The 72,089-nt window shown below is 34.6% G+C and overlaps 1 protein-coding gene and 1 long non-coding RNA gene across 4 annotated transcripts; both read left to right on the plus strand.

Annotated features, from left to right (window-relative positions):
- Positions 1-22,769: 22,769 nt before the first annotated feature.
- LOC114395522 lies at positions 22,770-27,352 on the plus strand. 3 transcript variants are annotated; one of them, XM_028357321.1, is made up of 8 exons: positions 22,770-23,285; positions 23,566-23,652; positions 23,737-23,955; positions 24,639-24,803; positions 25,089-25,142; positions 25,298-25,444; positions 26,670-27,079; positions 27,252-27,352. In XM_028357321.1, the coding sequence occupies exons 1-7, from the start codon at positions 22,935-22,937 to the stop codon at positions 27,048-27,050; spliced, it is 1,404 nt and encodes a 467-aa protein (XP_028213122.1). In that variant the 5' UTR covers positions 22,770-22,934; the 3' UTR covers positions 27,051-27,079; positions 27,252-27,352. The 3 variants fall into 3 exon arrangements, with proteins under 3 accessions (XP_028213122.1, XP_028213121.1, XP_028213124.1); XM_028357320.1 differs by having other exon boundaries at positions 26,670-27,352; XM_028357323.1 differs by having other exon boundaries at positions 26,673-27,352.
- Positions 27,353-31,576: 4,224 nt separating this feature from the next.
- On the plus strand, positions 31,577-32,537 carry LOC114395152. Its single transcript, XR_003662961.1, has 2 exons — positions 31,577-32,134; positions 32,220-32,537. It is a non-coding gene; the product is annotated as an uncharacterized LOC114395152 (long non-coding RNA).
- The last annotated feature ends 39,552 nt before the right edge of the window (positions 32,538-72,089 follow it).

Genomic DNA, 72,089 nt, shown 5'->3' on the forward strand with positions numbered 1-72,089 from the left:
GAGAACATGTATGATTGATAATTTCAAACAGAATTTAAACTAAACCTTTATGCTAAAAACTATAAAATGCAAGGTAAGTCAAAGTGACAGTAGTAGGTAGAAATGTTGGGTCTTTCTAACAAACAAGCTTATGCATATAAATATATTTCTCTAATCAATCATGCTCTTGTGTTCTATGTTGTAGCCTAAATTACTAAACCTCAATTCCTTGTCAGACCGAATCAATCCAAGCTTTGTCCTCAGATCCCTCTTGTTGGACTAGGCCCTATTTAGACGACCCTCTTAGGTTTAGACTAACTTAAACTGAGTTTCATCCGCATATCCCTCTTGTAAGACTTGACTCAGCTCAAGCAGCTTATGAAAGTTTAGCCTAATTTAGCCTAAGCTTCGTCCGCAGATCCCTCTTGTAAGACTAGGCCTAGACTAAACAGCATTATTGTAACAACATAATTAAAACCGAAACTTAATCCGCAGATCCCTCTTGTAAGACTAAGTTTCAATCCTGCTTCAATCAAGTTCTAAGGCAACAATACATTTCCCGATGCTAAAGTAACCTAACTATGCACACAAATGGATGATCAGACCAAAAGCATACAAACATTAAGCATTGAAGGAAGCATTGAACACAAAAAACATAATCAATTAGATATTAAGTATTTACATCAGTTGTTCATTGGAAATCCCCAACTAGAGTGTTTAGCCAGCCATTACAGAAGAAACCCTAACAATAATAATAAGCTTATAAAACCTAGGTATCTCTACAAAAGCTACTCCTCTTGCTACCTCCAGAGCTCTTTTCCCGAAATAGACATTGTGGTAGGCTCTGAATTCATGGCGTTGCGCTTAGCGTCACCCTCGCGCTTAGCGTGAATAAATGGGTTTGGGCTTAACGCCAGTCTTGTGCTGAGCCTGGCTGAAGACACCTACTGCGCTTAGCGCATTGATCTCGCGCTTAGCGCGTGGCCTTGATATTGATGCCCTGCCAGATTCTTCTGTCGCGCTGAAGCTGCGCTTAGCGGAGGATGCATGCTTAGCCCATTGATGAGCTAAGCTCAACTGTCACTTTTGGCACTTCATGACTTAGCCTCTTTTTCATTTTAAATTGCACATATTTCAGCTTTAAATCCAATGGACATATTCTAGAGACAGCTTTATCCATAAAACAAAATTTATTTACAAAAATCACTACAAAATAACCATAAATTGGGGAACTATACAAGTTTTGGAAAATGTTTTTTATACAAAAGTTAGTTGTATAAGACGAGTAACACCACACCTCTTAGGCTTGGGTTTTTTCCTCAAGTAAAGGAGTTGTTGGATAAGGGTTTGGTTAGCAAGAGCTTAAATCTTTGTGCTTTGTTGGTGCTCAAAATAGGTATTATTAGGCACTAAATCCCTAAAATAGGTGGTATGATCAATGTTTTGAGTGGTGCAACACTTTTTTGTAAAATCACTCGTGCACCCAACATCTTCATGATTTATGTACATAGGGACTCATTAGGTAGGTTTGTTCTTATTTTTAGTTTCAATACAAACTTAGGTACTCATATGGGACACCTTAGGTTTGTCATACTTTTTGGTAGGAATAATCAACATGAAAATATAGAAAAAGGTATGTTTTATTGCATTACTTTTCTTAATTTTTTAAATAGTGATCAAGGGGTTCCCATGAACCCTAAGAGAATAAAGGTCAATCCTGAATGGCCCACTCCACCAAGTATAAGAAAAATTTGGGGCTTCCATGACTTAACAAATTTTTACAAAAGGTTTGTCCCATATTTTTCTATACTTGTAGCACCACTTATTGAGTTGGTGAGGAACCATGTTCCTTCATGGGAAGATGCCCAGGAAATGGGTTTTCAGACCTTACCTTACTTTAACATACCAAACACCACTAATACATATATTTTTGTTCTTTTCATAGGTGTTAAGGAAAAAAAGTCCAAATTTTCAAGAACCTTGGGATTTGAGGTCAAATCCATTTCAAGGGGCAGGGAATGATGCAATCCTATCCCGCAAGGGCATTGGATAGAAGACTCCAAGAAGATTGGGCTAGAGATGCAAGAGAAGGCCTTAGGGTTCTCATGAGCCTTATGGTAGATTTCGGGCCATGGGCTAAGTATGAGCCCGCTTATCTTTGTACATATTAGATTAAGGTTTCATTATTTTTGGGCCTTGTATTTAGGACTCCATAATATAGGTAAGGTACCCTAGAAATGTAGGATTTTTCAACCCTTGTATTTTACGGCACCTGGACTAGTTTTTGTATTAGGGGTAGTTTTGTAATTTTACATGTATTAAGTGAATATTTGATGTGTGTGGTTGGAAATAAATTTAATTGGATTGGGAGAAGCCTAATCCAATTAAATTTTAGAAGGGGAGGTGAGCATTTGCTTGCTACACCTCATTGCCACATCATATAGTCACACTTTGTGCATGTCCTTCATGTTTTACATGCCTCATGACACCTAAGCACACTTAGTGGAGAATCTTGGACTTGATCTTGGATTAATGGGCTGAACCATAGCTAAAATTCACTAATCATAATTAGTGAAATTTTGGCTCCAAAATTTGGCTCCACAAATTCAATTTCAAATTCAAGTGAAATTTGAATAGAAATTCAAATTTCCCTCCAATTTTGTGTGACACTTATGCTATAAATAGAGGCCATGTGTGTGCATTTTTTCAACTTTGATCATTTGAGAATTAAACTTCAAAGTTTAGAATTCTTTAGAGACACTAAATTTCGTGCTCTTCTCTTCCTCTCTCTTCATTCATCTTCTTCTACCTTTAAGCTCTTATCCATGGCTTCCTATGGTGGTGAGCTTCTTCTAGACTCATCTTCTACTTGAAGTGGCGTCTCCATTCATCTTTCTCCTTCTCCATTCTGCTGCAATCAGACCTCAAGAAGCAAAGGAATCCATTGATGGAGAAGATCCAAGGTCTACAAGCTCTACATGGAGCTACATTAGTGTCTTCCAGACGTCCCTCAAGGGGGCAACATTGACCTGGTACGGTGGACTCCCACCTAGGTCCATAGACATCTTTGACACCCTCATCGAATGCTTTAGCGTGCAGTACGCAACCAACAAATCTCACTGCATGACCTCAGCTACCTTGTCCAGTCTACAACAAGAAGACGACGAGTCTCTTAGAAAATTCATGGACAGATTTGGGCCCACAGCCATCCAGATCTGAAATCTTAAGCCCGAGGTAGCGTTACATTTAATGCTCCTTTCCCTACCCCCGGCAAGTTTGTGGACAGTCTATGCAAAAAACCTCTCAGTAGCATGGATGAGTTGCACAAGCAAGCCAAGGGCTACATCCGGATGGAAGATTTAGGAATGAAGTTTGACAAGTCGAACAGAAGCATGACAAGTGAGAAGGAAGTACCAAGACTAACTTACACAAGTCAGGCAAAAGGAACAAGCCAGACAAGCGCCAACCTCTCCCAAAAGGGCCCATGTACGAGCGTTACACACCTCTAACGATTAATCGCACTACAATTCTAGAGGAAACTTTCAACTTGGAGGTACCCATTAGGAAACTAACAAGAGTAGGAACCCATCCAACAAATCAGAGGTGTAATCAACATCATTGCAAGCGAATTTTCCTATGGAGGACAGTTTAGCTAGTCCTGAAAATGCCATCTTCACGCCATCGAGGATATCAACATCAATTTTTTAGATGCACCACTACAATGAAGTCTCCCTCCTATCACTTTTACGAATATGGACTTCAAGGGTACCAACCCCGTCAACCAGGAAAACCCTGTGGTTGTCTCCATTATCATTGCAAACTTCATGGTGTCCAAGGTCCTTATCAACCAGGGTAGTTCCATCAATATCCTGTATTGGAAAACTTTGCAGAGACTCGAGGTCTCCCTCGACACTTTCCATCCTCATGCCGGTCCACTCCTTGGTTTTGCAGGCAAGAGACTAGAGATCATAGACTATATGGACTTGATGACCACCTTCAATCAAGGCAAACTCTCCAAGAGTTTCACCATAAGATATCTACTTGTGGATGCATACACATCATACTTTGCTTTAATCAGTAAGAAGACACTTAACGAGCTTGGAACCATAGTCTCCACGCCCCATTTGAAAATGAAATTCCATGCTCTGACCAAGGAGATTATAACTATCAAGGTAGACCAAAAGCAAGCACGACAGTGCTATGTAAAGAGCTTGAAGGTAGCACCATATCCTCCCACCAAGGAGCCTACTAAGCTTCACCCCATAGCGGCTGAAGGCACTCAAGTCATGAGTGTGGACGAAGGGTCTCAAATTCGAGCCTTGACTATCTACCAAGCAAGCCTGGGTGATGAATTTGACATAGATCTGCGAGATGAAACCTCTGACAAAGGCCCAAAACCTGTCGAAAATCTTGTAGACAAAGGATCAAGCTGAATGTTTTGATGATGCCAAAGTTTCACATGCGTTTCAAAGCTTTATTCAAGACAAAGAAATTAAAGATATTCAAGATGGATGATCAAGACAGTCTCTAGAGTCTTAGAAAGGGTATATTAAATAGGAAGGGAATTCCAATTGAAGTAGCAAAAGGTTTGGCCAAGAAATTTAAGTTAAAAAGTCTTTTTCAACAAATTTACTCTCTGGTAATCGATTACCAGAGGATGTAATCGATTACCAGTGGCCAAAACTGATTTACAACAGCTATTAAAATTTGAATTCAAAATTTGCACTGTGTAATCGATTAAACATATATGGTAATCGATTACCAGCAGTTTCTGAACGTTTTAATTCAAATTTTAAAGCCTGTAATCGATTACACACATACTGTAATCGATTATCAGAGGAGATTTTCAGAAAATATTCTCAATAGTCACATCTTTTTGTGTGGTTCTTGAATGGCTATCAAAGGCTTATATATATGTGAATTGAGACACGAATTTGATAAGAGTTTTTCAGAACAAAAAGGTCTTATCCTCTTAAAAAGCAAAATCATTTTATCCTCTTACAAATTCCTTGGCCAAAACTCTTGTGATCCAATAAGGAATTTTTTGAGTGCTCAAATTGTTCAATCTATCTCTTTCAAGAGAGATTTCTTCTTTTCTTCTTCTTCATTCTGAAAAGGGATTAAGAGACCAAGGGTCTCTTGTTGTGAAAGAATTCTAAACACAAAGGAAGGATTGTCCTTGTGTGTTTAGAACTTGTAAAAAGAATTTACAAGATAGTGGAACTCTCAAGCGGGTTGCTTGGGGACTGGACGTAGGCACAAGGGTGTGGCCGAACCAGTATAAATCTGAGTTTGCACTTTCTCTTCCCTTAAACTCCTTTATTTATTATTGTTTTATATTCATATTCAAATTGTTCTATTTGAATCAACATTTAAGAAATTCATTATTAAGGGAATTTATAACTTGAATAGAAAGTTAAATAGAACTTTTAATTGGGGAAATAATTTGTAATATCTTAATTCAACCCCCCTTCTTAAGATATCTGAGGCCACTTGTCCAACAAATCTTGTTAAGCTACAACTCGGACCTAAACCGGGGCAATGCATGCGGCTCTGTAGGGACCTCACCAGCCTTGAGCATATGAATGCGGATTTTCTACACATGAATGTGGACTTGTTTTCTTGGCAGCCATTTGACATGTCGGGAATTTCCTGACACTATCCATCCTCACGTCAATCCACTCCTCGATTTTGCAGGCAAGAAAGTAGAGAATAGAGACTACGTGGACTTGATGACCACCTTCAATCAAGGCAAACTCTCCAAGAGCTTCACCATAAGATTTCTACTTGTGGATGCAAACACATCATACTTTGCTTTAATCGATAAGAAGACACTTAACGAGCTTAGAGCCATAGTCTCCACGCCCCATTTGAAAATGAAATTCCCTGCCCTGACTGGGGAGATTATAACTATCAAGGTAGACCAAAAGCAAGCATGACAGTGCTATGCAGAGAGCTTGAAGGTAGCACCATATCCTCCCACCAAGGAGCCTACTAAGCCTCACTCCACAACGGCTGAAGGCACTCAAGTCATGAGTGTGGACGAAGGGTCTCAAATTCGAGCCCTAACTATCTACCAAGCAAGCCTGGGTGATGAATTCGACATAGATCCGCGAGATGACACCTCTAAAAAAGGCCTGAAACCCGTCGAAAAGCTTGTTAAGTTGAAACTCAAACCTAAACCCGGGCAATGCATGCGGCTTAGTAGGGACCTCATCAGCCTTGAGCATATGAATGCAGACTTTCTACACATGAATGCATACTTGTTTGCTTGGCAGCCATCTGACATGTCAGGAATCCATCCCAGCATAATCTACCACAAACTTGCTATATGTCCCCAGGCCAAACCAATGTCACATAAGAAAAGGAAGATGGGAGAAGAATGGCGTAAAGTTATCAAAGAAGAAGTCGACAAACTCCTCAATGCAAAATTCATCAGAGAAGTCTGGTATTCTACCTGGCTCACCAACATCGTCATGGTCAAAAAGGCCAACGACAAATGGTGAATGTGCACCGCCTATACTAATTTGAATAGGGTGTGCCCCAAATATGCATACCTTTTACCCAACATCGACAAGCTAGTCGATGGAGTGTCCGGGTTCCAGTTTCTAAGCTTCCTGAATGCTTACTCTAGATACAACCAGATCAAGATGCACGTTTAAGACGAGGAGAAAATGACATTTATCACTAAAGATATCAACTTTTGCTATAGGGTCATGCCATTCAGCCTAAAAAATGCAGGTCCTACATACCAACGAATGATGGACCGAGTCTTTAAATAGTAGATTGGATAAACATCAAGGTATATGTGGACGACATGGTCATCAAGTCTCAGTCTCAAAGCATAGCCCAACACATGGCAGACTTGGAAAAAGTCTTTGGGGAACTCCGCAAATATGACATGCGCCTCAACCTTGAAAAATGTACTTTCGGGATAAGCAAAGGCAAGTTCTTTGGCTTCATGATCACTCATCAGGGGATTGAAGCCAACCCCAACAAATGCACTACCATATTGGAAATGTGCAGCCCAACTTGGAAAAAGTCCAGAAGTTGAATGGTAGGCTAGCATCCTTGTCCAGGTTCCTCCCAAAGCTCGCCAAAAAGGCGAAGTCGTTTTACAAATTGCTCAAGAAAATTGAGCCCTTCTTATGGGACAAGACCTATGAAGAAGTCTTCCTGGCTTTCAAGAAGACCATAGCCACACCGCCAATTTTAAGTCGACCCAAGCCAGGAGTACCCCTACTCCTGTATCTCTTAGTAGCTGACAAAGCCGTTAGCTCAGCCCTTATACAAGATAAAGGGAAGCACCAACCCCCTATCTATTTCACCAACTGCATACTCCATGATGCCGAGAAGCACTATCAGGTGATAGAAAAGGTGGTGCTAGCACTCATTACCTTTGCCTGATGACTCAGGCCCTACTTCTAGAGTTATCAAGTGGTAGTCAAAATGAACTAGCCCATCAAACAGGTTTTGAGAAAGCCTGAACTCGTACAAAGAATGGTGGCCTAGTCTGTAGAAATTTTAGAGTTTGACATAAAGTATGAACCTCGCGGCCCCATAAAGACATAATTCATGGCTAACTTTCTAATAGAATTCGCTGGAAGCGACACAACCACCCCAAACTGGTGGAACCTTTACGTTGAAGGTGCGTCCAACGTAAAAGGAAGTGGGGTAGGATTCATCCTCGAAGGCCCTAACAATGTTACTCAAGAGCAAGCCCTCAAGCTCAACTTCAGAGCCTTAAACAACCAGGTAGAGTGCGAGGTGCTCATTGTAGGTCTGAAGCTAGCAAGAGAAGTCAAAGCTAATTAAGAAGCTATGATGCTACACAGACTCACAACTTATCCAGGATAGGTTGCCAACATATACCAACCAAGGAAACAATGTTGCTCAAGTACTATCACATTGTGAAGACTCTCATTGACAATTTCAAATGTTTCAAAATGTACTATATTCCCAGGGAGAGTAACATTAGAGCAAACCTGCTCTCAAAGTTGGCCAGCACCAAGAAGGTTGGGCACCTCAAGACTATCATCCAGGAGACAATCCAAGCTCCAACCATAAATGCTGAGGAAGTTATGGCTAGAGAAGAGGAGGAACCAGACTGGATGACCCCCTACAAAAACATCCTAATTCGAGGGACACTACCACCAAACGAGGACAAAGCCCAACGCCTCAAACGGAAGGTCAACTACTACATCATCCTTGATAATGAGCTATTCAAAAGAGGGTGACAACACCCCTACTCAAATGCCTAAACAACCAACAGGCAGACTATGTTATGAGATAACTTCGTGAAGGGATTTGCGATCTCCACACTAGAGGATGCTCCCTTGCCACCAAAGTGGTGGGAGCCAGCTACTACAAGCCAACACTCAGGGCAGATGCCCTCGACTTCACCAAGAGGTGCAGACGATGCCAAGAGATTGCAGAAGTTCCATGCACCCCTCTTAACAATCTCCACAGTCTGAGCTCCCCCTATCCCTTCACCATGTGGGGAATGGACATACTAGGACCACTGCCAAATGCCCTAGAAGCAACAAATACTTACTAGTCACCATAAACTATTTTACCCAGTGGATAGAAGCAAGGCCACTGCCGGAAACTACGACCAGCGAAGTGGAGAAATTCACCTAGAAACACCTTATTTGTAGGTACAGCCTCCCATACGCCATTGTCATGGACAACAACACTCAATTCAAAGCTTAGACTTATGAAGACTTCCTGACAAGGCTAGGCATCAAGCACCTAGTCACCTCTGTCGAACATCCTCAGACCAACGGTTAGGCACATGCAGCTAACAGAGTCATCCTCAGGGCCCTACGTACGACAAGTCTAAGGGTCTATTGAAAAAAGAGCTCTCCAGCATACTTCAGGCATACCACCATTCACCTTAGACAACAACCATTGAAACTCCAACATACTCCAATAAGTTGATCAATTTTGGTGGACTATTAATATTGGGCTAATTAGATAATAATTAAGCCCAACATGTTGGGCCTATTTTCGAACTTGTAATGGGTTGTCACGACCTTTTATTGTTATTTTAAAGTATTTTATATTTAAATTAGTTATTAGGCCTTGGCCTAAATTAGGTTTATTAGTAGGAGTATAAATAGACTCCTTAAACACATTGTTAGGAAGAATTGGAAGATTAATGAAATTTGAAAGTTTCTTTATTGTGAGAGATTTTCCTTTGTTCTTGGGTTAAGAACTAATAGTGTTGGTTCTACCGACAGGTTATGGTTAGGGTCACACTCCTTTTGATAACTTTGGTTCCACCAGCAGGTCATGGTTAGGGTCAAGTTCCTTTCTATTTATTCCTGTTTTCAAGACGATCCTAAGTGTTCTCTTACCAGAAATGGTCCTTAAAGCAGCGAAAGATGTTTGAGTCAACCTCAAATAGCTTCTTGGACATGTTGTTCAAGGAGACCCAACCAATCTTTTCAGTTAGCTTTCATTTGAAAGAAAAACAAGAAGACCAACACACTAAACCGAATGTTGAAGAAAGTGCACAAGATTTCAAAAGCTCTCACCATTGCCCAACTGTTTGGGTGGAGTTGAGAAGGAGCCACATTCGAGTCCTCAAGCAAAGCACATTGGAAAGCAGTCAAGGGGAGAATAAGACCCAAGACCTCAAACAGACACCTATACATATAGAAGAAGGGCGAACTACCCGACGCCGCCCTCAAGAAAGGGAAGTTATCTCTCCCGCAAGCCTGAACGGCTAACATGCAGGAGTCCTCAAGGCTTGCCAGCTTCACCTGGTGTTGAAGAGCAACGACACTCACCGCCGAGGTGAGAGAGGACTTGTATTACAAAACATCATCCCTCACCCACTCATAACCAACGACGGCAGGTGTGGACAACGACGACCTAGGGCTATGGCTACGTCGCACGTAGGGAGACTCCCTGACATCTCCACTGCCACTACCTTTACTCACACCCCCAAAAGCAGAAGGGGGGAGGATCACATAATCGGGACAGGCTCCCCAGAAGTAGTGGAAGGTCGCGCCCTTCCGTGAGGATGAGAAGTGCTCTCACCAGTACAACGTGAAGCCCTCACCCTCTCCGAAGAGGATGACTCGTTGTCCTAGGCACCCCGGCAAGTATCCTCCAATCGCCAATAGATATGACTTCTTGGTCCATCATGGGTAGCTCAATCGAGCCCCCAGAATCACTACCACCCATGCCAATGGTAGATTTAGACAAGAATGAAGACATTATCAAAGAAAATGAATACCTTGAAGAGACAAACGAAGAAGAAAGGGGAAACCGAAAGTAGGAAAGCAAGGAAGCGAGGAAATTTTGAGAAAGAATAGTGACCTGAAATCAAACGTCCACTCCATTAAAAAGGGAGACAGACTCTTTGATAATTGGTGGGAGCTGAAGTGGGACCCTAAAATTTTGCACCAGGACGCATCCCCACTCATGCAGGAATCACAACTCCAATATGTGCCCACTCCGCGAGTGACACGTATGCAAGATTATTGCGCCTATGTCACACACGCTTGTGACAACAAACAAAACATAACATTTGTCTTTAATGCACCTTCCAATGGACAAAAAAGGGTAGAGTTGTCAAATCTAGAGACTTCTGACCCCCCCATTGCAGTTACTTTTTTTTGTGCATTTATGTCTCAAGGAAATTTCAATGGGGGTTTACCGAAAAGCGCACCGGATCGTCAAGTATTTAAAATTAAAATAGATGAATCCGAGTATCGAACACAGGGAACTAATGTTAGCCTGAATTAACTTTAGAATTGAAGCATTGTTGAGATAACATGTATAAGTGATAATTTCATACAGAATTTAAACTAAACTTTTATGCTAAAAACTATAAAATGCAAGGTAAATAAAATGACAACAGTAGGTAGAAATGTTGGGTCTTTCTAACTAACAAGTTGATGCATAGAAATATATTTCTCTTATCAATCGTGCTCTTGTGTTCTATGTTGTAGCCTAAATTACTAAACCTTCGATCCCTTGTCAGGCTGAATATCTAAGCTTTATCCGTAGATCCCTCATGTAAGACTACACCTGATTTAGACAACCCTCTTAGGTTTAGACTAACTTAAACTGAATTTCGTCCACAGATCCCTCATGTAAGACTAGACTCAGCTCAAGTAACTTACGGAAGTTTAGCCTAATTTAGCCTAAGCTTCGTTCACAGATCCCTCATGTAAGGCTAGGCCTAAACTAAACAGCATTATTGTAACAACATAATTAAAACCAAAACTTAACCCGCAGATCCATCTTGTAAGATTAAGTTTCGATCCTGCTTCAATCAAGTTCTAAGGAAACAATACATTTCCTAATGCTAAAGTCACCTAACTATGCACACAAGTGGGTGATCAGACCAAAAGCATACAAACATCAAGCATTGAATGAAGCATTGAACAAAGAAAACATAATCAATTAGATATTAGGTATTTACATCAGCTGTTCATTAGAAATCCCCAACTAGGGTGTTTAGCCAGCCATTACAAAGAAACCCTAACAATAAATGAGATTAAAAGCAAAGAATGATAGTTTCTTACACAAGAAGGGGGATTCCTCCTCCTCTTCTCAGCATCTCACACTCACTCTCTACTCAATAATCTCTCTCAAATGACAAAACCTAGGCTTTAATGCACAATCTGCCCCCCTTTTTCTGCTTCTAGGGCTCTTTTCCCCAAATAGGCCTATGGCTGCTCTGGAATTTTGTGCCCCGGCCATTGTCTACCCTAATTCTGCATAAGACAGGCTTTAAATACGCTCTGAAATCCCAATGTTGCGCTTAGCGCGCATAAGTGAAATTGGGCTTAGCGCCAGTCTCGCGCTTAGCCTGGCTGAAGGAACCTGCTGCACTTAGCTCATTGATCTCGCGCTTAGCGCGCGACCTTGATGCTGATGCTCTGCCATATTCTCCTTTGCGCTAAGCACGCTGAAGCTACGCCTAGCGGTGGATATGCGCTTAGCCCAACTGCTGAGCTTAACCCAACTACTACTTTTTGCAATTCAAAACGTAGTCTCTTTTTCACCTGAAAATGCACAGATTTCATCATTAAATCCAATGGAAATGTTCTAGAGACAGCATTAATCATAAAACAAGATTTATTTACAAAATTTACTCCAAAATGACCATAAATTGGGGAACTATACAAGCTTTGGAAAATGATTTCTATACAAAAGTTAGTCGTATAAAGCGACTAACAACTTCCCTTACCTAACACGCCAAAGACATGTCCATCCCATAAAACTTGATAGAAGCGGCCCAGACAATACTTGTCCAGGCTTGGGGGCTTGACAAGCCACATCGACCTACAATTCTCTCACCTATCGAGCTTACCACACTTGACATTAGAAAAACACTCATCCACACCTGGGGGCTCGACAACCCTCTACTTATCAAGATTACAACCCCGAACATTAGAAACTCTCCTTCGACACTAGACAATCTTTTTCGCCGACAAGCCGGCTCGAAGCTTGGGGGGATTATGTATTGCCTAGGGTCTAGAAAATACACGTGGCACCCTACATGGTACTCTGAGACATGTGTCAACCCTCCACATCAATCCTGCAATAGGAGTGCGGACACTCTGCCCTTAGTAGTCGGGCTCCCTAACTGACAGGTTATCTCTAACCTATTAATATTTGAATATCTTTATCTATTGGTAGGTAATTAATTATATACAAAGCCACACATTATCTACAAGGTACAATTATCTACTAGATTTTATCTATAAGCTACCGTTTATCTTTAACATTATCTACAAGCTCTCGGCTATTATCTATAAGTCGGGAATTATCTACAAAGATTATAACAGCCCCTACAAATAAGGACATGCACCTACGCTCCACTTCTATAAATATCAAGTTCCATCGAACCCTTAACATATCCACACACTTCAACACAGGAGCAACAAGCCTGTGCACATCTCTCTCTATTGCTCACCCAAGGCTCATTTAAGCATATGCTTACTTTATCTCCTAACTCATATACTTACTTGAGCGTCAGAGTCTTTTGTTTGTAGATCCCCTCTCTTGTCCTCTTAACAAAAGTGCCTTTCCAAGCTGACATGTGAAGTCTAGGAGCTCACCTTGGCCACGTCCACCCTGGCGTGTCCTAGCTCATTTGTTTAAAAAGGCTTTATCACAAGTCACAATCGTCTATTTATTTTATCTATTTCCATAACATTTTATAGTGATGCTTTTATAATTATTAGTAAAAAAACAAAAATAAACATTTATTCAAACTAAATAAATCTTAATTAACTAGCTCTAATTTGGATTAAGTACTAGAAAATACCATCCATGATAAGGTTTTGATTTACTTATTATAATATTTATTGGTTAAATATAATATATAATATAACGGATAGATGCATTTCGGATATTAGTAATTAATATTTTTATTATAGAATGTTTTATAGATTCTTTTTAATATAATGTTTTACTATAATTTGATTTAAAAGAAAAAAGAAAGTTGAAATTTTTTAATGGAATAATTATTTTAGTATAAAGCACAAAAACCAACCCAAACCAAATCGTAAAAGATTAGTTTGGTTTGGTTCGGATCTTATATTAAATTCAAATTAAACCAAACCAACATGATGGATATTCCAACTATCTCTTTCTAGCAATATTCCCCTATTTCGCCAACATCCCTGAGTTGTCTTTCAAACCATTGTCTTGTTTAGTGGAGCTCAAGTTTTATGTTTTTGTTGGGAATAAAATTTCATATAACAAGCTAAAGCTAAAGCTTCATCTTGAGAGAAAGAGTTTAGAATAAGGAATTTAATGTATAATGATGTGATAGGATATAATATCTAATTTAGAGGAAACTAAATATCCTCTAATTATGCATAAATGATACTACCTATCTATATAAACAAGCTACGTAGGGTCTCTTTGACATACGGTTAGAGTCTATTATCCCTCTATATTTTCTCTTATTTTACAATACTCATTAAAGATGAAGTTTTGTGCTTTTGTCGATACAAAGCCTCATACATTGTAAAATAAGGAATTAAATTTGTGCTCCACTATATTTATGCTTCTTTGAAATGAACTCTTAATCTTAATATGTTGCAATATAGGCATATTATTCGATGCACCCCAAAAACTACACAAATCTCACATGCTATTAATCGTTAAGTCATAAAATGAATCAGAACCCTCAATAAGTTTGAAAAGTTGAGTTTGATATGCTAACATTTGGAAGCATTGTATCAGTGTCTGATGGATCAAACGATAGTATATAGACGTTAGGTTATGTAAAGCATTAAAGACTATTAAAGGTTGAGTTATTGCTCTGATCTATTGATCCTTTGTGCAAAGAATGTTTGAACATCCTTCCTAGGATCTTTCGAAATGAAGAAAGTAAGAGAACAATCAAGTTTAAACTTTTTCATCCACTAGAAAGACACACATTGTTGAGTGCAGACATGCTCTTCACAAAAATTTATGTGATTGGTGAAGATAGTAGTAGATAAGTGTCTTAAGAAAGATAAGCAGATTGGTTTATCAATATGGAGGGGACTTGAATTTAATGCACTCAACAGACACCTTTTCTAGACACTACACTAGATGCAAATTAAGACCGTTTGTTACAACGATTAATTGTTAAAGAAGCTTATATATACCTGAAGAGTTGAAGATCCAATTTTGAATTGCATATTCTCTCTAACCTTCAAGCTCTCATTCTTGTATTTCTTAAGTTATAAAAGCTCTCATTACCTTGTATATCCTGAGATAAAAAGATAGTGTGCTTACCTGTTAAATCTATTTGTATGACGATATAATTTGTTTGTGTGCACATTTTTCAAACAAATTTATTTGATTTGTTTAGAGAAAGAAGTGACTTGGTAGAAAAAAATATTTGTGTGGGATAAGCTTTGTGTAAGATTCAGAAGTGATAATGAAAAATACTTGTATCTTTGTTGAAAGATAGTGGAACTTGGTATGTTGCCAAGAACTAGACATAGTTTCAGTGGTAGAGATGAATCAATATAAAACTCTTAGTATCCTTGCTTCTTTATGATATTTGTTTAACTAACTCTGGGTTGTGTTTTGATTTGTTACGAAAAATTGCTTTCAAACTAGATTAAAGTTTCATCTAATTTAAAAGGTTTTGTGAAAAGGTTGTTCTTAGTCTTTGTTTCAACAACTGATAACTTGGTTTTGCAAAAATGCTTATGAAAATTTTTAATATCATAATTCAATTCCCTCTTCTTGTGATCTTTAGATTTACACCTATTCAATCTTGTCTGTGTGTCTTCAACCCTGTCATGCAGAATATTTTATTGTTAAAAAAAGTTTAATATTATAAATAACAAATGTGAAGACAATTAAGCAATTATTTGAACATACCTATTAGTTGTTGTATTTCCAATATGCATCACCTAATCAATCCATGTTGTTACAAACTTCTCCTTATGAGGTATCAACCATGTATTTTGGTCATACTTAAGAAATAAAGGATAAAGTGAGAACATGTTTTCAAAGCTTAACAAGTGTTGCTCATACAATTTTTCATTGGGAGATTGCACCAACCCATTCCAAGCATCGAGCACCTTGCCCCAATCTTCCATGTTGTTCACATGCATCTTGCAATTTGCTCTGACATTCTTAGCAATGTGGAATTGGCATAGAAAGTTGGTTGACAAAGGAAAGACACGTTCCTATGCATTCATCAAAGCAAGACCTCTATCGATGACAATAACTTGAGGCAAGACATCATCTTATACAAACAATCATTTCACCTTAGTTAATGCCCATTTTAAATTTCTTGTCTTCTCATATTGTAAATAAGCAAACACAAAAAATAAATCATGATTGTTGAAGTCACACCAACAATTTTCAATATCGGAAGACGATATTTGTGTCTTTTAAGTACTATCACAAATCAACATAGTTGGAAATGCATTCAAAAGCTTGATGGAATCTGAATGAGACCATAATATATCTCTCACAACATCTTGAGTGTCTACCTTTCTATATCAATGAACATATTCATCATGTTCTATCAAGTTCATGAGATGTTGCATTCTGATGCTTGGACCCCTTTATTCTCCATGATATTTTTGGCATGTATTATTTTTGGTTTTGATGGTGGTCACATTTGTTTGGTCTTGATCTTTGATTGTCAAAAAAAATTGGCTAGGCTTGACTATGTTTTTTATCATTTGATCTAGCAGAGTTTTTTCTTCTTTGCTTAAACGATCAACATATACATGACCCAATAATGTTTCAAAGTAATGAAAACAATCATCAGAAAGCAAAGCACCACCTTGTTTCTTGGCTAAGCTTGGCCATTGCTTTTGTACTGCGAGCCAAGTGCTAAAGCACTTGTCTTCTCAGGACTAGACGTTGAGGCAATATTGTCCAATAATTGATACTTTTGCTATCGTCCAGAGCCTTTCTGTTCATGTTTTCTACTTCTATCTCATAGAGATAGATAAGCTTGTAGCTTAAGCATGAAAGGTTAATACATAAAATTTATACTTTGCTAATATTAAAACCTTAAGGATTTAATTGTTTGGTCCAATCCAATGTAATTTGAATGCAACCAAACTTAGCAACATCCTCATATTCATTCTTTCCAAATAATTCAATTAATGCATATTTTATATTTATTTTATTTTATTATATTTTCAATAGTATCTTAAATCAATTATAGTACATAAGAACTGTATAAATTGAAATATTCAGATTTTATATTTATTTTACTTTTTAAAATTTTATATAGTAGTTTTTTTTTACAGAATTTTATATAGTAGATATAAGAATTGTGTAAACTGATATGATATAATTTTTAGTTAAAGTTGTATTTTATCTTCTATTTATTTGTCTCTAAAAAAACTTCTATTTTATTGGATTATGAATTTTATAGGATTATGAATTGAGAATTAACAACTTTGCATTTTTTAGTTCAATTTTATTAATCAAATTGTGGTTTTTAATAGATAAAATTATATGTGCATTCTTATTTATACCTTGTTGCTTGTTTCAGTCATGTTAATAAATTTAGTTTAAAAATTTTACGTTTCAAAAAAAATTATTTATATAGTAATATATAATAAAAAATTATTTTAATGCAGTGAGTTATAATAAAATATTAATACCAAATTAATATAAATATACCATTAAATACTAATTTTGATGCTAATTATAGTTTATTGAAAATTGGTTGGTGTATTGAATATTTGATTGTTTTAATTAGACATGTTTGACTATGTTAATAGTGATGGATTGATAATTAATTGATTTATTAAATAAATTTAAATTAAAAAATTTATTAATAAAAGACATACTACCATTTTTTTGGGTAACTAGTTTAATGTTCTGTAGAGGTGTAAGTGGCTCAGGTTGGGTTGAGTTTTGCATATTTTTCAACCAATCCGGTTAAACTTAATTGGGTTGGATTTGATTGAGTTTATATTTTTTTTCAAACCCAATCAAATTTTAATAGGATTGGATTGAGAAAATAGTAAGAATATTTTTTTTGACAAAATAGTAAAGATATTTTAAAACGCAATATTCATAAAAAATTGCATTGTTCATATGATAAACAAAAAAATATAACATAAATATATATACTCACATTATCATTCATAAAACAATATTATTACCTTAAAATAAATAGAAAAAGATAAACTCAAAAATAATGTATTATCTTAAGATAAACAATGTATTGCCTTGAGAATGATATGCTTAGTTTAGGGCTTATATATTAGTTTAATTGTATGCAGGTTAGATTGAGTCTTGTCAGGTTTACAACTCCAAATCAATCACTCAATCCAATTTTTATCATGCTCATTAAACTAAAACCAATTGAATCCAATGATCTAATCCAACTTTCAAAAATCTAATTGGGTTGGATTGGATTGAGTGGACTTGAGGGTTGGGTCCGATCCGCCTATACCCCTAGTGCCACGTGCATGGTAGTAATTTCATATTTTTTAATTTATAAGAGTAATATTTTATATTATTTTGAATATATGATTAATAATTTAGTTAATATTTCGATAAATGTATGATAGTAGATATGCCAATAAATATTAAATATACTTTCATATACAAGCATGGTCTAACAAATTGTTATTATTAGAAGTAATGTCTTAGGTAGAATCTCCTTCACTTTGGTGATGTCTTGCACACCCCCTTCTGACTTTATTTTTTTTTAAAAGTTTATTTAGTTTTTCTTTCATTTACACGCTTGATTTGAGATAACAAAAAATTGCACTTGTGATTTTTATATTTTACAATAGAATTCCATGTCTTTTGATTTGCACTTGTGTTTTTTTATATTTTACTCTTATTGCATAGTTTCAACATTTTAAATATATCACAATTGATGAAATAAAATATTTTATTTTTTTATTTTATTTTAATCACATGATAAATGATTACTGTAATAATAAAAAATATTCCAGAAAAAATAATATATTAGTTAAGGTATTATATAAAATAAAATTTCATATAAGATTTAAAGATTTAATTAAAAATATATATACTCATGATAATTTTCTTAATTGTTTATATCATTATGTAAAAAAATTATGGATAATTTTTTATTGGAAAGTAATTAAAACTGAAAAATAAAAATGGAGAAAAAAATCACATTTTTCAAATGTCCACATATATTAATATTTGCAAGATAAAAAAATGAAATGCCTAATAATAAAAAATAAATATAAATTAATAAATATCAAAACTTTCAAAAGGAAAAAAGCATTGAAAAAAAGACTAAGTTAACGTATAAAAATAGTATAACATTTCTTGAAAAAACAAATATAGAATTAAAAAAATAGTAAATAATATAGATTAACCCACAAATTCATCTCACATTTATTATTATTATTATTATTATTATTATTATTATTATTATTATTATTATTATTAAATAGATAGGTAATATAGATAATAAAAGATTTGTAACCAATTAAAAAATTACGTTATTGTACAATATAATGAATTGGCAAAATAATTATTAATTAAGGTAACATAATTGAATGTATTCTTATTTTAGTATTTTAATAGATTGATTGATTTGATAAAATTTTATTTTAATGTAGTAAAAAATAAATTGTAGCATTTAGTATTTTATTATTTAGAATTTGAACTAATCTGAATTAACAAATTAAAATAGAATTAATTACACTTAAGTAATGTTGAATGAATATGAGTTATCACATGACATTTTTTCAATGAATAAAATCTTATTTTAAATATATATATATATATATATATATATATATATATATAATAAATTAAATCAAATAATTTCTTTACTTTTGATTTTTTCTCCTTTTTTATTTTTTAGTTTTAATTACATTCCAATAAAAAATTATCTATTTGACAAAATTATAAACTCTTGGTACACAGTCTTTTTTCTATTATTTTAGTTATATATAATTGATATTACCTTTGTTCATATTTATAATACTCAATTATCTAATTCATTAGATTCAGAAAAATAGTTAATTTAATTTATAATAATAAATTTGTCTTAAATTTATATATTTTTTCAAAAATACAATTGTTACTAATGTTCCTCTCTCTCTTCTAAATATCTATCTATACAATATCTCTCTTATTTAATTATGGATATTTTAGTCTAAAAATAATCAATATAATGTACATTATGGATTGTGTCTTATAAAAAAGAACAAATATTGTTTCTAATTAGTTATCATAATTAGATGTAAGTATACCATAAATAATAGACTTAAATATGTCTTTAGTTCTTTAATTTTGGGTAATTGTTTTTAGTTCTTAAAAAAAATATTATCCCTCAAATTTTTTAAAAGCTACTTTTAGTTTCTCTTTTTTCATTGTATTTACAGTTTTACAATTTGTGTTGGTTTTTAACCATCAAATTTTTTTAATTAAAGTTCTCAAATACAAATTTCAAGCAATTTTTAACTAGGAAAATATTTGTTTCCTATGGTTTGGTAATCGTTTTTTTTTTTTTTTTTACATATTTCGGCGATTGTACAGAAGAAAACTAAAACATGGATGTGGAATTATAACAATTTTTTACATAGGTTCAAATATGTTTTTAAACTCTTAAATTTGAGTCATTTTGTTTTTAATTCTTTAATTTTGAAGTTTCTTTTTTTAGTTCTTGAAATTCTCAAGATACCTTTTTTATTCCTTCTGCATAGTGTTATCCAAATAAGAAATAAAATATTCAAAATTTGGGACATTTTTTTATTGCTAGAATTTGATTTTCTATTTAATATTTTAAAGTAAGATTTTCTAATTATTTGAAATTATCAAAATCATGTCAATAAAAAAATGAAAGTGGATTTTAAAGCTGTTTATAGATTTTTAGTTTTTTTTTACTGACTTGATTGTAACCGTTTTAGCAGTCGAAAGTTCTCATGAATTGCATTTTGTTTGACTCACGTTGTAAAAAAAAAAAAGGACTATTAAAAAAACATTTTGTGAATTTCAAGGACTTAAAAAACCGTCACAAATAATTTATTACAATGAAAAACTAGCACAAATTATGACATTATTACTCAAAAGAAAGAGATGGTCTAAAATTAACTATTCACAAAAGAAAAATATTAAGTAAGAAAAAGGTTATACACATGTATAGTTTTACATAATCATTTAATCATAACTTACTATATAGACAAGTTTAAAGTTTGGATGATATATATATAATTTATGTTTGACAAGTCATTTATGTTTAACTTTTAACTTTTTTTACTACATGAAAAAATTTGTTTGAAAAAATTTGTTTGATTAACTTGTTTGATTGTTTGATAAACATTTTTATAATAGTTTCTACTATTTTATAAAATGCTAGTTTTTAAATTTTAACTTTTTATATTTTGTTTTTTTTCATCCTTAAAATTTTTATGAAATTTCTTTATTATTTTCTTTTAAAAAAATAAAATAAGGCTTTTGAATAATTTTATATTAGACTATTTATTTTAACTATTACACTGATTAAAATAATAAAAGAATAATGTTTTTTTTTACAAAAAATTATAATGTTTACAATATTTTAAATGTATTTTAGCTTTATTTTAAATTTAATTAAAAATAGTTTAAGAAATAAGATAAGATTAATAGTAGAATATTTAATATGAAAAAATTATAATAATTAAAACTAAAAACACAATGAATAAAATAATTTATCTATAAATAAAAATACAAGATTTCAAAATTAATTAAAAACTAAATATATAATATCATACAAATATATTCATTTCTGTCATTTTCTATTTTGAGTTATTTTAACATTTAATTTTATCCATCACTTATAGTTGAATAAACTAACAGTTTTCAACTCCTATTAATCTTTTAGTTTTCAATTAATTTTATAAAATATACCAATAATATTCTTTTAAAAGCATAATCATTAAATTCATGATAAATTAACTTAGACGCTATAATATCAAGATTTTTATTGCATCATTTATCAAGGTGCATATATTAAACTTTAGAAAGTGACACGTAACATCTCATCTCTTTTAAATATTCCCTTAGTAAATAGATGGATTCTCTCACTGGTCATATAAATGTTTCAAAATATAGCATGATTCATTCTGATTTAATTAAATGCACTTTATTATTTATTTATAAAAAAATGTACTTTATTATTTGAGCATTAAATAATTTATATTACTCCAAAGCGTGTGTGTATATTAATATTTCATTGTTTTTAATTATAAAATTCTTTCAATTAATTTATGTCTCTTAAAAAATATAATTAATTTAATTATTCACATTAAATATATCAATTATATTCCAAAAATATTCTTTACTTATTTTTCTATTCACTTAATTATTTTTTATTAATGTTTGGAGAAAAAATAATTAAAAAAATATTTTAAAAAATAATTAATGTATTTAGAAATTAGAAAAAAGTCTTAAAAAATAAATTAAAAAAATTTATAATTAAAGAAGAAGGAAAAGTAACTTTTAAATTCTTTAGTGTTGGTGATTTTTTTTATAATAAAGATAGAGATTACTATACCCAAAGCGTGTGTGTCTGTTATCTTTTAAATTTTTTTCGTCCTCAACCATTTATGTGGAAATTGAATATACAAGGGTTAATAAATCTTCTTCAAGGATATAATGAACTTTCTTTAATTTGGATTGTATGTCTAAAGTCAAGGCAATTAATAGTATTTGGGTAATGTTAATTAGGGTATTTATTAAAAAAAAATAAAAAAGAAAATATTTATTTTGAAAATCATAAATAAAAATATATAAAAAGTCATGAAGAATATAATTTTAGATATTTCAATAATTATTTTTTAATTCTTTAACCAATAATAATATTAATTTTTTAACCGGCAAGTCAACTCATCTACAACTCTTAAAAAAGACGCGTCTTTTCATTAAAATATAATATTTTATATTTATATTTTTAAATAAATTTATATATGTCTTTATATAGATAAGAAAATCTATCTTAAATGAAAGAGTATTTTAGCTGTCATTATTTAACGATTTTAGCTTGGTGTTTACGAAAGCATTTTTGAGATTTTTTTTAACATTTTATCTCTTTTAACTTATCCTTTTTAATAATTTTAGTTTTAACTTGAAATTTATTTATTTTTTATAAAATTATCAGTGTTTAAAAATGACATTATATCACAATATACATTATTTTTATAACTCTAAAATATAATTTATATTAATCATATAAAATAACATTTATTCTTAGCCATGCAAAACCTAAAATAGTAATTTTCATTTAAAAGCAAAAAAGGAAAAAAAAGCATTTTCCTTATATATATAGTACCCAAAAGGTCCCAAACGCGCATGGTCAAAACATGAAGAAAAACCGACCCCTTGTGTGTGTAATTTAGTTGTTTGTTTCGCCACGCACACACAAACACAAAGTGAGAGAATTAAAAGAGGTTGTTCTGTTCTTCCAACGCTTCAAAAAAACAGTGAAAGAGTGTAACTAAAGTTTCTTAGAGTAACACTCGTCATATATGTTACATGACATGGCTTTGGATGTGTTTCCATGGACAAAATCAAAACCCAGGAAGACACAAACTCCTTCTGTTGGTAGAACAAGACAACACAAATGTGGACAAACACACACATGGAAACGAAGTTTCCTAAACATAGATTTTAGTCTGTGTTTGCGCTCCCCAATTGTTTCCCTCCTTGTACATTTTCTCTTTGTCGTTTCTACCCTTTTTCCTGTTCATTCTTCACAATTTGGTGACCACCACCCTGTTGCAAATCAAACTTTTCGGCCGAAGGAAGAGCTGCACAAGTTGAACGCCATCAGAAATCGGCTTCAGCTAATCAACAAGCCTCCTGTTAAGACAATTCAGGTTTGTGCAAATTGTTATTCTATTCACTTTCGTTTTTGTTTTTTAGACCATATTATGTAATTTATACGTGGGCGAATGTAAAGTTGCGCCTTGGTGACCATCTGGTTTGGAAATATACTCTTTGCATATGCATATGGATATGCAAAGGTAAGGTTGCGTACAATGATCCTCTGTCGTGCCTTCACGTAGTGAGGATCCTTTTGGTTCCGGTGTACATTAGTTTCATTATATAATTGATAATTGATATGCATGTATTGTGTTGTGTGTTTCTCTTTTGCAGAGTTCTTATGGTGATATAATAGACTGTGTTGCGTCTCATATGCAACATGCTTTTGATCATCCTCAACTGAAAGGACAAAAACCATTGGTATATATAATTATTTTTGTTCTTTGTTATTTGTGTGTTAGGAAAAAAAATCTCGGTAATTTTTGTGCATGTTTTTGTGTGTAGGATCCTCCAGAGAGACCAAGAGGGCATAACCAAATGGATGATGATTTGAGTGATAGCTTTCAGTTATGGAATTTATCAGGTGAGTCATGTCCTGAAGGAACGATTCCAATTAGAAGAACAACGGAAGAAGACATGTTGAGAGCAAACTCTGTTCGCAGATTTGGAAGGAAAAAAGTAATAAACCGTGTCAGAAGGGACACCAGCGGCAATGGACATGAGGTATGCAGAAACTTGAGAGCAATCATAGAAAGCAACACAAAATCAGATATTCTTTTCTCTTTTTTTTCTCAAACGAAGTAAAGTAAAGAAATAAACAAACAACAGAAACCGACAAGAGCAATTGGTAAAGCATGTATATGGCAGTGGAATGTTTCATTTTTATCATACCCTTTTGGAAGTTAATTAAATTAATCACTTCAGAGCATTGCATTTCCCCCATATTTTACCATTTATTAGTCCTCTTAACTATGAAACTGAACAAGATGATGAACTTCTCCTTATCCTTTCAAAAAGCAACTAAAGCTAAAATTTATTCTGAATAAAAGCATAAGCAATGTCTACCTTTTATTAATATATAATATAATACAAACAAAAGGGTCTCAACTAAAAAATATATTTTTTGTTTGATCGTGAAATATCATCCTTTTTTTTTTCTATTTATACTTTTACAGTGATCACAGAATTTCATGTTTTTCACAGCCAGTTAAATATTTGTTTCACCTGCTCCAAAGCAAGATGGTCGTTTTAAGTATTTTCATTCATGTATTTGCTCCATCTATCTCTATCTTCTATACAAACTTGACAAACAGAATCCAACATTGAAGTTAATTTCTTATGTAAACCTTAAATATGCTACTTGAAATTGGTCTAACAAAAGGTTCTTGATGGTGCACACTGCACAGCATGCAATTGGGTATGTGACAGGGGATCAGTACTACGGAGCAAAGGCTAGCATTAACGTGTGGGCACCCCTTGTGGAAAACCCATATGAATTCAGCTTGTCTCAAATGTGGGTCATTTCTGGTTCATTTGGGGATGATCTCAACACCATTGAAGCTGGTTGGCAGGCATGTTTCTATCATTATTTTATCTTAATTAATTTCTCATTTACTTTGTACTATTTATTTTCTTTAGAGAAAAAAATTATACATGTGTAAAAATAATTTATACTTTCAGACATGAAGAATATGCTCTTTTCTTTATCTTTCAATTTTTTTCTTAAATATGCATTTCATTTGGTTACGCATTCAAAAGGCAGATAGCATGTTCAACTACCTACCTCTCATTTTCATCCTTGTATTTAATTTTGTACTTTAGCCATTCAGGCTAATTTCAAGTAATTTTCTATGCAGGTGAGTCCGGAGCTATACGGGGACAGCTACCCTAGATTCTTTACTTATTGGACGGTAAGTAAATTTATTGAAGGAAAGGAGGTGGAAAAGTATACTATATACGTATAATTATTTCTGCTTCAAGGGTAAGATACCTAGTAAAAAAAGTTTTATTCAAAAGCACTAATTATAATAATGATGATATTAATAATAATTGTCAATATTTGCAGACTGATGCATATCAAGCAACTGGGTGTTACAATTTACTCTGCTCAGGCTTTGTTCAAACAAACAGTAAAATTGCAATTGGAGCAGCAATCTCTCCAACTTCTTCATATAGTGGTGGACAATTTGATATTAGCTTACTCATTTGGAAGGTAATTTTTTGATCAGTTTACCAAATTGACCTTGGAAAATTATGGAAAATTTCATGGATGTCAATCCAATCCATGCTTCCATTGTTTCTTGCTTTATATTTTTGGTTACTATTGTTTTTTTTTTATACTATTTCTATTAGCCGGGTACGGTCATTTCCTGTTGAGGAAGAAAGTTAATCTTTGTCTGAACACACTAGTCATATTAAACTATTTAAGGGATCACTTAGAGTGAAGTTAAGTTAAACTTGTCAGATAATGGATAATTTACACAAGATCAACTTATGGGTCCCATCTATAAAATTAAACATTTGATTTTGATTATAGAACACTGACTTCTACCATTGGATTTCGATACTTTTTTCAACTGGAGCAAAATATGCAAATCTCATAGTCAAAGTCTTAAAGGAGCCAAAAACTAAAAGGAAAATCTAAACTAAAAAGATGGTCAATGTGGGGCTCTCCACAATTTCGGAAGTTTCTTATCGCCTTTTTCTTATACGGGAAGTTTCTTATCGCATTTGAATTTTGCTTGTATACAGATAGATTATAAAATAATTTATTCTATATAAATATCAGTATTTGATAAGACTTTACATCATCACCAGATCATATTACTCAATAAGATGGCGTGATACAATAGTTAAATTTTATTAAATGTCTATGTATTTTTTTTATAATTATGATGAATATTTAGATTAAACTCTTATTTAAGCAAGGTAAAGGTCATTATAACATTTTCACATGCTAATAGTTTATTTTTAAAAATATGAAACAAGAAGGACGAAAAGGGTTATGGGGCACAAAATTTTTTAGTGTCCCGTCTTAATTAATATGTGCTCCACTTCACCCACTTTACCACTTTGGAGCATCACACGCGTGCCCTGAGTGCATACGAATAAAATGTACTGTAACTCCCATATGCTTTACTCACTTCATTAAGATTCTTTTTCCTTTTCCAACAAAAGAGCTTATATATTTCTGAGCACCTCACTTTTTTTTCCCTAGCTTTAATATTCTATTATTTTAACAAATCCCATAAAATTTTGCATGTTTCATTCACCACCTTTCATGCTCATCCTTTTGACCCATTTCACTTCTCATGCTGGCCAACACGTTGCTATTAATGATTATATATGTCTATGTTTGAGTAGTAGCTTTGCTTTGTCACAAAACCAAAGGCTGTGATTGAAGGTTAATTTACTTAATTTGCTTCGTTTTTTTTTAGCAGGATCCAAAGCATGGGAATTGGTGGCTTGAATTTGGATCAGGGATCCTAGTTGGGTACTGGCCATCCTTCTTGTTCACCCACTTAGGGGATCATGCAAGCATGATTCAATTTGGTGGAGAAATAGTGAATTCAGGTTCATCAGGGTCTCACACTTCCACCCAAATGGGTAGTGGACATTTTGCTGAAGAGGGTTTTGCAAAAGCTTCATATTTTAGGAACATGCAAGTTGTGGATTGGGACAACAACTTGATTCCCTTGTCAAATTTAAAGGTCCTAGCAGATCACCCGAATTGCTATGACATACAAGGAGGGGTTAATAACGCGTGGGGGAATTATTTTTACTACGGTGGACCTGGCAGAAATGTAAAGTGTCCCTAAGAGAATCAATATTGATATAGAATTTATAGGTAGAGGTGAACCCTTTATTTTATTTTTTAGTATCTTTTTTTATTTCTTTTTGGCATTTATGGGTTTGGGTGATAGGATTTTGTTCTCAAGCTCATTCAATGAACTTGGGTCATTTATTTTTATATTGAATTAAGGTTCTTAATAATTTATTTATTTTATTTTGACTAACAGGTCATCCATTGAACACACCATTTCCACCTGGACTCTTTGTATATCTTGAAAGAGAAATAGTAAATATACTGCCTCTATTGGCATCCCTTCCCCTGCCCAAATTCCAGCAGTGTTCCTTCTATACTTCTTTCTCATCTTTCTTTTTCTGCATATTCTTAAATTACTAATAATAATACTTGCAAAGGAGTTCTATGTAAGTGATAAAAAAAAGGAGTTCATGTAATTAAATAAAAAGATCTGGCCCAAATCAAAACCCATATTAAATTTGTTTTCATTGATGAATTAATCATGAAAGCCATAACATCAATGACTAAGAAAATGTTGGAATATAGGGTCATATTTTATTTTTTTTTGAGAAATCTCATACTTACAACTAGGAGAGAAAGAGGAAAAAAAAAAGAAAAACATGAGATGTAATTAAAAAAATATGATAAAAAGAAACAAACACAAAACATATTGGTGTATAAATTATATCAGTTAATATAATAACGCATTTTTTTAACGTGCCTTTCTGATAAAAATGTTATATCTCTTTCACAAACTGACTTGATAAATTTTAAAAGTATTACTGTTTGGTCTAAATAGTATGCAAAGTGTTATTAACTTTAATTTTAACCTCGAAGAGGATTAAGTAAACAATCTTTTGATTAAGAAGTTATTTTCTAAAAAAAATCACTTTCATATAGTTGACATACATTTTTTTTACCACCTTAATTATTCTATACTTCTGTAAAAAAAAAAAAAAACTTCTATACAGAACGACATTATTTAGTGCAGTACCCCTACTATCAAATTAAATTCGTGTAAATCCTGTTAACAGTTAAGTACACTCTACAGTACAGAAAATATTCTTTTATAAGATTTACACTATACTAGTATTTTAACATGCAGTGAAAAGAAAACATTTACATCACACAAATGAGACAATTGTTTATTAAAATTAATTTTTGTCACCTACAAAATTAGGTTACGAAATATCTATATCTATATACTATCTATAAAAGAGAACCATCTGAAAATTCTTAAAATACCCCTACCTAAGATTGTGACAGTTGTCCATTTCCTTAGTTTTTTGGTCTTTTAGGCTTTTCATTTCCCACTCCCTTGGTTGCTCCACGTATTGTTTCAGGTGTCCTCTTTTCTAACCTTTTCTTTTTCCACTCCCTTAGTTGCTCCACGTATTGTTGCAGGTATCTCCTTTTCCAATCTTCATCCCAAGTCTTTTCAGTTTTCTTTTTATTTTTCCATTTCTCTTTCTCTCGTGGCAAAAGACTCCTTTCTCTTTCTCTCTCAATCACTTTCTTTCTCTGTGCAACTTGGAAGCTTTCTCTCTCTCAAAACAAAGCTCCTCGAGAGGGGTTTTGACGAAAATGCAGTTAAGGTTTCAGCTTCAGGGGATAAGCTCTGTAACGAAGGGAAAACAAGGGAGGGTTAAGGAGACAGAGGGTGTTCTGAATGGGGCAATTTATTCTCACTGCCATGGCTTCTTCTCAGTTCAGAAGATTCTCAGGTTTCACTGCTTTGCAATTTTCTTCACGAGTGTCCTTTTGTCGTGGCCATCCTTTCCAATGGATAGCATTAACATCTCAGTGTTATATTTTTTCTTACTGATTTTTCAATTTTGTTCTTGGTTCCTTTTTATTTTGCCGGGCTATCGACGAAGAAGCATCCAGCAGGCATGTTTTTTCCTCTTTTGCTGTTATGCATGTTTGTTTCATTACTATTTGTTTTTATTTGCAAGGTTCTAATTTTGTTTGTTGTTATGCATGTTTGCTTCTTAATAATAGTTATTTTTTTTTACTGATTTTCAACTCTATTTTTGGTTCCTTTTTTATTTTCCCGGGCTAATTTTTTCGTCATCTTCCCCATCTGGGTTGTAAGTTATGTGTTTGATGAAATGCCTAAATGAAGTTTTAGTTTTTAATCTTAAAAATTCATGTGCATCAGTGCGCATCCTGCAAATTCCACGCTGGGTGTCTAATGAATGATACATGCAAGATTTTGATGATAATCATTGTAACAATTGGTTGGTATTGATATCATTTATATTCTTTAATTATTTTAATCTATTGTTCAACAGGAAGAAGCCCAGGTTTTTTGTTCAACAGGAAGAAGCGCAGGTTTTTTTCTTGCTCTCTCTTAGTTTGTGTTTTTTTTATTTTCTTTAATTATTATTATTATTATTATTATTATTATTATTATTATTATTATTATTATTATTATTATTATTATTATGTAGTTGGGTGTCCTTTTTTATGTTATAATGACCGAGTGAACTTTGAAATTTTTCTTTGAGGTTCCTGGTGTATGTAGGTGGTGATAACAAAGAAAACCTAAAAAGGTCTTAGAAGATTAAAAAGGTACTCCCTTGACTTGGTTCCATTCCCTGTGCTTAAAGTCTTTACAACTATTGTTAGTCAAAAGCTTTAAAAAAATGATTTTAAGATTTTGAAAAATGTGAATTTTTATAGAGACTGTTTTAGAAGCTATTATTATTATTATTATTATGTAGTTGGATGTCCTTTTTTTTGTTATAATGACCGAGTGAACTTTGAAATTAAATATTCTCTAATATCTATTTTAAGTTTATAACATATGAAGGAAATTCTTTGGGCAATTATTTTTAACATTTTGCTTCTCAAGCAGTAGAAAAGAAGCACACTTTATTTTATTTTGATTGGTTCACTTCTTTTAATGGGTTCGAGTAACTAATGCACCTAAATCATTGTCCTTCTTTTAAGTTTGGCTTAGGACGTGGATAAACAGCACTGGTGTGGATAAGCATTCTTTAGGGAAAATGACATCAGTAAAGAGACAAATGAGAAAGCCAATCACATTTTACTTTTGTGTGTTCTGCCAACCATTGTTAGCCTCCCGAGAGACTTGATGGTTAAGAGCATTGATCTCTTTCTTGCATTATTGATGCTAAAAATGATGTGGTGTATTGTTAATTTGTTCTTATTCATTTAAAGTTTTGTTTGAATTTTTTATTTTCATTTTGATATGGGGATGTATTTTTACATTAAAAAAGAACTTCTATCATTTCATAATATATCCATTGTACTGATTGTTCACTTTTATTTGATGAGGCTGCAAACTTTTGCTTCCCTGTTTCATTCTTTTAGTCAGTATTTTGTATTTAATTAAAAAAATGTTTAAATTGCATCTCTTGATATAAAAAAATTATAATGTATGTACCTGTTTCATTCTTTTGAAAAATAACTCCTCGCCATCCGCTAAAATTTGTCCCTTTTTTATACATTTACCTCGGCGAACCTGGGGTTTTTGATGCATACAAGTATTTTTGTTGGAACGTTGATATATAGTTAAAGAAATTGCTTAGTACTTTACTGATATTTCTCAATTCTTTTAAACACATTCTTTGCCTTGCTCTATTTTCCCATTTTTTCCCTAAATCATGCACACATATTGGCTGATAATATTAATGTACGGTTGCAGGCTTTAATATGTTGAATTGGTTGCCTTGAGCAGCCAGTGTTAACATGCAAAGCTGGGTGGGGATTCTGATGATATGTCGGCTGAGGTTGTCAAGAATTCTTGAAAAAATGAGCAAAGGAATCAGTCATGATTAGCAAAGGGGAGGTAAAAATTGCATCTGTAGGCTCTTCTTAGATGTGGTTTAATGCTGATGACTCAAATGGTTTCCCTGAATTAGGGAAGAATTACAACTATATAATAATTGCTCAACTCTTGCTATATGGATACCGTGTAACCATGACAACTTTCTCTTTCTTTTTCCTCCTTTTAGGCTCTTTGGAATTTTTTACAATAGTAGTTACTACTTTATATATCAAAATTTAGTGCTTTTTCTTATGCATCAATATAGGGCTCTGATTTTGTGGCAAAAGCTGTGGATTTAGCAGCCAGAGAATTAATAACAAGTGCATCACTAGGACAAGGTTTGATCTGCGTTGCTTTTTGTCTCTTGCTGTGAATCCTGATATGTGCCAAATTAAATATAGACTTCTTGCAATGGTAGTTACACAGGTACAGCTTGACCGTGCCAAGGTATCCACGAAGTCTGCAGTTCTAATGAATTTAGAGTCTAGAGTATGCTCTTTCTAACTCTCACGGGTAGTTTGAATGATATCTAATTTCTTTCATTTGAATGATATCTAATTTCTTTCATTTACTCTTCTCTCCGCACCTGAATTAAAAATATTGTGTCCCTCTTGCATCTTTGCTTCCTTCTATATTATGATATATTTTGCCAAATCCCCAAAACAACAAAAAAAATTATTGAATGTAAATAGGGAAATTAGGTATATTATTAATATTCTTTATAAAGGAAATATCGAATAATTCATTATTTATATTATTACAATAATTAATATTTTTTATATTCTTTGGTTTATCAGAAGGAGTAGTGGATACGGTTTAGGATCATTGTTATAATAGGCAAAATTGATGGTGATCGTACATAGTGGCTAGGAAGGGATATAATGGCTACTGTTGCAGTTATTGGACTCAGTGGAGGAAAGAGACTCTTGAGTTCATCATACCATTACTTTGATATTATAGAAAAGCTTTCTTATGGCAGTGATTTTGGATCCACACACACTACCAATTTGGATTTAAGTATTATGACTTTTTCATCGTAACCATGAACATATTTCATTTTATGTTGAGTATTGGCAATTGTTCCTTATGTTATCCTGTGCTTGGCAAGATATCAGAAGAGAGCTTGGAATGGATATAATTGAGGAACATACGGTGATGGAATATTCTCAGGTGATGCATCCTGCAATACTTAGTAGTTTTTTTAGCAGATTTTTGTATGTTTAAATGTTATTGTTTTTTGACAGGTCAGCAAGAAATGTGAAAAATGAGACCATGGAGAAGCTACCTATTACACTAGACAGGTATCTTTAATGTAGATTTGCCAATTCAATTTGAAGTTCTTATTTAACAGTCTAAATTTATTTATTTTAATCATTCTAATTTCAGATGAGATCAACAAACAAGGGGCAAACTACTTTCTACACATGTACCGACTGTGGTCATCAGTCTTAGGAGAATTAGTGGTTTACTTTAAGGTTATGCTTAGTTTGGGAGAGAAAAGTGGAAGGAAAAAGAAAGATAAAGAGTGAAAACTGAGATGATTTTTTGGTAGGAGAGAAAATGAAAAGAAAGTTAATTTTTTTTCTTCTTATTTGATTGTGTATAAAGGAAAAAAAAAGCATGTACGTGAAATGTAATAAATACTTAAAACTTGGAATCAAATGTAGCAATTAATCTTTTTATAAAAAAAATATATTTAGAAGATTTTTTTTGTGCAGAATTATTTTTTTTAATATATTTATTTTACTAAATATTTTTATTATTTATCACTATATATTAATATTGAATTACTGATGTACTCATGCTTAAAATTTAGACTGGCCTATAATAGCGGATTCCTCTGGAAGTGCCAATTGCTTCTTGACTATGTCACACACCTTCTTCACTGTCTCTGGTTTTGCCTGCTTGAAATAAAACTTTGTTGGTTATATCATCTTCCATATTACAAAACTTCATGCCACAAAAGAACTGGCCAAAGCATTTGCAAATTAAAAAATTACGAGCATAAGGCTACATAGATAATTCAACGTAAATGATATACACAAAGTTAAATATTTATGTTCTCCTTAGCTTTGATGATTACAAAATAAGGTTTGTTCTTTAATTAAATAAAGTGTTACAGACTACGATAAAATATAAATTATAAAGCACCCAGAGCCACAGAGAGACAAGGAGATTCCTCTTTCAGAGATGTTTGGTGTGTTTAAAAGGATAGCAGGGAAGATCTCCCCATACGAACAAACAAAGAAAAGGGGCGGTGGAAAGATTACCAAAGGAAAATAAAATCTTCTTTTGACATGCCTCTTAAGACTGAGCTTACCAAAGACAAACACCACAACACACATCTAGCCTATTATAATTTGCTGTCATCAAAGTGACTATGTGGGCTTCATCCAAACTCACGAAGCTACATATATTAAAAGTATTTGATTTCTAACATTTATTATTGTGGTTCCTCAGCCCATAATTGATGTTTCCTATACCAACTTTAATACTGAGATTCGCACGGGAAACAAATCACGTCGGTAGTGCAATGAAAATTAGAATTTTTCCTTACTTTCTATTTTTGTATTTAATTAATTAATTAATTAATTTTGTTGTTGTTGTTATTATTATTATTATTATTATTATTATTATTATTATCATTATTATTATTATTATCATTATTATTTAGTTATTATTGTTTGTTTCATGTTTTTTCTTCCTTACTGATTTTTTCCCTTTTTTCCACTTTCTGATTTTCTTGCTTGCAAGGTTCTTTCTTTGTACTTTGTTTTATGCATGCTTATTATTATTATTATTATTATTATTATTATTATTATTATTATTATTATTATTATTATTTTAAAAAAATTATGGAAGGTTCAAGCTATTTGAGAGGTACTTCAACTTCAAATTTCATGCTATTGTGCTATGGATTTATGTCTTCTTTCTTCATTCTTATTAATTCGTGTTTCATTTTCTTCTTTACAATTGCAGTCATGCTATTATCATATTTTTTTGTTTGCTTCTCTGATCCCTTCTCTCCACCATAAGTAGGTCAGAACAATCACGGAATTTTAAAACATTAGGATTCCTCTTATTTTTCACTTGAATTTTTTTTGGTGGTGAAGTGAATGAAAATGAGAAAAATCCCATAGAAATGGTGGTGAGTTCTATTCTTTTGCATTGTCTTTTAAATTTAAGTTATTAAGACAGTGCAGTTAATAGAACATGAACATGGATTTGAAATTGTTAATTTTTCTCTATTATTGTAGGTAATTAGAGGAAATAGTATGGTCATTGTTGAGGTGCTTCAAATTCAAGTATTTAGGTGTAAATTAACAATTGTTAAGTGATCTGACAAATGTAAATATGGAGTAATTTATATTATAATTGACATGTTGTCATATATTTATAAAAAAACTATTTTACTTATTTGAAATTTCAATTCTCAATTTAATTACACTTTTTTTTTTTTACTTTTTAATCCTTTTAGTTTTAAACATTTATTTTTTTTATTATGTTTAAGCCTTATGAGATTCATCTTAATATAGTTTGTTAATTTTGTGATCTGAAACAATTATTTTGCATGAACATCAAGTTTTCTTAATCAAGTGATCCTTGCGTATACACAGGTTTTAAATTCGCATAAACATCAACCTTTGAAGTCCCTTAATCAAGTGACTCATACGTATGCACGGGTTTCAAATTCACATGAATATCAACCTTTGAAGTTTGGTTAATCAAATGACTCAAACAATTTGACAATTGATCAACTCTACTATTTACAACTATTTAATATGAATGTTAGTTCTTTTATCTTTTTACAATCTCTTTCTTTTTATTCTTCCATCGAAAATCATTTAGACAAAAGACTCGTGTATGCGCACGGGTTACCGACTAGTTTTTTTAATAAAATCAATTTTTATAATGATTGTAAAATGATATCCTATCATAAAGACTTCCAATTATAGTGTGTTTTAATTTTTATTTTGGTATGATTAACCTTGGATACTTGTTTTTTACTTAGATTACCATAATATGTGTGTGTTAGATACATTTTTCATATGCTAATTGATGTGCCATCATTTTCTTCTATTTTCTAAACCCTTGTTGCACCATTTTAATTACTGATTGGTCTTAATAGTCAATTAATTAGGCAGTCTCATTATTTGGTCTCATTTAGCTAATTTGATGTTTTTAATCTAATTTCAAGAATTAATGAAACATAAGGCTTAATCCGGATTTTGGTTGTGGACTTGAAGAGGGCAAATAAAGCAGCGCTTACCTTAGTTAATTTTTAATTAGGAAATTTCGCAATTTTATTTTATGTGGTTTAGTGTTTATTTCGTTTTGGGCCAGAGTATTGTAATAGGGCCCAGTGACTTTGAGTGACTCTTTTTAAATAGCAGCCTTGAGATTCGTGCAAGGCATTCTGGGATGCTATTTTATTATTCAGAGCTTTTGTTTTAGGTTTTTACGTTTTTCTGTTCTAAGGCTACTGTTTTCGTTCTTAATGCAATTTTCCGTTTTCTGCTTCTAATTACAATTTCGTTCTTGCTTCTTCTTCTACTTTCATTTACGTTTTTGTCTCATTTACATTTCTGTTCATTTACGTTTCTGTTCATTTACGTTTCTGCTTCATGTTTCATTTGCGTTTTCTGTTTGAATCTATGGAAGGCTAATTTTTCTGGTGTTGTTTCCTTTTGAGGACGAAACCCAACTCTCTTTGAGGTTTTGTTTGTAATGTGGTTTCCTGGCAGCTTTCCCTTCACCAGTTATCCCAACTTCGTGAACATTAATCAGTGCACGCTTCGTGTTCGATTAATTGCCTCTCAGCCTAACTTGCGTTCATGCTTAATGGACGAAGGGCTAACTGGTGTATGTGGTGCCTAATCACGTATTGACAACCCTAAGTTGATTTTCGCTTAGTAAATTGAAATAGGGTTGGATTAAGTGGTTGACTGTTAGGGACGAATTCTCCATAACCCAGGATAAGAGAATGACTTCTAAATCAGAGGAAACAACCCGTTTTTAATATTAGTAGTTTCATATTCCAGTTTACTTGTTCTGCTCTTTAATCACAAAACAAACAAACCCCCCCCATCGTTACTGTTACTGCGCAAGTATATTATGAACATTTGGTTTGTCATTGCTCGTTGGGAAACGACCTAAGATCACTTCCTAGTTATTGCATTTTCATGTTTATTTGATTCGGGTACGGCCTCGATCACTAATATTATAAAAAAAAATTAAGATAAAAAGAAATCTTAAAAACTCAATCTTAATTAAAGCTATCATTAAATGGACGTGTTTGAATAAATAACTTAAAGATTTAATCAAATACACCTTTGTAAACAACCTTTGATTAATTATAAAATATTACAACCAAACATACTTTTGTTTTCGTAAATTAAACCACTAACGTGAATTTGGAGAGCATTTAGATATGCTAATAGTTACCAAAAAAATATATGCTAGTAGTTACCATCGGCACGTGTTTCAGTCGGCGATGAGGCTGATTTATCTTATAGCCAAGGGTTTTATTAAGTTGAAGTCTCTATCTCTAGAGGGAAACTCGTACTATTTTTATCCATTCTAGTCATATGTACAACGTGGTATCTAAATACTGATATTCCTGTTTAAAAAAATGAAATGTTAGTAAGTATGCTAGCAGTTGACAGCTCTTAGATCCTTAAAGTATCAGACAATCTAGCGATGCATTTATATATCATTTGTAGAATTTCATTAATGTATGTTGACTTATTTGTGATAGCAGAACACGTATATACACTATGCAGAGCTATTCCTTACAGTGATTGAAACATTCAACAACAACTCTTAAAAGTTTTCAAATTAATGTATGTACTAGCAAAAGTTATTTAGCAACAAGCAGAAATTTTTAACTTCAAAATTTCAATCAGAAAAACTTTTATATATATATATATATATATATATATATATATATATATATGTATGTGTGTGTGTGTGAGATAAATATTGACCACTTAGGATATTAGTTAAAAAAATTTTAAAAAAACTTTTATTGAGATGCAAAAAGTTTCATTAAAAAAATATTTGCATAATAAATATTTTTTTTAATTTCTTAATTATTATCCTAAGTACACTAATTAAAAACATCATTGTTGCACTGTCAGAAAGCAAAGACATAATTAGTCGAATAATACTTGGGCCAGGCCATTTTAGTAATAAGTATGAGTGCATTCATATTGAGGTAGTAGAATTATAATGCTTGCACGTGAATATGTCCAACTTCATATTTATGTTTGCTCGCATTTAATTTACCAACTATCTTCTCCTTAAAGCTTACGTAACTATAGGAGCAGCTATCATTCAAGCAATGTAGCTCGTGATTCATATCAATCGATGGAAAAAGACTTTTTGTACCGTTCATACAACTGGGATTTTACTGAACATAATGACTCTGATCGATGAGGTTCTCTGGTCTCTACACACAAGCAATCATATTGTTTCGCCTCAAAACTCAAACAAAACTAAAATATTTAAAATAAGTGTGTTAATTAAATATTGTGCGTAATTATATCGTTAATCCATTCAAGCTTTAGTATATATGTAGCATGCTTACATACAAATATATCATTAACTATGATATTACTATATATATGATAATGAAACAAAACACAAATCACCGACGATTGATTTAGCTAGAATGAGTAAAGAAAGGATTGACTTTGGAGGGCAATAATAAGTTAGGGGCAGTGGCACAGATCATCTACAGAAAGTCAATGACTTCTATATATATGGCACTTCGTTCTCTATCTTTCGCTTTCAGTGAGTATTGCATAAAGGACATGGACAGCAAATGAATGTGCAGGAGAGTTGAGTATTGATGGAAATAAGTTAACTGTTATATAGAGTTTTATTTTAGGGTTGGTTTTGACTTTTTTTAAAATAAAAAAGTCTATAACTTAGCCTATTAATTTACTTAAAACTCTATTTTTCGAATAGGTTAATCGGATAATAGGCTGATAAAGAAAAAATTTATATAGAACAAATTAGAATAAATCACACTCTCTTCAATTAAGAGACGTGAGTATTATGTTGTCTTCTCCTGTTATGTTAAACTATACATTCCCAAATACTTTATTTCATTTTTAAATTTTCAATTAAAGTTCCATTAACTTCTGCTAAAAGAACTATTACCTAAATATCCTTTAAAATAGGTTAGTTTGGTTAGTAGGCTATAAGGAAAAAACTCCATATAAATCAAATTACGTCAAATTACACCCATCTCGATCTCCAAAGATGCAGATATTTTATTACTCTCTCTAATCATTATTATAAGTCATTTAGGACATTAATCCCACAGACTAATAAAAATAATCAATTCAAATTATTTTATTGATTTTTTTAAAAAAATTGGTACTAATTTATCAATTATACTCTTATTAATAATCATTAACTTGTTATGGGTGATGCAAAAATATTAAAATCCAAGAGTATTATGTACCATTATCAACAAAATGCATAAATGCTTAGAATATTTAATAAGAAAATTAATGGAAAAAGGATTAAATGTTTCATAGGAATTCTAAAATGACTTATAAAAAGGACTATCAATTCCTTGTAAATTATGTCTTATAATAAGGACTAGAGGGAGTATACTATCCTCCCATGTTAAAATATTATAGGCTAAATGTCACTTTTGGATGTTTTAGTGTCTTTTTTTTTTACATTAAATTTTAAAAGTTTTTTTTATCCTTTATATTTTCAAAAGTTTCATTTTGATCTTTTTTTTTGTTTTCCATTAAAATATTAGTATCTCATTAACTTTTAAAATTTAAAATAATTAATTTAAAATAATGACAACTACAAATCATCTTTATGTGTCTTTTAAAAGCAAATTATATAAGAAATATATTTGTATTGTTACACTGGCACATGTTAGTTAGGATGATAAATTGTGTAATTTGTTTTTAAAATACACATAGTTAGGATTTTTATTTGTCACTGTTTTAAAATTTAAAAGGTAACGAAGCACTAACTTTTTGAATGAAAAATGGAAGAAATGACTAAAATGAAACTTTCAAAACAATAAATGATCAAAATAAAAATTGTAAAATTTAAAGTATCAAAATAAAATACTAAAACATAAAGGAGCAAAAGTATCGTTAAAGTTTCATTAACTTCCATAAAAAAATATTACCATAATATTTCACACTACCATCCCTAAGGAAATAAGTATTGCACTAGTGTTTCCTTTTGTTAAAATATATAGGTTAAAATATATTTTTAATCTCTTAATATTTTTAGATATTATTTAAGTCCCTATAAAATTTTAATATGTTTACAATCCCTACGTTTACTTAGAATGATTTTGGTCCTTCATTAGGAATAAAAAGTAGTGTTTCTTAAGGAAAGTATATTGAAATTGTATAGGATTAAAATAACATTTTAAAAATAGCTGAGAGACTAAAACCATATTTTATCTAAAGTTATAAATTCCCCTCCCTTGATATATGCAAATATATTACAATTTATCCTAATTTTTAATTTTTGTTATTTTAAAAATAATTTTATGACTAAAATATATTTTAGACTTTTAATAGATGAAAATATCTGACACTTTTCACCATTTTTATTTTATCTATAAAAAAACTAATAATTTATATTAAAGAAAAGAATTAGACTAGAAAATCATATATTAATATATTTGATCATTTTTACAATTATTTTATTTTTATAGTATTTTTTTTAATTCTTTCTTCAGTGTACTTCATTTGTAGTCTTTTATACTATAAAAAAATTTGGTTCCACCAAACTATTGAATTCATTCCCAACAATGGTGATATATGATATTACTTACAAGACAAACAAATATCGTCTTTCATTATTGGAGATGTTGGGCGTGACTTTCTCTGTTGCCTTTGCTTATTTACAATCCAAGAGGAAGGACAATTTGAATGATCTTTAAGTAAGGTCCAAGGATTGTTTGTGAAGAATGATATGTTGTCTCAAATTATTGTCAATGATAGTATTATTGCTTTGATGAATGCACTGGAGATTGTCTTCCCTTCTTCAACCAACTTGTTATTTGAATTTCACATTTCTAAGATTGTTAGAAAAATGCAAGATGCACATGAGTAAGACAAAAGAGTGGGAGATTGTGATGGATCCTTGGGTAGGGTTGGTTGAATCTCCTAATGAAGAATTGTATGAGCAATGCTTGAAAAGCTTTGCAAACCTATGCACACATTTTTAAGTGTTTGTGAGTATGTTTATCATACATGGTTGATACCACATAAGGAAAAGTTTGTACAAGCATGGACTGGTTGAGTTATGCATCTTGGAAACACGAAACCTAATAGGTACATTCATGTAATTTCTTACTTGTTTCACATTTGTTTTTTTATAAGAATAATCTCGTGCTGACATTAAACTAAAATGCTTTATAAGGTTGAAGGTGCACGTGCACGATTGAAGAGGTTACTTTGTGATAGCATGGGAGATTTGTGTAGTCGTTGGGATGCAATGAATAATATGCTTATCTTACAACATACTAAACTTAACGCGTCATTTCAGAAAAACAACAACGTGGTTGACCACATGTTTAATACACATTTTACAAGAACATATATGGCTTTGTATTAACGCAAACAATTTAATCTTCAATGAGTTTAAAAGTATTGTCACCATTGGTGTTGACAATTCTGCATGTGGCTACACAATTAAAATTACTCGCGATCTACCATATGTGTCTTGTGAATACCCTTAAAGTCCATTCATGTGCATTGAAAGATGTTATACATTAGTAGTATAGATGACACAAGTGATTCTTGGCGAGGACTTAACTTTGAAAAATGAGGTAGGTGTATATTTAAAGAGATTTTCACAACATGACGTACGCAGAAAAATCGCAATGAAGAGTAAGGCCCGTGACCTTTCATTTTCGGATACTACTTCAATGCATAAAAATAAAGGGTGCACCAAAGTCTATAAAATCTACTAAACGTGCACCTTCAATGTAGGAGCAATTCAATGAAATGAACACGATGATTGATAGTTTGGAAACTCCAAGTGTGGCTTGCAAAGATGTCAATGACAAAAAATAGACCAAAAAGGATTGTTATATGGATGAATTTTCTGATCTATTGCAACAATACATCCTCAAAATGATTGATGTGAGAGCTGATAAAAATGGTAGTTACAAGGCAATTGCAACTTTGCTGGGGCAGGGTGAGGACTCTTGGACTCTAATTCGTCAAGACTTGATTCGGGAACTTCAAACATAGCATTCTCTATATCTTGAGCTCTTGGGCACAGAAGAAAGACTAGTTCAATTAATCAACAACTCTTTGTATGTCAAGAATGACCCAATAACATCCTATGACAAGTGGATGATCATTCTCAACATGGATATGTCATTTTTAGTTGGTATAATATTGTCTTGGTTTCCTTGTCAATGTTGCAAAATTGGACTTTCTTTCTGCTCAGGAGTCTGACATATGTGGCACATCAACGACTTATTGCAATTGGATTTGATAAAGAAAATCACTTTGTGTAAGTATTTGTCATCTACTTAAGAGATTTTCTAGTGTTATAAGCATGTATTGATTTGTTCACTAACTCAACTATACATTTTTCTATGATAATCTAATTTATATATATATATATATATATATGATGATGATGATATCATGTGACAATTTGATATTCATTCTTCTCAATTAAATGCAATCAATTTTACTTTTATTTGTTGTATTCTTTTGTATTAAAATCAAAGTCATGCATAATAATCACTGTTGGATTTCCCCTGCAGTTACTTTTTGGTCTACTTTTTCTTTATACAAATATGCTCAAGGGAAATCTGGTTTGCCGGAAAGCGCACCGGATTGTCAAGTATTTAAAATTAAAACGGATGAATCCGAGTATCGAACTCAAGGAACTAGTCTTAGACACGGTTAAATTCAGAAATAAGGCATTGTTGAAAGAAACATTGATAATTGATTATTTGGAACAGAATTAAACTAAGTCTAGGCTAAAAACAGTAAAAATGCAAGTAAAATTGACAGCAGTAGATAAAGATGTTGGGTCTTTCTAACAAACCAACTGATGTATATAAAGATGTTTTTCTAATCAATCATGTTTATGTGTTCTATGTTGTAGCCTAAATTACTAAACCGCGATCCATAGTTAGACTGAATCAATCCAAGCTTCATCCTTAGATCCCTCTTGTTGAACTAGGCTCAATTTAGACAGCCTTCCTAGGTTTAGACTACTTAAACTAAGCTTCATCCTCAGATCCCTCTTGTTGGACTAGACTCAGCTTAAATAACTTACGAAAGTTTAGACTAATTTAGCCTATGCTTTGTCCTCAGATCCCTCTTGTTGAACTAGACTTAGACCAAACAACATTATTGTAACAACATATTTAAAACCAAAACTTAATCCGCAGATCCCTCTTGTAAGACTAAGTTTCAATTATGCTTCATTCAAGTTCTAAGGCAACAATACATTTCTCAATGCTGAAGTCACCTAACTATGCACACAAATGGGTGATTAGACCAAGAACATACAGAATTTAAGCACTGAAAGAAGCATTAAACACAAGAAACACAATCAATTAGATATTAAAGTAATTACATCAGTTGTTCTTTAGAAATCCCCAACAAGGGTGTTTAGCCAGCCATTACAGAAGAAACCCTAACAATAATGAGATTACAAAACCTAGGTATCTCTGCAAAAGTTGCTCCTCCTGCTGCCTCCAGAGCTCTTTTCCCGAAATAGGCACTGTGGTGTGCTCTAGAATGTTGTAAAAATTTGTGTAAAAGTTATGTACCCTAATTCTGCACAAGACAGGCTTTAAATAGGCTCTGAATTCGGGATGTTGCGTAAATGGATTTGAGCTTAGCGCTAGTCGTGCATTGAGCTTGGCTAAAGACAACTACTGCGCTTAGCGCACTGATCTCGCGCTTAGCGCGTGGCCTAGATATTGATGCTCTGCCAGATTCTTCTGTTCCACTAAGCGCGCTGAAGCTGCGCTTAGCGGTGGATGCACGCTTAGCCCATTGATGAGCTAAGCTCAACTATCACTTTTAGCACTTCATGACTTAGCCTCTTTTTCACCTGAAATTGCACATATTTCATCATTAAATCCAATGGACATATTCTAGAGACAACTTTAACCATAAAACAAGATTTATTTACAAAAATCACTACAAAATAACCATAAATTGAAGAACTATACAAGTTTTTGAAAAATATTTTTTATAGAAAAGTTAGTCGTATAAGACGACTAACAATCACCAAATTGCCTAAAAAGTTACTGAATTAGAGAAATTATGATTTGAATATTCAACCTAACAATACAAACATATATTTTGATTTAAGCTATATTTACTCCAAAAATTTATAAAATAAAAGTATTTTCTGATAATTACACTCTAATTTGATGACATATATATAAAATAAATCTATACTACACGAAAATAAAATTATTTTATTTTTAGTGTTATACATTTTAGGAAACAATTCAAATTAAAATGGGACTAATTAAAATAAAATGTATATCATTAAATTAATATTTTTTTATATGGAAATTATTTTCATTAACAATTAATAGAAAATTGGAAAATATTTTTGGACATATTTTAAATTTAAATGAAAATAATTATTATGGAAATAATTTATTACAAAATTTATTTTCAGAAACATAATTAAAAAGGAAATTATTTTTAAAAATATTTATATAAGATAAATTTCAGAATGTTTTAAGGAACTATGAAGCATCTATATCATTTTTTAATGTTCGTATAATTTTTATTATGGCCTAAAAAAATCTAAATTTCAAAACGTAATATGTAACAATAAAAATGTTTGAAAATTAAGATAAATCTAAAAATTTTCATTCCTTTTTGTACGTTTCTTCTCCTCCCTTTAGTCGATATCTAGTTTTCTTTAATCATTTTCTTTTGCCTCTTTCCTTTATTTTTGCATAACATTGCATAAAACATTTCTAATATTACCTTTTATTTTCCCATTTTTAGTGTGACAATGGGTGTTGTTCATCACTCTACTTCTCCTTTGTCATCTTAATAGAACGTGAGCTCTTAACAACTTGGGTGAGAGCAATCAACTAACTAAATGGAGAAACTGAAACTAAACCAGCACAACTAATTAATTAATTAATTTAAAATTTTAAAAACCTATTATATGTCATGTGGACAAATGTTACTTTTTGACGAATATTAGTCATCGACAAAGTTATTATATACTTTGTACCAATAATAACACAATTATCAAAAACAAATGAAAAATGAACTAAATCAACTTTTATTAAAAAGAAAGTGAAAAGAGAACATATAAGGCATCACCATAGTGAAACGGATCCTATTACGAATTTTTAGAACATATGTGTATAAAAAACAATTTTTATTACATATATGTATATAAAAATATATTTAAATATTTATTAACATATCTACTAACATACATTTATTAAAATTTAAACTAAATAATTAATAATATATTAAAAATAAAAATATTATAAAACATTACTCCTATAAATTATAAAATGTGAAGTTCATATCCGTGCAAGACACCAGAAACTAAGCTATTATAACTTTATTTAAAGGATAATTGTTCTTTGTCACCTATTGCACCACAACGAAGTATGATGCAATCCTCCTTAGGAAAGGACCAGTTACCAGAGTCATGAGCAAGAGACTCCAAGAGAATTGGGCTAAAGTTGATGAAGAAGGCCTTAGGGTTCTCAAGATTGGCCAAGGTTGGGTCCACACTTCTTTGTAAATATTAGAATAAGTTTTTTTCTTCTTCAGGGCCTTGTATTTTGGCCATTCTAGTAGTATAGGGTTTTAGCCTTGTATTTTAGGGCGTTTTGAGTAGTCTTTGCTGTAGAAACTTTTTTGTATTTTCATGTATTTTATCATGGGGGTGAGCTTAGCTATTATAGGGGGTGTGTAGCTAAGCTCTAGCTTTTCATCTCAAGGAGGTGAGCTTTGCTATTAGAGAGGTGTGTGTAGCTAAGCTCTAGCTTCTCAAGGAGGTGAGCTTAGCTTTTAGAGGAGTGTGTGTAGCTAAGCTCTAGCTTCTCAAGGAAGTTTTCTCAAAGAAGCTTCTCAAGGAATTTTTCTCAAGAAAGCTTCTCAAGGAAGCTACCTAGTCTATAAATAGAAACATGTGTAACACTTGTTGTAACTTTGATGAATAAGAGTCTTGTGAGACACAACTCAAAGTTCAACTTCTCTCCCTTTTTTCTTCCTTCAATTTCGTGCTCCCCCCTCTCCCTTTCTCTCCCTCTTTCTTTTCCTTCATTGAAGCATCCTCTCCAAGCTTCTTATCCAAGGCTCATCTTGGTGGTGAAGCTCCTTCTTCCATGGCTTATTTCCTAGTGGATGGCGCCTCCTCTCACCTCTTCTCCTTTGTCTTCCACTGCATCTCCATGGTGGAAAATCACCATTAAAGGACTTCATTGAAGCTCAAAGATCCAGCTTCCATAAAAGCCCCACAAGCAAGCTTCCATCAAGTGGTAATCAGAGCACAAGAGCTTCAAGTAGGTGCTCCTTAAACCTCCATTATTTTTTTGCTTTACCTTCTCTTCCATTGTTGTTTCTTCATTTTTCTCCATGTATCTCCTCACATGTCTTTTGCTAAATTTTGTTAACATGATTCTTTAGAGTTTCCACCGATTAAACTTGCTATAGAAGCTAGATTTGATTTTCTATGGTTCAAATTTCTTGTTCTTGTTCTTGAACCATGAATTATGTTGAGTTTAAGTTCCTTTGAGTTTTGTCTTGTTATTTTTTGTGGCTGAAACCTAAACCATAAAATTCTTACAAAAATATTAAAGTAGAAGAAAACCTCAAAAATCTAGAGTGACTTGTTCACCTATTGTAGTTTTGTGATAGAAGTCATGTCTAGTCATGAAACTTGTCACATAAGATTTCTTATGTTGTGCTGAATTTTATTTTCTTGTTTCTTTGTCTAACTCATTTGTTCATAAGTGTATGAAATTCTTTTAGCCTATTATTTGATTTGAGTCAAATCTTTCATGTTAATTAGTCCTTAACATGTTCATGCAAAATTCTTAGAAAGTCTTTGATTGTGAACCTTTTCTTGAACTTTTAGATTTCCTTATGATTGTGTATATTATGAATTTGAGTTTTGGTGATTGAATTGTTGGCTGAAATGTTGATCCTAAGTGAATATTGAACTCCTAAAACTGTGGTAAACAATCCTAGTGAGTTCAACATACATAGGAAGGTTGAAAGTAAGCCCAATGCAATCAATATACCATGCTTAAAAAAAAAAATTGCTGGTGCTGGCAGCTTGGACATACAAACTTGTAAAAATTACTGAGAATTGGTTACTTCGAATTTTGAGCTGACATTTTTACTGAATTTGCTAGACATCTGGAAAAAAGTTATAAAAAAAGAACCAAGTAATTTGGATAAAAGGAAAAAATACTAAAAATACACAATTTGGCAGAAAAATCAGTATCCAGGAAAAAAAAGTGAAAGGGAAGTGTGCTTGTTGTTTTGGCTCAAAATTTATTCTATAATTGGTTCCTATTTTATATCAATCTTAGTTCCAAAATTTCAATTGAAAATTAGTGTGAAAACAAGTGCAAAAGCTAGAGGTTTGTTGAGTCTTTTTTTTATAGTTTTTTTTTACTCTACTCTAGAGTCATTCTAAGTTTCTCCTTCAGTCCAAGCTTGCTTCTATGTCCTTTTCATTGCTTTAATTGTTGAATAATCCTTGAAAAATTGTCTTGTTAAAACTCCATTGGTTTATATTTCATTTCATTTTTTTGTCTTTGGTTATTGCTTGTCTCTTTGTTTCCTTGTTTGTGAGTTGCCATAGTGGGAATTGGAAAGGAGGATCAGTGCCATCCCTTGAAGAATTTGAGTGAAGAAGCAAAGGGCCAACCACCTTATGAGATATTGGACTAAGAAGCACTCCAAATTGAGTGAATAACCAAAGAGAGAACAACCACCAAAATCGAGGACCATTTTGTAATTTTGTAATTTGCAATTTACTTACCTTCATTTGCAATTTACTTAACAAAAAGGCCTTTCATTGGAAGTGTGTTGGGAGCCTCCAATAGGTTACCAAACTTCCATTTGTGTGTAATAATTTTAGGCAATTTTCCCTTATAATTGTGATTGTTTTTGTTGGGAACCTTAAATGTGGTCATCCAAACACTCTTAGGATTCGCCTAGTTTACATTTCTTGCTTACTTTCATAGCTTATTTCCTTTACCTTCCATTGTCAAACCGCCTAGATAGCTTACCTTTTACCAATTAGTTTTTACCTTATCTTCCATACCACTTTAAGTGTTTATTTTGGCTAGTTTCAACCATAGTTTCTTTTACCCTTTTTTTTCAAACCCCCAACAAGAAAGAACCACAACTTAGAAACCAACATGAGTCATCATTCAACTAGTGTTAATGATGAGGGTACTAGTCATAAGGACCCTCTATCTAGAATCTTAGATGAGTTGAGTTCTCTCAAGTTATGGAAAGAAAAACAAGAGAGAAAAGAAAAATGAAAAAAAAGAGTGGAAGAAATATGTCAAGATGAAAGAAAGAAAATAAGAGAGGAAGAAAGAAGAAAAATAATAAAAGAAATGAAAAGAGAAAAACATGTGGAAGCAAAGCTTCATGATGAATAAAAAATGATTCGAAGGTGTTTTGATGATAACAATGATGACAACAAAAGATGATGACAAAGGTGATGAACAAAAAGCTCAAAAGATCAAAGAACCACTCAAGTGAATCAAAGAACAACTCAAGTGAATCAAAGAACATCTCAAGTGAATCAAGAACAAGTCAAGAGTTCAAGAATCAAGAAGAATTCAAGACTCAAGAAGAAAGCCTACAATCAAGAATCAAGATTCAAGATTCAAGATTCAAGATCTCAAGAATCAAGATCAAGATTCAAGACTCAAGATTCAAGAATGAAGAAAAGACTCAATCAAGATAAGTATTAAAAAGTTTTTTCAAAACTTTGAATAGCACATGAGTCTTTGACAAAACATTTACCAAATAGTTTTTACTTTCTGGTAATCGATTACCATATTGTTGTAATCGATTACCAGTAGCAAAATGAGTTTGAATAAGTTTTCAAACTGAATTTACAACGTTCCAAATATTTTTAAACGGCTATAATCGATTACAAGGTTTTGGTAATCGATTACCAGTGTCCTTGAACGTTGAAATTCAAATTCAAATGTGAAGAGTCACATCCTTTCACTTAAAAGCCTTGTGTAATCGATTACACTAATTTGGTAATCGATTACCAGTGTTTGTTTCTGAAAAATCTAAAGATGTAACTCTTCAAAAAGGTTTTTACTTTTTCAAATGGGTTTTAAGTTTTTCTAAAAGTTATAACTCTTCTGAATGGCCTTCTTGACCAGACATGAAGAGTCTATAAAAGCAAGGCTTTGTTTTACTTTTCCAATCAATCTTTTACAATCCTTTACAAGCCTTGAATCTCTTTGAATCTCTTTGAACTTCTTCTTCTTCTTTGTACCAAAAGCTTTCTGAAGTTTTCTGGTTTTCTAAACCTTGAAAACTTGTGCTATTCATCTTTTCATTCTCTTCTCCCTTTGCCAAAAAGAATTCGCCAAGGACTAACCGCCTGAATTCTTTTTGTGTCTCTCTTCTTTCTTTTCCAAAAGAACAAAGGACTAACCACCTGAATTCTTTTGTGTTTCCCTTCTCCCTTGTCAAAGAATTCAACACGACACAGTCTGAGAATTCTTTTGATTCTTCCCATTCCCTAATACGAAAGCGTTCAAAGGTTTAACTGCCTGAGAATTCTTTTGTATCCCCATTCACAAAGTATCAAAGGTTTAACAGCTTGAGATCTTTGTCTTAACACATTGGAGGGTACATCCTTTGTGGTACAAGTAGAGGGTACATCTACTTGGGTTTGACTGAGAACAAGAGAGGGTACATCCACTAGGGTTTCAAAGAGAACAAGGGAGGGTACATCTCTTGTGGATCTTTGCTTGTAAAAGGATTTTTTACAAGGTTGAAAGAAATCTCAAGGAGCGCAGGTCGCTTGGGGACTGGAGGTAGGCACGGGTTGTTGCCGAACCAGTATAAAAACTCTTGTGTGTTTGTTTCCTTCTTCCCTACTCTTTTACTTTTCGCTGTGCATTTAATTTTCGCTTTTACTTTCTGTTAAGTTTCTCTTCTACTCCATATTCTCTTAACAACATAAGTAAAAGCCTTAGAAGAGTAATTTTTTAATTAGTAAAGATTTAGGAATAATTAATTCAACCCCCCCTTCTTAATTATTCTGAGGCCACTCGATCCAACAAGTGGTATCAGAGCAGGTTTCTTGTAGGATGGCCTCCTCAAATCCCTTGTTTCCTGAAGGAAATTCTATTCACAGACCACCCATTTTCAATGGTGAGGGTTGCCATTATTGGAAAACCCGCATGCAAATATTCATTGAAGCCATTGATCTAAATATATGGGAAGCAATAGAATTAGGACCACATATACCCACTATAGTAGATGTAAGCACAAGTACTTCAACCCAAAAACCTAGAGATCAGTGGACAGAAGAAGATAGGAGAAAAATCCAGTACGATCTCAAAGCCAAAAATATCATCACTTCAGCCCTAGGGATAGATGAGTACTTTAGAGTGTCAAATTGTACTAATGCCAAGGATATGTGGGATACTCTCCAGTTAACCCATGAATGAACCACAGATGTAAAAAGGTCTAGAATAAATACCCTTACCCATGAATATGAGTTATTTAGGATGAATCCAAATGAAAACATTCAGAGTTTACAAAAAAGGTTTACACATATTGTAAACCATCTTGCATCATTAGGAAAAGTTTTTCCTAATGAGGATTTAATTAATAAAGTCTTAAGATGTTTAAGTAGGGAATGGCAGCCCAAGGTAACTGCTATTTCTGAAAGCAAAGATCTCTCTTCCATGTCTCTTGCCACTTTATTTGGTAAATTGCAGGAACACGAGATGGAACTTCAATGCCTCAATCAGAATGAAGAAAATGACAAAAAGAAGAGAAGCATAGCCCTTAAAGCCTCATCTTCAATACAAGAAGAAAACGAAGAAGAAGATTCAGATGATGAAGATTTTTCCTTCATTGTTAAGAAATTTCAGAAATACATCAAGAAAAGAAGAATTGATAGGCGTCAGAATTTCAATAATGGAAGAAAATCACAAGAGGATTCTCAAGTCCTTAGGTGTTACAAATGCAACCAAATTGGTCACATCAAGGCCAACTGTCCGTCAAATGAAGAATGTTCGGAGAAAAGTGAAAAGAAAAGATTTGACGAAAGAAGAACTAAGAAAGCATACATTGCATGGGATGATAATGATTCATCCGATGGTTCAAAAAAGGAGATTAATCTTCTAACTAAAGATTATGAAAGTGACGAGAACGTCTCTCAAGGATAAAAAAAACAAGGAGAAAAAGCATGATCCTCATCTTTGAAGATCTAGACACTTCAATTCTGAAAAAGGTAATATCAAAACCATTATCTTATTAAAATTTCTCTTAAAGTTGAAATTTTTATTCAAACAATTTGACTATGATGACTAACAATTCTTTATTTGTTTGTCTTTTGATTGTTTGAAATCATGAGTATATTTGCTTGATTGATTTTATCCTATTTGCATGATATATTCATTCATATAGTTAAGTAAAATCAATATTCTTCTTGCTTGTGTTTTGATTGTTTTTGATAAAATTGATTATCTTCATGTTTTTTAAATATTTTTTTTGCATGACATAATATGTAAATTACATGATTAAAAAAGTTACTCATAAAGTGTTTTCAAAATTAGCTTTCATAGAAAAATACTTTGATAGTAACTCAAAACCTCTTCTCCCCTAGAAAGCCTGTTGTTTTGTTTTCTGGCTAAAATAACCACTGGTAATCGATTACCATAATAGTGTAATCGATTACAAGCAGTTATTTCTGGCAAAGTTGCTCTCTGGTAATCGAATACCATATTTGTGTAATCGATTACGACGCGTCCCTGCATCTATATATTCAAATTTCAAATTTTGAAATCTGCAACCTTTCTCTCTCTCAAAAACTCTCGCCCCCAATTTTTCTTCCAGCCATATCTCACTCAATTCTTGCCCAAATCACTCCCTGCAAAGCCCAAACTTCATCTTTTTTCAATCTCTTTCATTTGAACCAATTGAAATCCCAAAAACACTCCTCAAATGGCAGAACCATCGAAAAAGCGAAAAGGAACCTCGAGTCGGAGTCAGCAACATTCTGGGTCACAGGAAGCCCCAATTCCTCCCTCCATTCCCTCTGGATCATTATTTTCATCAGAGGAACAGCGTACACGGTACACAAACCTCTTTTCCTCTCGTTCCATTGTAGACCCAAAATTCATAGATATGGAGTTCTTCTCTAATGAGAATTTTGAATGCTTCCAAGCATTTGAAAACTTCAATCTTATTCCATTTATGTCTCTGAAATTACCTGTCTACTCTGAATTAGTCAAAGCCTTTTATTCTAATTTAGAAATCCATGAAGGTACTCTAAACTCTGAAGTTTATGGGATCAAGATGGTCATTGACCAATCCCTATTTTATGATTTAACCAAATTGCCTAGTGAAGGTGTGCCTTTTGAGGGTGCACTGATTTATGAATGGAAATTCGATTTCTCTGTGCATGATGCCCGCCGGTTGGTTTGCATCAACCAAGCGGATATGACCGGAAGACTTCTTGCCGGTTCATTGGCTTTTGAAAGCCGCATCCTCCATTACCTTATAGTTCGCATTTTGCTTCCTAGATCTTCAAACCTTGCCCAAGTTTTTGAAGACGATCTCATTGTCATGTGGGCCTTTCATAAAGGTTTACAAATTGATTGGGCACATCTTGTTAGATATCGCATGCATAAGGCATTGCGATTGAATGCCCTATTGCCTTATCCTCACCTTGTTACCCTCTTCCTTCAACATTTCAACATCCCTCTTGATTCTAAACCTTATGTTCCAATCAAGAGATCATTCCTTATAGGCGCTTCAGTCATAGCATCCTTTGGTTATATTAAGGAGCATGATGGCTCATGGGTAAAGAAAGGTGCTAGAAATATTGGTGAAGAAGGACATGAGGGAGAAGATTCATCTCTTCTTTCGAAGATTTTGGAAAGGTTTGATGGTCTTCAAACCTTTGTTGGTGAGAGGTTTGATACTTTAGAATTGCAAGTGGATATGCGCTTCAATGAAATGGAGTCAAGGATGACAAAGGTTGAAGAAGATGTATCTAACATCCGGTCAAGCTTCGATCTTCCACCACCGCCGCCTCCATCATCTTAGAATTATATTTTAATATTATTACTACTTTGATTTTCAGCCTTGTATTTTGGCTATATTACTATGGTATTTGAACAATTTATTATTTCCTTATTTGCATGGTTTGGTTGAACAAGTATGTTATTTGACTATGTGGATTTTATAAGTTAATCTGTTTATGATTGTTGCTTCATGGTTTTTACTTCATGATGTGGTTAATATTTTTTTATGAATGTTGTATGAATGTTTAAGATATATTTGCATACTTTAAGTTTGATACACACTTTGGCTTTTTGTTGATGCCAAAGGGGGAGAGAAATAGGGATAAATCAAGAACTCACATGAGTAATCAATTTAATTTTAAGATAAACATAAATTCAAAAACAAAGGGGGAGTATTTATAAGAGTGATCGACTAGGAAAAAGTGTGTGCGTGTTTCTTGATTTCAGAAGTTGTCATCATCAAAAATGGGGAGATTGTGGAAGCAAAGCTTCATGATGAATCAAAAATGATTCAAAGGTGTTTTGATGATAACAATGATGACAACAAAAGATGATGACAAAGGTGATGAACAAAAAGCTCAAAAGATCAAAGAACAACTCAAGTGAATCAAAGAACATCTCAAGTGAATCAAGAACAAGTCAAGAGCTCAAGAATCAAGAATAATTCAAGACTCAAGAAGAAAGCCTACAATCAAGAATCAAGATCTCAAGAATCAAGATCAAGATTCAAGACTCAAGATTCAAGAATGAAGAAAAGACTCAATCAAGATAAGTATTAAAAAGTTTTTTCAAAACTTTGAATAGCACATGAGTCTTTGACAAAACCTTTACCAAATAGTTTTTACTCTCTGGTAATCGATTACCATATTGTTGTAATCGATTACCAGTAGCAAAATGAGTTTGAAAAAGTTTTCAAACTGAATTTACAACGTTCCAAATATTTTCAAATGGCTGTAATCGATTACAATGTTTTGGTAATCGATTACCAGTGTCCTTGAACCTTGAAATTCAAATTCAAATGTGAAGAGTCACATCCTTTCACTTAAAAGCCTTGTGTAATCGATTACACTAATTTGGTAATCGATTACCAGGGTTTGTTTCTGAAAAATCTAAAGATGTAACTCTTCAAAAAGGTTTTGACTTTTTCAAATGGGTTTTAAGTTTTTCTAAAAGTTATAACTCTTCTGAATGGCCTTCTTGACCAGACATGAAGAGTCTATAAAAGCAAGGCTTTGTTTTACTTTTCCAATCAATCTTTTACAATCCTTTACAAGCCTTGAATCTCTTTGAATCTCTTTGAACTTCTTCTTCTTCTTTGTACCAAAAGCTTTCTGAAGTTTTCTGGTTTTCTAAACCTTGAAAACTTGTGCTATTCATCTTTTCATTCTCTTCTCCCTTTGCCAAAAAGAATTCGCCAAGGACTAACCGCCTGAATTCTTTTTGTGTCTCTCTTCTTCATTTTCCAAAAGATCAAGGGACTAACCACCTGAATTCTTTTGTGTCTCCCTTCTCCCTTGTCAAAGAATTCAACACGACACAGTCTGAGAATTCTTTTGATTCTTCCCATTCCCTAATACAAAAGCGTTCAAAGGTTTAACCGCCTGAGAATTCTTTTGTATCCCCATTCACAAAGTATCAAAGGTTTAACAGTCTGAGATCTTTATCTTAACACATTGGAGGGTACATCCTTTGTGGTACAAGTAGAGGGTACATCTACTTGGGTTTGACTGAGAACAAGAGAGGGTATATCTCTTGTGGATCAGTTCTAGTGGAGGGTACATCCACTAGGGTTTCAAAGAGAACAAGGGAGGGTACATCCCTTGTGGATCTTTGCTTGTAAAAGGATGTTTTACAAGGTTGAAAGAAATCTCAAGGAGCGCAGGTCGCTTGGGGACTGGAGGTAGGCACGGGTTGTTGCCGAACCAGTATAAAAACTCTTGTGTCTTTGTTTCCTTCTTCCCTACTCTTTTACTTTCCGCTGTGCATTTAATTTTCGCTTTTACTTTCTGTTAAGTTTCTCTTCTACTCCATATTCTCTTAACAACATAAGTAAAAGCCTTAGAAGAGTAATTTTTTAATTAGTAAAGATTTAGGAATAATTAATTCAACCCCCCCTTCTTAATTATTCTGAGGCCACTCGATCCAACAAAACATGCCTCCTATAGTAGTCATGACTCTTGCAAGAGTTTAAGTGAAGAACTTAGCGACTATTATAGAGGGCGCCATAGTTTATATACTAAACATCACTCCCAAAGAAGGGAAAAGGATAGAAGGCTTCAAGAGGTTAACATTAGTCTTCCATATTTCCATGGAAAAGATAATGATGATGCCTACTTAGATTGGGAAATGAAGGTTGAACAACTCTTTGCTTGCCATCATATTAGCGAAGTGAGAAAAGTTCTATTGGCTACCCTTAGCTTTCAAGGGTATGCCCTCTATTGGTGGACTTCCCTTGTTAGGGAATGAAGGATTCATGGGGATCCTCCAGTAGAGTATTGGAATGATCTTAAGAGTGCCCTTAGGAAGAGGCACATTCCCTCCTACTATGAATGGGAGCTTATGGACAAGCTACAAAGGCTTAAACAAGGGAGTATGAGTGTTGAAGAGTATATACAGCAAATGGAACTACTCTTTTTAAGAGCTGGACTTAGGGAGGAGGAAATGACAAGCATAGTTAGGTTCCTTAGTGGGCTTAATATGGAAGTAAGGGACAAGGTTGAACTCCTTCCATATAGGGACCTAGATGAACTAGTCTAACTTTGTATAAGAGTGGAACAACAACTAAAAAAAAACCTTATTCAAAATCTTATGGCTTTCACTCTTATCCAAGGAAGGACCAAGCCCAAGGAATTTTGGGGGCTACACCTTCAAAACCCAAGGAAGATAAGGGTAAGACCATAGAGAAATACACCCCTAAGACTAGTTCCCAAGAAAGGACTAGCATCATTAAATGCTTCAAATGTCTTGGGAGAGGTCACATTGCCTCTCAATGCCCCATAAAGAAAACCATGATTATGAGGGGTCGAGACATTTATAGTAGTCAAGAGGAAACTACTTCTTGCCCATCCTCTAGTGAAAGTGAAGATGAAGTAAGGGGTGAAGAGTCTAGTGAGGAAGTCTACCCCCATGAAGAAGGTGACCTCTTAATGATTAGAAGGCTCCTTGGAGGTCAATCTTGTGATCTATCTCAATCCCAAAGAGAGAACATCTTTCATACAAGATGCAAAATTTTAGATAAAACTTGTTCTCTCATTGTGGATAGTGGATCTTGTTGCAATTGTTGTAGCATCAGATTAGTTTTCAAGTTGAACCTCACTATCATTCCCCACCCAAAACCTTATAAACTTCAATGGCTCAATGAGAAAGGGGAAATGATAGTTAACCAACAAGTGAAGGTACCTTTCTCCATTTGGACATATAAGGATGAAGTTAATTGTGATATAGTTCCCATGGAGGCTGGACATATTCTTTTAGGAAGACCATGGAAATTTGATAGAAAGATAATTTACAATGGCCTAACTAATGAGATTACCCTCACCCATCTTGGCACTAAATTTGTGTTGCATCCTCAAACACCTTCACAGGTGGCCAAAGATCAACTAACTATGAAAGATAAGAGGGATGAGGAAGAAAAACTAGAAAAACAAAAGAAAAAGAAGGATGGTAAGGCCTTGTCTTCAAAGGCCAAAGGGAAAGGAAAAGAGGAAAATGATTCCTCCAAGAAGATTGTTAAGATGGAAAATCATTTTGCAACAAAAGGTGATATTAAAAGAACACTCCTTCTTAAACAATCTTTCTACCTTCTCCTATCAAGGGAAACATCCCTTAGCACTGCCAAAATTCCTACATTTGAGACCTTACCTTCAAAGGTCCAAGAACTCTTACATGAATTTTGTGATATATTTCCCAAAGAGATACCCCCTAGGCTACCTATTTTAAGGGGAATAGAACATCAAATAGATTTAGTCCCAGGAGCAAGCCTTCCTAATAGGCTAGCCTATAGGACTAACCCTCAGGAGACTAAGGAGATAGAGTCTCAGGTTAAAGATTTGTTGGAGAAGGGTTGGGTTCAAGAGAGCCTAAGCCCTTGTGTTGTTGGTGCCCAAAAAGGATGGTATGTGGAGAATGTGTACAGATTGCAGAGCCATCAACAACATTACTGTAAAGTATAGGCACCCCATTCCTAGACTTGATGAGTTCAATAGTGCCAACATCTTTTCAAAAATTGATCTTAAAAGTGGTTATCACCAAATCAGGATGAAAAAGGGTGATGAGTGGAAAACCGCTTTCAAGACCAAGTTTGGTTTGTATGAATGGCTAGTGATGCCTTTTGGGCTCACTAATGCACCAAGCACCTTTATGAGACTTATGCATTATGTCTTAAGGGATTTAATAGGTAGATTTGTAGTTGTTTATTCTGATAATATTTTAGTGTACAGTAGGAGCCTAGATGATCACTTAGGACATCTTAGGCAAGTTCTTTCAGTCCTTAGGAAAAACACCCTCTATGCAAATATAGAAAAGTGTACCTTTTATGCAGATAGTATAGTTTTCTTAGGATTTGTAGTTGGTAGAAATGGGGTCCAAGTCAACCCTGAGAAAATCAAGGCCATCCAAGAATGGCCCACCCTAAAAAGTGTGGGAGATATTAGGAGCTTCCATGGGTTAGCAAGCTTCTATAGAAGGTTTGTTCCTAATTTCTCTACAATTGCCTCACCTCTCAATGAGCTGGTAAAGAAGCATGCGGCATTTACCTGGGGTGAAAAACAAGAGCAAGCCTTTGCTTTACTCAAAGAAAAGCTTACTACGGCACCTGCTCTAGCTCTTCCTGACTTTTCTAAAACTTTTGAGCTAGAATGTGATGCCTCCGGAGTGGGAGTTGGAGCTGTTTTGTTACAAGGTGGGCACCCTATTTCTTATTTTAGTGAAAAACTTCATGGTGCCACCCTTAATTACCCCACCTATGATAAAGAGCTTTATGCCTTAATAAGAGCACTCCTTGTTTCCAAGGAATTTGTCATTCATAGTGATCATCAATCACTTAAGTTCATTAGAGGGCAAAGCAAGTTAAACAAAAGGCATGAAAAATGGGTAGAGTACCTAGAGCAATTTCCATATGTTATCAAATACAAAAAGGGAAAAACAAAATGTGGTAGCTGATGCCCTCTCTAGGAGACACACATTTGCTCCCTAGGAGCTCAAATTTTAGGATTTGATAACATTAGGGACTTGTATGCTTTAGATGAACATTTCTCTCCCATTTACAAGAGTTGTGGGAAAAAGGCCCAAGATGGATTCTATTTGGCTGAGGGGGTATTTGTTCAAAGAAGGAAAGCTTTGCATACCCCAAGGAACCATCAGGAAATTACTTGTGAAGGAGAGCCATGAGGGTGGGCTCATGGGCCACTTTGGGATAGACAAAACCCTTGTCTTACTCAAAGAAAAGTTCTATTGGCCCCTGTCATACCCTAATTTCGTCCGGGGACCATCCGTTGTTGGGATGTGACCCTCGTTTGACCACTTCGAGGTACTTGGCACCCATCGTTAGACAATTCGTGAAGTTCTGTGACATGCCGGAAGTCAAAGAAGGCATTGTAGCACAATCCGTAAAGTTCCGTGACATGCCAGAAATTAAAAGGAAGTGTTAGTGTGCAATCCGTAAAGTTCCGTAACGTTCCGGAAGGCAAAAAAGGGATGATTACGTAAAGCGTAAGGTTCCGCAACATTACGGAAAGAAAACAAGTATCGTTACGAAATTCGTAAGTTTCCGTAACTTTACGGAAAAAGAATCACCAAAAAAAGGCAGGGGGTGTATTTAGTAAAAATGAAGGTTCAAATAGCAACCAGGCCCACTTGGGCCTTCTAGGATGTTCCTCCAGAAGGCGGTTGCTTCTGGAGGAAGCAACCTAGCACGCTTGGGCGAGCTAAGCTCGCCTGGGCGAGCTGGGTGGCAAGCATCTCCTTCCTTTTCCTATAAATAGGGGATGGAGGGAAGAACAAAAATTTTCAACCCTCCTGGTATCTGAGATTCACTTAAAATTAGTGAGAAAAATTGTTTCCATGAAGAAAATCCAAGCCGAGGCGCTTCCGTAACGTTTCCGTGGGTGATTTCGCGAAGATTTTCAACCGTTCTTCGACATTCTTCGTTCGTTCTTCGTCGTTCTTCGGTCTTCAACTGGTAAGTTCCCGAAATCGAAATTTTCAATTCATTCTATGTACCCTTAGTGGTCCTCATTTGTTTCACATGCTTTTATTTTCATTTCATTTACTTTCCGTACCCCCTTTTGACGTGCTTTAGTAATTTACTTAAGTCATTTTCTCGCCTAATAAAAAATAAAATAAATTTCCATCGATCATTTGAATTGTAGCATCCGTTATTTTCTGTTAAAATGAAATCCGACTGTTCGGTCATGCCGTAACCACGTTGGAAACCAAAAAGAGGTAAAATAATAATATAATAATAAAAAATATCTTTTAGTAAAATAAATCAAAAAAATCAATCGGACATTTTTCTTTGGGATTTCTCTTTCTTTATCGAATCGACTAATAACCAAAGTGAAACTAAGGCTAAAATCAATTCGTAAACCAAACTTTTGTCATCGCCTAAAAAAGCCATTTTCAAAGGTCCAATGCCTTGAAATGGTCTTTTCCGCTTTCATTGGTTAAATGTAGATTTCTAAAAAGCCTAAAATCAATATGTAACTTTGTTACCTCTTTCAAAAATAAAGAAATCATTAATGGCCCAATGCCTTAATGTTTTCTCACTTTTCAAAAGAATCGAAAGATTGTCTAATGGTCCAACGCCTTAAATGACCTTTCATTCAATAAAAACATATCTTGCAAAAAAAGGATAAAAAATAACTTAAACCAAAACATTTTGTTCACAAAAGAACTACATAGGTCTGATTTTCTCATCACAATTGAGGAATACGTAGGAGGAAAGGGAAACGCCCTTGTCGACCACAAAAAGATAAAAACATAAAAAGACATAAAAAAGACATAAGAACGTAAAGAGGGAAAAGAATATAAATTGAAGTCATATTTGCACATTTGATTAAAGGCTGCCGTCTCTTGTGACGGATGCGTGGGGTGCTAATACCTTCCCCGTGCGTAAATACAACTCCCAAACCTTTCACTTAGGGTTCGTAGATCATGTCTTTTCCGGTTTTTCCGACGTTTTCCTCAAATAAACGTTGGTGGCGACTCCGCGCGTATTCCATTCTTGGAACACGCACCCGCGAGTCACGCGTCGCCCTCCCACCGAAGGGTAGGTTGCGACAGCCCCATATGAAGAAAGATGTCCATAAGCATTGCACTAGGTGTGTGGCTTGTTTACAAGCCAAGTCTAGGGTGATGCCTCATGGGCTATACACACCCTTACCCATTCCATCTGCACCTTGGGTAGACATTAGTATGGACTTTGTCCTTGGCCTCCCTTGAACCCAAAGAGGTGTAGACTCTATCTTTGTGGTGGTGGATAGGTTTAGCAAGATGGCACACTTTATACCATGCCACAAGGTGGATGATGCTTCCTACATCTCAAAACTCTATTTTAGGGAAGTTGTGAGACTCCATGGTTTGCCTAAGACCATTGTGTCAGATAGAGACGCTAAGTTCCTTAGCCACTTCTGGAAAACATTATGGGCTAAGCTATGAACTAAGCTTCTTTTCTCTACCACTTGCCATCCATAAACTGATGGGCAAACAGAGGTAGTGAATAGGTCTTTATCCACCCTTTTAAGGGCTCTTCTAAAAGGCAACCATAAGTCTTGGGATGAGTATCTTCCTCATGTAGAATTTTCCTAGAATAGGGGGGTTCATAGAACCACCAAGCAATCCCCTTTTGAGGTTGTCTATGGGTTCAATCCCTTAACACCCTTAGACCTCATTCCCCTCCCACTTGACACTTTTTTTTATACATAAAGAAGGGGAATCTAGGTCAGAGTTTGTAAAGAAGTTGCATGAGAGGGTTAAGACCCAAATAGAGAACCAAACATAGGTGTATTCAACTAAGGGCAATAGAGGAAGAAAGGAGCTAGTTCTTAATGAGGGGGACTGGGTTTGGCTCAATCTTAGGAAGGATAGATTCCCTACTAAAAGGAAATCCAAGCTTAGCCCTAGAGGGGATGGACCTTTTTAGTTCTTGGAGAGGATCAATAATAATGCGTATAGGTTGGACCTCCCAAAAGAGTATGGAGTCAACACCACTTTTAATATTTCTGATTTAATTCCTTTTTCAGGTGGAGCTGATATAGAGGAGGAGGAACCAACAGATTTGAGGTCAAATCCTCTTCAAGGGGGAGGGAATGATACAATCCTCCCTAGGAAAGGACCAGTTACAAGAGCCATAAGCAAGAGGCTCCAAGAGGATTGGGCTAGAGCTGCTGAAGAAGGCCTTAGGATTCTCATGAACCTTAGGATAGATTTTTGAGCCCATGGGCCAAGGTTGGGTCCACTCTTCTTTTTAAATATTAGAATAGGTTTTTTTCTTCTTTTGGGCCTTGTATTTTGGCCATTCTAGTAGTATAGGGTTTTAGCCTTGTATTTCAGGGTGTTTTGAGTAGTCTTTGTAGTAGGGACTTTTTTGTATTTTCATGTATTTTGTCATGGGGGTGAGCTTAGCTATTATAGGGGTGTGTAGCTAAGCTCTAGCTTCTCATCTCAAGGAGGTGAGCTTAGCTATTAGGGAGGTGTGTGTAGCTAAGCTCTAGCTTCTCAAGGAAGCTTCTCAAGGAGGTGAGCTTAGCTTTTACAGGAGTGTTTGTAGCTAAGCTCTAGCTTCTCAAGGAATTTTTCTCAAAGAAGCTTCTCAAGGAAGTTTTCTCAAGAGAGCTTCTCAAGGAAGCTACCTTGTCTATAAATAGAAGCATGTGTAACACTTGTTGTAACTTTGATGAATGAGAGTCTTGTGAGACACAACTCAAAGTTCAACTTCTCTCCCTTTTTTCTTCCTTCAATTTCGTGCTCCCCCTTCTCCCTTTCTCTCCCTCTTTCTTTTCCTCCATTGAAGCATCCTCTCCAAGCTTCTTATCCAAGGCTCATCTTGGTGGTGAAGCTCCTTCTTCCATGGCTTATTCCCTAGTGGATGGCGCCTCCTCTCACCTCTTCTCCTTTGTCTTCCGCTGCATCTCCATGGTGGAAAATCACCATTAAAGGACCTCATTGAAGCTCAAAGATCCATCCTCCATAGAAGCCCCACAAGCAAGCTTCCATCAGAGTAAATACTGTACATGTGAAGCTCATTCATGACAAAGATCATGCCTACAATGCATTCAAGAATTCAACTCATTGTTGTTTCATTCAACAATAGGATCTCAATATGTAGTAGACATCACTAAAGATTCATTTTAGTTAACTCCTATATTAATTATTGTTATGTGTATTGATTTCAGACTTGGTAAAACTCAATAATTAATTATTTTAGTGTTTTAATGTTGACTACAAAGTTTGTTAATTGTTGTTAGCTAGTCATGAATATTGTATTGTAATTCAGGTTAAGGTTCTTATTCCAATAATTGTGTTGTCTATCAAAATAGTACAATGAAAACACAATTTCGTTAAACAAGTCTACAATGAAATCATGTTTTGTTGCACATAAAGGGGGTGAAAAAAATAAATCCCTGGAAACACAATTCCATTGTATAAGTCCACAATGGAATCATGTTTCCGTAGCACACTTGGGGTGAAAAATAATACAACCTAAACACGATTTTGTTATAGACTTGTACAACAAAATTGTGTTTTTGTTATTTATTTTTCACCTTCAATGTGTGCAATGGAAACCAAATTTCATTTTATACGTATACAATGAAATTGTGTTTATGTGAGAAGGGTAATTTTGAAATAACATGAAAACTCACCCGCGTGGGTAGTGTAAATAACATTTCTAGTAGTGTCAACAGTAGCCCCCCACTAAACTTGTATCTGGTGGTCCAACACCACCATCATTCCAAGGGAACTATTATTCCCACTACCACAATTGCTATTTAAACTACTCAAGTAGGTAGTTAATATTTTATTTTTCAAAATTGTCCTTCCCATAGGAAAATACTTTCATTGTAGAAAATACGCAGCAAAATATATTTTTTTCACCCACAAGCTATACAATGGAATCATGATTATTATTATGTTTGTGTTTTTGTCCACAAAATGAACAACGAAATGACGATTCCATTGTGTGATTTTTTTCACCCCCAAATAACACAACAAAATGATAATTCTATTGTGTATTTCTTTTCCACCCCCTACTGTGCAACGAAATAATGATTCAGTTATGGATTTTATTTCCACCCCCACTGTGCAATAGAATCATTCTGTTGTGTTGTTTTTTCAAAAATAAAATTTCTTTTTATATAAAAGTATTTTAATTTTAAAAAAATCAAATGTAATAGTTTATATTGTGATTAAACAATCATATTTATGATGGTCTGACAAGTTAACATTACCCTTGTAGAGCTCGATGCAATCTAAACCATCTATTTTGTTGGTGCAATTTTGGTTGTTGTTGATAATTGACTCATGAGGGAATAGTACAAGTGGTGGTCTGAGGTAGCTGAATGCATTGTATTGATATACACCATATTGGTTTAAAAATGGAGGGAGTCGTTGATGTTGTGTATTATGATGGTGATATGGTATCAACATTTGAGGGGATATTGTTTGAATGCCCTATTGGTCCTAAATTCATTAAAATTAGCTAGAAAATGTCACTTGTTGCTTTAAGTAAAGAACTTATAGATGCCATCAGAGGTGGAAGAAGCTTACTTGACATTTGTTTACCGTAAACTTGTATATGTAGGTGATGGTTGTGTTAAGTACCACAGTATAGAGCTTAAAGACAACAATGATGTGAGAAATATGTTTTTCATCTTTTCAGAATTTAGTTCTAAAGAACCAATCAAGTTGTATGCAATGGTTGGCCAATCTCCAAAAGACATCCTTGGCTTGCTACATAAAACAAGAAAGCCAAGATTTGTCGAAGAGATCATTGCTCTGATGTATGGATCAATAGCAACAAGTTCTAACGAAGATGATAACTTTGTACTTGTGTTTTCAATTGATGAAATCTATGTTGGTTGTTGAATGTCTTTTATACTTGTAGAAGTGTTATTATGTTAGTTGTTGTTGTTATTTGTTTTATGAATTTAATCAAATTGTCATTCTTTGTTACATTACTAGGTATTGTTGTTCAAACATAAAAAAGTAGGGCAAGCATAAACTGTTAAATATAAGTTCATAGAATATAAAAAATGTACAAACAAAATCATCATCATCATCATCATCATCATCATCATCATCATCATCATCATCATCATCATAATAATAATAATAATAATAATAATAATAATTGTCGCAACATGCCCTTTTGCGGGCGAGCGAGGCGAGGCTCACGGGTGTGCTTTCCAAGGGAGGAAAGATGCGCGGAGTCGCCACCAACGTTTATTTGTGGAAAACGTCGGAAAAACCGAAGGTACTAGCACCTCTCACGTTTGAGGAAGGTACTAGCACCTCTCACGTTTGTCACAAAGGACAACAACCTATTTTTTAGAATTGTGCGAAATTGTGTTATCTTAACTTTTATTTCTTTTTTATTTCTGAGGTCGACAAAAGTGGGGCTCTTGCTCTTACGTACCCTCCATCGAAGAGGAAATCAGACCTACGTATTTCTTTTTTAAGAGTGAATCAAGTGATTCTTTTTACTTGAAAGGTGATTATTTTAAGGCGTTGGACCTTAAAAATGATCCATTTACTTGATAAGGAAAACTGAAATGATAAACTTTCAAACCCTTTTTAGTGACCTTTTTGTGGACGAGCTTGACTAGGCGAGTTGATTTTAGCCTTAGTTTCACTTTAGTTATTAGTCAATTCGATTAAGAATGAAAAATCCCAAAGAGAAAACATCCGATCGATTTTTTCGCTTCATTTTACTAAAAGGTATTTTTTGATTATTATATTATTATTTTACCTCTTTTTTTATTTCCAACGTGGTTACGGCACGACCGAACGGTCGGAATTCATTTTAATAGAAATTAACGGATATTACAAATCAAATGATCAGTGAAAATTTATTTTATTTTTTTATTAGGCGAGAAATGACTTAAATAAATGACTGAAGCACGTCAAAAGGGGGTATGGAAAGTAAATGAAAACAAGAATAAAAATACATGAAACAAAATGGGGACCACCACGAGTACATAGAATGAATTGAAAAGCTCGGTTTGGGGTACTTACCAGTTGAAGACCGAAGAAAACGAAGAACGAACGATGGATGTCGAAGAACGGTTGAAAACCTTCGCGTAACTACTCACGGAAACATTACGGAAACGTTACGGAAGCGTCTTGGCTTGGATTTTCTTCACGGAAACAATTTTCCTTAGCAAATTTAAGAGAATACGAAGTGCCAAGAAGGCTGAACCCTTTCCCTCTTCATTCCTCCCCTATTTATAGCAAATTAGGGGAGGAGCTTGCCACCCAGCTCGCCCAAGCGAGCTCAGCTCGCCTTGGCGAGCAAGGTTGCTTCCTCCAGAAGCAATCGCCTTCTGAAGGAAGAATCTGGAAGGCCCAAGTGGGCCTGATTTCTATTTGTACCCCTTTTTTTACTAAATGCACCCCCTTTACCTTTTTTGGTAATTATTTTTTCGTAACGTTACGAAACTTTACGAATTTCGTAACGATACTTATTTTCTTTCCATAAGGTTACGAATCCTTACGGATCATGTATTTACTCCTTTTTTAGCTTTCGAAGAAGTTACGAAAACTCACGGATTGCGCGACAACACCTCCTTTTGGTTTCCGCCCCATTACGGAATTTCACAGATCGCGTAAACCTGCTTCCCTTTGATTTCCAGCGTGTCTCGAGACTTACATATCGTGCAACAAAGGGTGCCAAGTATTTTGAAGCGGCCAATCAAAGGTTGCATATCATCAAGTAATAATCCCCGGACGAAATTAGGGTATGACAGTTGCCCCTCTTTACTTACCTTTTATCGGAGATAAGAGGAAAGCAAAGATAAGACACTGATTTCGTCCTTCTTGCCCTTTCCGTGATTAGCCCATGACGACTCTCGTCTCTACTCCTTCTTTTTTCTGCACAACACAAAACAAAATACAAACAACAACAAAAACAACAATAATATAATATACACGTTTGGCAAAGGAATCAATCGGGAAAATAACAAAGATCACATTTTCCAGTCAAGAGGGTCCACACTTGACAATGAAGAACACATTGGAGAATGGAGGATTGCACTAGAGGGTCCACACTACGCAATCATGAAGAATGGCTCCAAACTCATTGGTGGAGGATGCATGAACGAAAATGCAATTCATGGGGCTCCGAATAAAAGGTGAGGATGGAGGATTGCACTAGAGGGTCCTCACTAGTCAATCATGAAGCATGGCTCCAAACTCTTTGGTGGAGGATGCATGAACGAAAACGCAATTCATGGGGCTCCGAAAAAGGGTAGAGAATGGAGAATTGCACTAAGCAATCACTACGCATGGCTCCAAACTCGTGGGTGGAGGATGCATGAACGAAAACACAATTCATGGGGCTCCGAAAAATGGTAGAGAATGGAGAATTGCACTAAGCAATCACTACGCATGGCTCCAAACTCGTGGGTGGAGGATGCATGAACGAAAACGCAATTGATGGGGCTCCGAAAAAGGGTGGCAGGACCGAATGGTCCACCGGATTTTTTCCACCTAAAAAAGGCAAACATGCTTTTTGCAAAGAAAAATAAATCATTCGCGAGAGCACCATGTCTTAGAAAAACAATATACTTATGCCAAGGGTAATCTTCCTTGTACCCGAAAATGAAAGGCAGGATGTCAACTTTTAGCTTTTGAATGAACATTTAGGGGAAACATCAGGTTAAGCTGAAACTTGGAATAAATCACTCATAGTGTATAAAAACTCACACAGGCAAGTGTTTTACCCTAATCCCAAACCATAACTGCACCACAACTTTATTTTGCACACGATTTCCTATCGAATCAAAGATCACACATACGATCACGGATCAATAGGATTTTCTCGAGGGTAGTGTTTTTTGAGAGGAAACTTGGTGTTCTGGTCTTTTCCTCTTTGTTTATGTGGGGCGGGATATCGCCAGTCGAGAATGATTTTGAGTGGCAATCAGAATGGAAGAACCACCAAAAATGGGTTTTCCTTTGCCGGCAGTCACCTACCTTGCCGAAAATTTATCTGGCTTGAAGAATTTCTGTTCTCTTTCTTTCATTGACCGGGAATTACTCTGTTTTCCTCCGATCTTTTCCTTTTTCACTTCCTTTCGATCTTCGATCGGGAATCCTTCTTTTTCTTTCTTTTTTATTGTTCTTTTCTTTGTTTTCATCTTTTTCTTTTTTCTTTCTTTCCATTTCTTCCTTTTCTTTCTTTTCACTTCTCTTTCTCCATTCCTTTCTTTGGGAAAACGGGTTTTAGCATTCTATTCGCTCTCCCTCAAGGAGATGAGATTTCGCTGTCCTTTGCTTTGGGGGAAAGGATGAGGATTCTTTTGATAGGCCAAGGTTCAAAAAATTCTAAGGTTGTGTCTCAATGGGGGCTTTTATCGTGGGAGCCCGATCTTGATATCTGGGGTAAAACAAATTTGGGTGTCAAGGTGTCGGTCTTGGGCCGAACTTCCATATTATTCCACAAGGCACGCGTGACAATGATGATTTGAAAACAACGTGCAAAATTAGTCATGGCTACAGCCAGGTGGGCACTCAAGCATCCCATTTACGACATTGTGATACTATGGTCGGGAATTTACACAAACAGACCCAACGTTTCCCAATTATGTTCTTTCATCAGTTCAATGAATTCATCCATTCTTATCTCGGTTATTCAGGAAAATAAACTCTTAGCGTCAGTCCCTTGTTTCCAAAAGATACGTTTGCTCTCTACGAATGATTTATTCTTCCTAACTATAACATGTCGACCTTGGAGGTCTTCCTTTCTTTTTCCTTCTCTTTTTTTTTTTTGCTTCATTTTTATATCCACAAAACTATACACCCATGGCCCTCTATGAGGAAAACTTTTCTTTGTACATCTACATTCTTATACATGACAAACTTTTTCTGTACACGCATTGGAACTCTTTCTCTTTACGTCACACGGTCTACATAAAAACTCTATTATTGTTCAAAGATACACTCGTGGTTTATACAAAAATTTCTTTATATACATTCGTCGCTCACACACACAAGAATTTCTCTCCACGCATCACTTACACACACAAAAACCTTCTATACACATTTTCCTTTTACATACATATATATAAAAACATTTTTTCTTTTTCTTCATATACATAGACATTTTATTCACAACACTTCTTTCTTTTTTATCATGATTTTGGTTCATTTTATTTTTAGGACGACGTTCCTAAATGGAAAACTCCACACGACTCCGGAATTTCAAAAAACACTATTGAAAACAACGAAACAAGTACTAACGTAACAACTCAAACGATATGTATGTACAAAACAAAAGTCAATCAAAACGAAACAAACGTTAGTCCCTTAGTTAAACAAAAATAAAATGATACGTAACAGGAAAAAATGGAAACATAAACATAACATAACATAAAAAAGAAATACGGATCTAGGGATCTCCCAATCATGTGGCTCCGCTCCCTCCCAAGAAATCAAGCAAATCGGTAATCTCCTCGTCCTCGCGGGCCTCATCTGCCTCGTCGGGAGCCTCTGCTGGTGCCCCTCCTGCCCGGGCCTCAGGCCAATCTCCGGGCCATGCGACCTCTGCCCTGAACTGATCCGGAGTAGGGCATGGAAAAGAAGTCAAACCCTGACTCTGCAGGCTGAGGCTCAACTGGTAAAAACAGTCATGGGTCTGTACATGTGCCCGGTGGTTGGCCGCCTGCTGGCGAACCAAATGCCGTAAATACTGCTCCGTATCAAATGATCCAGCTGGGCCAGCCTGATGAGGTAGCGGCGCGCCTGCGGCCTGCAGAGCATCACCCTGGGCCTGTCTCTGCGTGCAATACTTCTCAATAAAAGCCCGGGTGATGGGCGGCCGAATCACCTTGCTAGGTGCGACGGGGACTCCGAACGACTGGCAGAGTCCTGTGATCAAAGCGGGAAATCCCAGGGCCCTGTTGGACTTATCCGGGTCCAGAGGGTGCCTGGTAGGCGCCATACCTGCAAATAGATAGATGGCATCAGCGATCAACTGAGCCACGTGAATGCTTATCCGTGTCAGGATGGCATACACCAGCTGACACTTCGGCAGGGGGAGGTCGGAATTATGATCGCTGGGCTGGATGTTGCTGAGCAGCAAGGTCATCCAGATCTGGGTCAGGGTGGTCATGTTGGTGCGCATGAACCGCACCCGTCTCCCAGCAGCAGTCCGGGCAAAATCCTGCCCCGGTATACACAGTAACTGGGCGATGGCCTCCTCATCAAACCCATCGGCCTGGTTCCTCCTCTGGCCATACTCGCACTCCTGGCCCTCCTCCAACACTAAAGGATATCCCAAGAACTGGCTGAGGGCATCCGCATCGAAAGGGATCCACTGACCCCTCACCCAAGATCGCATATCTCGCACACCCTCCTCTGTAGGCCAAGCATTGGCATAAAACTCGAGGACTACGTTTGGGTCGAACTTGGCCATGGGGGTAACCAGCGATGCCCACCGCCGGCGAACTATCTCTTCCTGGAAGTCAGTATACTCGTCGTCCCTGAGCTGGACACGTCTTTCCCGAAGGAATGACCATCCTTTGATGGCCTCAAAGCGCTGTTGGTGCTCAGCGCTCCTAAAACGATGGCTGTCATATTCGGGAGCGGAACTGGTTCCTTCAACCGCCTTGTCTTTCCTGGATCTCTTTGAGGCAAGCTTCCTTGGGGCCATTTCCTAAAAAGACAAACATTTTGGGAAGTTAGTTTCACCAAGAAATGCTACCTTCAAAGCAAAAACGGCATGCAACCTCCTCCAATAAACACAAACATCAATGTAAATTTAAAGCAAAGTCATGCACATATTTCCTCACGAACATACATTCGCACAAGATATTCTGCTAACTAAAAATTGCACTCATGCACAATCAAGGTATCTTCGTTACCTAGATCACGTATATGCATTTCCAAGGCGTATTTGCTACCTAAATCACATGCATTTCCTTTGCTAAATTTACATACATGCATACTCAAGGTATTTTGGCCACCGAAAATTGCACACATGCACATTCGGGTATTTCTAATACCTATACATACACAAATTTCGTGAGGAATCTTGGCTACCCACACAATAAGGTGCTACAATTCATGCTTATTCAAGTGTTTTTTTGCTACCTAAATCTGCATGCAAATTCAAGTATGTTTTTTTGCTAACTAAAATTGCATTCAAATCAAAAAGGTATCTTTGTAAGGTATTTCTTTACATAACATGCAACATATATATTTTCGTGAGATATTTTGACTACCTAAAAAAAATTACATGTACACAAATCCAAGCATCTTGCTACCATATCCAAAGGTGTAAATTGCTAAAGGTATTTTGCTACCTATTCTACACCTACATGTTCATGATGAACAAAATTTCTAAACATCTAGGTGTAAGGAAACTATTTATGGCGTAGCCCATAGCTGATTGCTGGCCAAAAAGGGTAGCTTCACCTAATATGCACCCACTCTTGCGTTCTCTTGCATCCAAAAACAAGCTTCGGTTCCTAGGCCTAGGGTGTATGTGGGGCAATCATTCTAGCCCTTATGAAACTGAATACATGCTCCAAAGACAGCAAACACGCACAAACCAAATTGTCCCATTGGTTGTATCCCTACAAAATCATGCGCAAATGCCATTGAGGCATTTCACCGAACACTTGGTGGGCGCATGTTTAGGCATTAATAGCAAGAGAATGGGGACAATGTGGCATGCCCCATTGCTCCAAAATGCATTATAGACCTAGGGTCATCTCATACAAATCCTCAATTCAACCCAATCAAGCAAGAAAACAAACCAAAATTGCCCCACGTATTTGAGTACATTCCCACAATCTAGAGCACCAAAGGAAGATAAAAATACACCAATGGAAAGCTAGAAAGCTTAAGGATGGAATACTTACTTGTTGGTGACGAAATAAAGCGCAAAATGGAATCAAAAATGCGAAAAATGATGACCCTAGGGCTGCAAACTCGTAAATCCCGTGAGTATTGCTTTTGAAATGAGGGGGGGGGGAAGCAGTTTTTTAATGCAAAAACGTTCCCCTCCCTTGTTTTTATATTTTTGGTGCAGGGGTTGCTCGCCCAGGCGAGCTAACCTGCTATTTTTTTTTAGGGGAAACATAACCATGGCCCCCTCTCTTTACAGGTTAATGTTTGCCTATTCGAACCTACTTAAGTTAGAATTAGGCATCGATTACTTATTTTTAAAACAAACAATAGTAATAATCACTGTGAATTCAAAGGATACTGGGCTGCCTCACAGCGACGTTCTCTGCTTGTTCAACGCCGGGAAGGGACGACAATCGGTCAGTCGTGACCCTATCCTCCATTTGCGTCCGTTCCTAAGTACCTACAAGTAGGAAACAAACAATATGCGGCCAAGCGTGACCGGGTCATCATCTTACCCTGGTTGATTTCTGCCATCAACTCGTCTCAACTTCTGACCGTGGTCTAAGACAATTCTGTCCCTGTTACCACAAGATATGCATGTCTACGTGCATGTATGAATTTTTTTTTTTTTTATGCAATGATTTTCTTAGTGAAGGTTGGTTAGGTTCAGTTTTAATTTAAGCGTTTGGGGCACCCCATGAACCAAGCGAAGAGGGCTCAGGTGATTATAAACTAACACAAGGTTTAAAACCAAAGAGAGGACTGAAGCTTAACCCATCTCCTCTTCTTTTAAAGAAACGAGACAATAACAGTGAAAGGGAATCCCTGGAGGAAACCAAGAAAAATAAAAACTCAGAAGTAAAAGAACATGCAACGGTCCTCTCAATTGCCCCAGACTTCAAGCGTAATATTGCTTAACGACATTGGAGTTTACGGGCGAGGGTAGCTCCTCGCCATCCATGTTGGTGAGTATCAGAGCACCCCCAGAAAAAGCTCTTTTCACCACGAAAGGTCCTTCATAATTCGGGGCCCACTTGCCTCAATTGTCCTTAACAGCGTGGGACATCTTCTTCAGCACAAGGTCCCCCTCGTTGAACTTGCGCGGGCGCACCTTCTTATCGAACGCGTTCTTTATCCTTCGTTGATATAGGCGCCCATGGCTCATGGCTGTCAAACGCTTCCCTTCAATAAGGTTGAGCTGGTCGTAGCGTGCTTGAGCCCATTCTGACTCTTTTAGACCTGATTCCTCTATTATCCTCTGAGAAGGAACCTCTACCTCAAATGGGAGTACTGCTTCCATCCCATAAACCAAGGAATACGGTGTTGCCCCAGTAGAAGTTCGTACTGAGGTTCTATATCCGTGTAGGGCGAAAGGCAACATCTCATGCCAATCTTTGTATGACACTGTCATCTTTTGGACAATCTTCTTAATATTTTTATTTGCAGCCTCTACAGCCCCATTCATCTTTGGTCGATAAGGGGTGGAGTTATGATGTTGGATCTTGAAATCGTCGCACATTTCCTGCATCATCTTGTTGTTCAGATTGGTGCCATTGTTAGTGATGATTTTCCTAGGGAGTCCGTATCGACAAATCAGCTCCCTCTTTATGAATCTGACTACCACACTTCTTGTGACATTAGTATAAGAAGTTTCTTTGACCCATTTGGTGAAGTAGTCTATCGCCACAAGAATGAAGCGGTGACCATTCGAAGCCTTGGGTTCGATGGCCCCAATGACATCTATCCCCCACATGGAAAAAGGCCAAGGGGCGGACATAACATTCAGAGGATGTGGCGGAACATTGACATTGTCCGCGTATGCCTGACATTTATGACACTTCCTTACATGGGCGCAGCAATCACTCTCCATGGTGAGCCAATAATAACCGGCCCTA

The sequence above is a fragment of the Glycine soja genome, chromosome 18 (genome assembly GCF_004193775.1).
Source record: "Glycine soja cultivar W05 chromosome 18, ASM419377v2, whole genome shotgun sequence".
Classification (NCBI taxonomy): domain Eukaryota; kingdom Viridiplantae; phylum Streptophyta; class Magnoliopsida; order Fabales; family Fabaceae; genus Glycine; species Glycine soja.

What these genes read in the sequence shown, in the direction of transcription:
- LOC114395522 (XM_028357320.1), top strand. Translation starts at nt 22,935, where the DNA reads ATGTTACATGACATGGCTTTGGATGTGTTTCCATGGACAAAATCAAAA. An exon ending in CTCCTGTTAAGACAATTCAG is followed by an intron (nt 23,286 to 23,565) that starts GTTTGTGCAAAT and finishes TCTCTTTTGCAG; the next exon opens with AGTTCTTATGGTGATATAAT. An exon ending in TGAAAGGACAAAAACCATTG is followed by an intron (nt 23,653 to 23,736) that starts GTATATATAATT and finishes TTTTGTGTGTAG; the next exon opens with GATCCTCCAGAGAGACCAAG.